This window comes from Ptiloglossa arizonensis, chromosome 1 (genome assembly GCF_051014685.1).
Source record: "Ptiloglossa arizonensis isolate GNS036 chromosome 1, iyPtiAriz1_principal, whole genome shotgun sequence".
Lineage (NCBI taxonomy): Eukaryota > Metazoa > Arthropoda > Insecta > Hymenoptera > Colletidae > Ptiloglossa > Ptiloglossa arizonensis.
The window spans coordinates 18,621,192-18,693,280 of NC_135048.1; the positions used below are offsets into that span (position 1 = coordinate 18,621,192).

At 38.8% G+C, this 72,089-nt stretch overlaps 1 protein-coding gene and 1 long non-coding RNA gene across 2 annotated transcripts; one reads left to right on the forward strand and one right to left on the reverse strand.

The window, feature by feature from the left end:
• The first annotated feature begins 35,039 nt into the window (after nt 1-35,039).
• Nucleotides 35,040-38,182, forward strand: LOC143147090 (uncharacterized). Its single transcript, XM_076311993.1, has 5 exons — nt 35,040-35,051; nt 35,138-35,238; nt 37,687-37,857; nt 37,974-38,017; nt 38,062-38,182. The coding sequence occupies exons 2-5, from the start codon at nt 35,182-35,184 to the stop codon at nt 38,180-38,182; spliced, it is 393 nt and encodes a 130-aa protein (XP_076168108.1). The 5' UTR covers nt 35,040-35,051; nt 35,138-35,181.
• Nucleotides 38,183-51,550: 13,368 nt separating this feature from the next.
• LOC143151044 (uncharacterized) lies at nt 51,551-53,552 on the reverse strand. Its single transcript, XR_012993224.1, has 3 exons — nt 53,117-53,552; nt 51,852-52,139; nt 51,551-51,783 (listed from the first exon to the last, which is right to left on the reverse strand). It is a non-coding gene; the product is annotated as an uncharacterized LOC143151044 (long non-coding RNA).
• Between the last annotated feature and the right edge of the window lie 18,537 nt (nt 53,553-72,089).

A 72,089-nucleotide genomic window follows, 5' to 3' on the forward strand; every position in this document is an offset into this window, starting at 1 on the left:
CGCCGCGTTAAAGTATACAATTCGTTTTTACAAGAGTTTCACGGGGATCGACGCGAAACGTTGCCAAGCGAAGATTTTCCCGTAATCGTAAACACTGCATAAAGCCGATCTACATCGTCATAATTGGCCGGCGTTAGGCTACAGACCGGTTAACATATCAGATAAGCGCGGCTGAATTAAAGCGTGTCGGCAATTACGCACCCCGGGGACCCGCTGCTTTTGGCTCGCGATAATTATTTTCGCGAGAGCGGTTTTCGAGGCGACCCCGAGGCGCGATCGATTCCAACGATAACGATTGTTATCGAGAAGGACCGCAAATCTTCGTGATCCGTATCGCCCGTCCACCGTAGAATGTGTTGAACGTTCGCCTGTAATTTTTTCGCCGTGGTTTTCGACCGCGCTGGTGTTCCTTTTTTTTTTTCTTTTTATTAACGTAAGTTACGTATCTCCTCCGGTGAGGGTTGACGCGACGCTCGAAACGCGTAACGAGGGTTGTCGACGAATCAACGTTTCGCGCGAGCACTTCGTCGCGAGTTTACGAATACGAGGAAACGACGAGACCGGCCACAATGCGAGCCGCTGGGAAGCGGCATTAATTGTGCGGTTAATGAGCGAAAGGGAAAAATGTAACGCTGAATCGCGAGGAGGAAGAGGAAATGAACATTAATTGTGCAACGCGGAGGTACCCGAGGGAACGAAAATGTTAACAATTTTTAAATAAAAATCTAATTAAAGAGAACGCCTCCAACGTTTCGGCCGATAAGCGTCGGCTGATGCGGCTGCTACGGTATTTTCGGTTGAAATTTGAGACTCGTTTTATTAAGTTTATTCTCCTACGATGCAGAATGAGAATTAACACGCGTGCACGTTGTGTAACGTAGTCTAACGAGAAATGGATACGTTCGCCTAATTTCTGTTGCATTGGGTCGCGCGTGAAATTGAAAGAAAAAGGAAATTAGTTACTCTTTCCGATTTTTTGGATCGGAAATCCGAGTTGTGAAAAAATAAAAAATGCGAGGAAATACCTGTTCACGGTATCGAAGCATAGGAATTCGGTTGGAAGTTTTGTAAGTATAACAAATTTGAAAATTTCATTAGAATCTTTTCAAAATATCATTTTCAGATTTTTGAAAGAAATCTTCTGTGGAAGAAGAAATCTTTGAGAAAATACAAGAGAAAAATCTTTTTCTATTCCAAAATTCCCTCTGATTTCCCCCCCTAAAGAAATACTTCTAGAACACCCAACAAAAGTTTATTTTTTTGCGAATAAAGGGAACTCACGATGTAAAAAATGTCGCGTGCCCACTTTACGAACATTCAAATTATAAATTTGTGTTTTTCTGTAAATTTAGCGTCTGACAAGGTCTAGAAACCGCAGACTTGGTTTCTAGATTTTGTTGGTAGTTTTCTTTCGAATAAATTCTATATTTTTAAATTATAATTTTTCCCGAACGCGAAGGACTCTAGATCACCTGTTCCGGTAGGAAACACGGTAGCTATTCCGCCACACTCCACACAATCACACCATACACACACACATACTGTCCTTTATCTTACACATACACGCGCGAGTCACTATCTCTCAAGAAAAACGAAAAATAAACGACCGAAAACGCAATTCGTGGGCCAGGACAGTCACTTTAATGAATCGAGATACATTATTCAAAGATTCGTCGTCAAACGTATAATATTTGCAAAATGGGTTTCCATAGAAATGTTCCGCAATTTTTAATTCGGTTAAAAAATTTCCAAGTTTTCCAATTCGTTACTATTTCTTAATTTTTCAATTCTCTGGCCTTCGTGCAATTTTTTAAGAACCTTACAATCTTATTCGTTGATACGATTTACACGTGAAACCTATCCTTGAAAAACAAGAGCGATACGATTGTAATTTTACTCGCGTGAATTAGTTCAATTTTCTAACCTTTGTGCAATTTTTCAGGAACATTACATTCTTATTCTTTAACACAATTTGCACGTGAAACCTATTCTCGAGAAGTAATTAATTTGAAGAAGTGTCATAGAGTATAGAAAATACGGTAGTATATCTTTTCTGTTTCAAATTTTTAAGAGTACATTTGTTTACTTCTGTTTCCCTTTCGGTACAAAATAAGCAAGGAATCGCTTGCGAAAGATTTCAAGCGATACGATTGTATTATAATTTTACGCGCACGAATTAGTTCAATCCTGTATCTTTCGTGCAATTTTTCAGGAACCTTACAATCTTATTCGTTGGTACGATTTACACGTGAAACCAATCCTCGAAAAATAATTCTGATGAATTACGATAAGTAATTAATTCGAAGAAGTGTCATAGAGCATAGAAAATACAATAGTATATCTTTTCTGTTTCAAATTTTTAAGAGTACATTTGTTTATTTGTTTCCCTTTCGGTACAAAATAAGCAAGGAATCGCTTACGGAAGATTTCAAGCGATACGATTGTATTATAATTTTACGCGCGCGAATTAGTTCAATTCTCTAACCTCCTTATTCTTTGATACAATTTACACGTGAAATCAATCTTCGAGAAGTAATTAATTCTCACGAGAAGTAAGTAATTAAGAAGTGTCACGCAGCATAGAAAATACGGTAGTATATCTTTTCTGTTTCAAATTGTTCAGAGTACATTTGCTTACTTCTGTTTCCCTTTCGGTACAAAATAAGGAAGGAATCGTAGGAGCATCGTAGGAATTTCGAAGTTTTCCGAAATTGTTAGACGGGACAGTAGCCACGTGGGCAGGTCTGCTGGTATCGGTTCGCACCAGCTGTACCGAGTCGCGTACGGCACCGGTGTTAAGAACGATTCAAGGTGGAAATTAACAGCTAGCGTCGAAAACGCGAAGTTGAAGAAAGAAAGGGGAGAAACGGGAAAAGGAGAATGGAAATAAGAGAAATGAGAAAGAAAAGAAAAGGAGCACGGTTAGGGGGCACGCGCCCCACCGAAAACCGCTCGCGCAGGTGATGCGCGCGCCAGCCCCGCGGGGGTGTTAAATGAGATACCATGGAAAGAATAAGGGGTCGGTCAGGTGCAGGAATATGAATTAGAGAATTCGATTCGCGCGCGGGCATGTGCACACACGAGTTTTATCGCGCCGCGGGGCACAGCTGCTTATCCGACCTCGCGCAACGCTCTTCGGGTTACTTTATCGCCGCGCTTTCGGCGGAGATAGCACGTACCTGGCCCACCGGAAGTGGAATTTTAATTCGTTCACCGTGTAAAGGAGCTGAGCCTGCTAGGCTGCCCGGTGGATACCCGGCTGGTGGTTCTCTTTTTTTCACCAACGTTTCTTTCGGAGTCCGTGGGTTCATTTCCTTCACGGCTGCGTTGATCGCAATCGGGGACTCCTTTGGATCGCACGTATGAAAATGGAACACGGGGTATACAATCACAACAACGACACGGTGTGCGTGACCAACGGACGCGAGTGTGTCCCGGATGATCACAAAGAGCGAGGTTTTGCAACAGGGGTTCTTTTCTTTTTTTTTTTTGTACTGGTGAAAGTCATGGCGAGACATTGTTGGGGATGTTATTCTAAAATTTGGATACTTTGGTAGAGATTTGTTTGTTTGTGGGTGTCAGGGTATTTTTAGGGTCAATTAGTGTTGTATGGAGAATTTGTCACGATTGTGCGAGAAACTAATTTTTGAGGACTTTGTTTAGCGTTGGAGAGTATTGGAAGGTCTTAGATGGAAAGAGGTAATTTATTTGAGAAAGTGTTATAGAGTATAGAAAATACGGTGGTATATCTTTTATTTCAGATTTTTAAAAATACATTTATTTACTTCTGTTTTCCTTTTAGGATAACGTAAGGGAGGAATCACTTGCAGAAGGTTTCGACTGAACAACGAAATATAATTTTTGAAAACTATGAAACAGTTCAAGTAAGAATACGAATAAGCTGATTAATAAATTATTGGTTTGTATTGTATGGAAAGCTATTTCGAAAATATCGTAGAAATTATTTATGTAGAACTCATTGCAAAAGATAAAGGTTTCGCGATTCTTAATTTAGTTAACAAGTTTTCAAATTTTCCAATTTTTTACCACGTGTGTTTCGTAATTTTTCAATTCTAGCAATTTTTCAGGAACCTTGTATTTTTATTCGTTGATACGATTCATACGTAAAACCTATCCTCGAAAAATAAGAGCATTGCGATTGTCGGTATATAAAATTTCTTGTACGTGTTATTTAGATTTGTAATCTTGAAAAGGTACGCGAGATTTACATAATAATACTGTTCTTCTCGACTTTGACTTGCCTCGTTCAGAAAAGAATGAAGAAATTATTTAAATGCGATGCCGCTTGAAAATATTTAAAGAGATATTAAAGGGCATTAATTAGACAGCTTTTATCATTTAATAGTTTTACACTTTGTTAATCACTCGCGCCGACTGTATAATGAATCGAAATAATACAATGTTCTTGGTAACTCTTAATACTTTTTATCGTTTAATCTGCCTGTCGTGCGCTCATTTAGATCGAACGATTACTGATTCATAATTACACAATTATGGTCAATTAACTGCCGCTTTAATCACTTCAGCCACCTCTGCAATTTCGTGATCTTACTCGCGCCCCTCTTGTGTCAGAAATTTTACATCATAGAGGAGCGGATAAATTTTACAGAATGAAAATAAACAAATAGAAAGACAAGTGAATGAAAAAATATAACGAATTCGTCGATAATAGAATCGTGAAGTGAGAGAATTAAAAAATAACTGCAAATCGAAAAAGTATCTCACGGTATCGAAATATAATTGTTTATAGAAAATTGTAAATAATTCTAAAATCGTAGGATAAAGTCACCGGGATTCGTAAAATAGTAAAATTATTGTGAAACAAATTTTGATCTCTTAGATTAGAGGTAAAAATTAAAATTCTTTCTAAAAATTGTTCACGATAAACATAAAAATTAGAAGACTCCAATATATTATTAATTACATAATTCGCGTTAATATTACTACGAACCGTAGTATATAAGATTGTCAAACAAAAGAAGAAGAATTTAAACACTACGAACGTCCAACTATTTGTAAATTAATTTCATTAGTTTTTCAAATTTTCATTGTTCAAACGTCTACCGAGCAATATTTCTTTTTACATAAATTTAGCTTGTATTCACCGAAGGGGTCCCAAAATAGGGTCGAGAACCAAGGTCGTCCAAAAAAACTTACCCATCCACGATCGAACAGGATTTGTAATATTATTAAGTGCTTTTCGTTTCCACGTCGATACCGGCAGTCGCTCGCTGCACGAAAGAAAAAAAAAAGAAACTATATTTTCCGTTCGATCGATTCGCGTCTCAACCCACGATGCAACGTTATCCCAAACTGCATCGCAATAAAAGCCAAACAATATTCGCACCCGGCCTTCTATCACTCGAACAACCCCTCAAAAGCAAATACACGTCCGAAAGCAGGAACGAAAATAAAAAAAAAAAGAATAAAATAAAATGAAAAAGAAAAAAAAAGAAAACAAAACAAAACGCAGGATAGGAGGGGGGAAAAGAGTTTCCAGCGTCCCGCCGGTAAATTTCCAACCCACACCTAGCGCGTCCGCAACTGGCTGCGCGTAATCGTAAAAAACCGTGGCGTATCGGGCGGCTATATACGTCGATATAAAAATCGAGCTGTCAGGTGCGTGCACGTCCAGTGGATTTGTTAAGGTGCAGCAGGTTCATAAATGGCTGCCCCGCCTCATCCGCTGACCTGTCGCCCGTGCAAAGACCGGCCGGAAGCGGTCGATTTGGCCTCTTTTAACGAAATGTTTGCTCTGACCTCGCTGCCGCATATAATATCGCGGGCCACGTGAGCGCATCGAGCACGAGCATTAAGCGCAATTATGCGAGGAATAGGCACTAACGTGACTACGGCCCTCGTTAAGCCGCGTCCAAAGCCTCTTAAGGGCCTTGGCGACGAGTACAGGTTCCTCTATGAGGGCACGCGCAAGCAGGTGTCATGAAGTGGAACGGTACGTAGCACACGAACTTGATTCAATCGATTGTACTCGGTAACGTTAACAGTTCTCCGATGGATTATACGGTAACGAAAGAGGGCGACAGATGCGACGTACGTAGTTTCGCACGTTTGATAAAAAAAAGAAAAAAAAAACGAACTCGTTCGAGTGACACGGTGCCCGATCGAATTATTACGAACACTTTGAAACTTTTACTTGGTTGGACGAAGTTTGATCGAGAATCGAAAATTAAATTAATTCGTAGCGGTGTTTCACGAATGAAAGTTTTTTCTATAATAAGAAACATATCAATATTCGATCGTGCCATATTTTTCATTCAGAATTCCCTGAACACGTTTGAAAAAAAAAGAAACAAACGCACTCGAGTAACACGGTGCCCGATCGAATTATTACGAACACTTTGAAACTTTTACTTGGTTGGACGAAGTTTGATCGAGAATCGAAAATTAAATTAATTCGTAGCGGTGTTTCACGAATGAAAGTTTTTACTATAATAAGAAACATATCAATATTCGATCGTGCCATATTTTTCATTCAGAATTCCCTGAACACCTTTTTAAAAAAAATACAAACGCACTCGAGTAACACGGTGCCCGATCGAATTATTACGAACACTTTGAAACTTTTACTTGGTTGGACGAAGTTTGGTCGAGAATCGAGAATTAAATTAATTTGTAGCGATGTTTCACGACTGAAAGTTTCTATGATAAAAAGAAACGTATAAGTGTCAATATTCGATCGTGTCATCTTTTCCATTCAGAATTTCCTGAACACGTTTCTACGTACTTTTGACATTTCTTCGACAGTTTTATTTTTACAATAAGAATAATACGTACTTGTTAATATTTAGTGGCGTCAGCTTTCTCGGATATAATTGCTCGAACAAATTTGCATTTCTTTGATATTTCCTCGACAGATTTTTTTTAAACTTCTGAGTCGTAATGACACATGTATATAACTTTCTCGATCGATCGATGTTTATTTCACATGGATGCAAAGGGTGTGACCAAATATACTAGATCATTGAACTTATTGAACAACCTATTATATATATTCTTTTATTGTACGAATTTCGTAATGGTTGTAGGACACTGTTACGAGAAATACATTTTTAAAAAATCAAAATATCGTTTTAAGGGAATTTTCAATTCCATTCTTGTTCGAATTTCGAATAAGTGGGAGTTTAGAAACGTTCTTAATAATTTGATGCACGGAAACGTAAGCTGGATCTAAATACGTGTGTCTCGATACGTGAGAAGAGACTCAGACCCGGTAGCCGGCGAGCAATTTAATTTTAACTATTTCAACCCACATGCAGGTCTACGGAATACTTTATTAATCGTTTGAAAGAGGTACAATGTAATCGTGAATAGAGCAGAGGCAGATAATATATGCGAACTTAAGTGGAATATAAATATTTGGCTACATCGGGTTTATCAACGTGCGAGAAGGGACTCGATACGGTAGCTAGCGAGCATTTAACTGTAATGTTTTCGACCCACATGCAGGTCTTTGGAATATTTTATTAATCGGTAGTAGTACGTACGATACGAACGCGAATAAATAGAGACATCGAAGTAATGTACACGAACATAAGTGGAATATAAATATTTGACTACATCGTGCGTTTCGATACACGAGAAGTGATACGTTACGGTAGCCGATGAGTAGATTAATTGTAACGTTTTCGATCAACACGCGGGTCTTTGGAATATTTTACTAATCGGTAGAAAAAGTTACAATGTAATCGCGATGAAGTAGACCCGGCGAGAATTTAATTTTAATTTTTTCGATCCACGCGTAGATCTTTTGGAATATTTTATAAATCGATACGAAGAAATGCAATATAACCGCGAGGAAGTTAAGGTACTGATAAAGGATAATTAAGAATTTAAACTTGCACTTGTAATATTGACCCAAGGTGTCGAAAGCGTTGTTTAAGTACAAATTAGTTTACGTACTGGGTAAATATAAAGTTATGCAGGAATTGAAACATGTAAATGGATTACTTTGATGTAAATAGGTGCCCAAGAAAATTACGAGTATTGCAACTGTTAAAATTCCTTATCCATGAATTCTGTGTTATTTAATGGTCTATTTCACGAGTAATATAAGTACTTATACGAGTTAAACCTGCAGATCCCTGTGCCTTTGGAATAATGACAATTTAATTATATTGGGGTACCCAGCGGCTGGGAAACATTCCCCTCGTTCGGCCAAGAAAGCCCTTTTAAAACACTTAAAGAGTACGTGACTTATAGGGTCGACAAACGGAACGATTTATTATACGATAAGTTGGACAATTATGGTCGATGCGACTCTTTCGACGATAATTTTTAAATGTGTGGAGTTGTGCATCCTGTCGTGCAGTAGCAAGTTGCAACGTGTATGCCTGTTCAACGATCACTTGGGAATATTCTCCGCACGTTCGTCAATTGTATCGAAAATAAGATATTGAGCGTACTCGAGGTGAAACGATAGTTTTTTTACTTCTTTTTTTATTTCTCTACCGAGATAAATATTGTCCGTGTTAGTTCCAAGAACGAAGATAAATGATTCCCAATAACGAAGAGAAAATTTGGGCATGTCGATTGGTCCACGTTCGAATCTTCATTTCTTACGAAACGGACCTATAGGGTGGACGACATTCTTTGTTTAACACAATTTCTCGAACACGTGAGCGGACTTTGTCCAATATCTTGGGAGACTTCTGTATATGTGATTAAATAAAGTGCGATCTGGACAGATGAACTACCAGTGGGTTGATAAAATATTGTTTGTGTATAATTTGCATTGTACTGATTATTTTGGAGCATATGAAAATACACGAGAAAGAATTTATTTATTTAAATTGAAATTTGAATAGTTTCTGATCAATTTTAAGAATTTCCCTCTGTAAAGTTTACACTCTTAGATCTCAAAGCTTGCCACCCTCTAAACAGATCAATATTTTACAAAATCCTTAGCAACAACCATAAAGACATTCACCTAGTTCCTAAAAAATACAATTTTATTTCATTCTGATCCTCAGAACCAGAAAAATCCACTTCGCAAAACGACCAGAAAATTTAAATAACCTGGTACGAGGACCCTTGTATATTTCCATATTTGTAAATATATTTGAACAAAAATTGTCCAGAAACATTGCACGAAGCATATACTCTCAATACACAGTAATTTCCATCAAACTTTCCAAATATTCAAAAATACAACAAAATATCCAAACCTCGACGTCATTTTCGGTCCAAGAGATGCTTCCACCTTAAGAAACGTCAACGTCGTTAGGGATTCGTTCGATATTTGTGCTCGAGGAGTTGCTTATTGGTATTACTTGCAAGTACACCGTTTGGTACTCACACAAAAATTAATTCGAAGGAATAGTTTATTTATTCGAATTTTATTTAATTCTGATCCTCAGAACCAGAAAAATCCACCTCCCAATACCACTAGGAAATTTAAATAACCTGGTACGAGGACCCTTGTATATTTCCATATTCGTAAATATATTTTAACAAAAATTGTCCAGAAACATTGCACGAAGCATATACTTTCAATATTCCATCAAACTTTCCAAATATTCAAAAATACAAAAAAGTATCCAAACCTCGACGTCATTTTCGGTCCAAGAGATGCTTCCACCTTAAGAAACGTCAAAGTCGTTAGGGATTCGTTCGATATTTGTGCTCGAGGAGTTGCTTATTGGTATTACTTGCAAGTACACCGTTTGGTACTCACAGAAATTAATTAAAAAAAATTGTTTATTAATTCGAATTTTATTTAATTCTGATCCTCAGAACCAGAAAAACCCACCTCCCAATACCACTAGGAAATTTAAATAACCTGGTACGAGGACCCTTGCATATTTCCATATTCGTAAATATATTTTAACAAAAATTGTCCAGAAACATTGCACGAAGCATATACTTTCAATATTCCATCAAACTTTCCAAATATTCAAAAATACAAAAAAGTATCCAAACCTCGACGTCATTTTCGGTCCAAGAGATGTTTCCACCTTAAGAAACGTCAAAGTCGTTAGGGATTCGTTCGATATTTGTGCTCGAGGAGTTGCTTATTGGTATTACTTGCAAGTACAGCGTTCGGTACGCACGGAAATTAATTCGAAGAAATGGTACCCCGGCGCGAGTGAAAAATGACGTAGACTGTGTCGATTATCGTTGCTTCGAGATGTACGGCCAGCTCTTTTCCACGGTTTCCGTCATACGTGGCTGCGTCGGAAGTGGCAGGTATAATAAAATCGTGACACGTATCGTGCGTGCCTGCAAAAACATATTTTTCATCGCGTTCCAGGAAGTTCGCTTATTAAGGGGCTCTCTGTTTCTCTCGCTCACGGAGAGACGCGATCGCCAGACACCTCTCGGCCTTAACCGTCGAGTAAAACGTGCGATGAATGGTCGGCCCGACAAATGAGGCAGTAAATTCCCTCGGATATAACCGAAAGTTTCGCGGATCCCGCGTCTACGTTTCTGCAACTCGAAACTTTCCGTGAAAGACGCTGGCTGGACGCGCCGCGCCGAATTGCAACGCGGAAAATTAACACTCGCCGCGTTTTTCGTTCGACGATCGTTTCGAACTCGATGGCCTCGAGGAACACGCATCGTTTGGAAATAATAGAAACACCGAATAGAGTCGAACTCGATTACAACGAGAATCGATGGAACGTTATTTCTTCGACGAGTGATTGCTCGTTGCGCGATAGTTAAATTCATCGTTTAAATTTGAATTATTTAATAGAAAGATGAAACTTAAAAGCGAAGAAAGGAAATAATTTACTTACGATTCTCTCCTGTTTCCTGAATACGTATATCGATGTTTTCGAAGCTGTTACAGGCTTTGTTTTTCGTTTAAAAAATTAATTGGAATTAAAAAGTGTAACCTGAGAAGAACCTTTGCACATTATCTTTTCTTTCGAATTGTTTGCTTCTAAATTTCAATAAAGGTGCGCGTTGTCTTTGCTCGCTCGTTATTTCCAAACTCGAGAAACCACGAACGAAACACACCTTGCGTTGGTTTCCATCGAGATCGTTGAAACCACGACGCCATTAATGCACCATACGCGACACTGATTACCGATTATGTAAGTGCATTTAACGTTCGTTGGTACTTTTAGACCGATCGAGTAGTTTCAGAAATGTGGCGTTAATTTCGAATCGTTTCGAATGCATTTTACGAAAAGAATCGCCAAGCGTTCCACGCCGATTTCAATAAAATTCATACAGAACGGTTGGTATGAATATACCTAAACCGTGTATGAAATATTGGCCGTGGATGATCGTAAACTTTAGAGAAAACGACGGTTAAAGTTTGAAAAATTTAATTCGGTCTTTACAAATCAATGGAAACGTTCGTAACACGATAGCAGCGCAACAAAAATCTAATCGATGGAACAAACGCGTACAAGCGCGAACATACCTAATCGAGCAACTCTTTTCAGCAGCTATGCCAAATAATCGGAACAATTTAATATCAGGCATCGCTTTTGTAAACCCACAGCACCACGATAAGCCGTGTAGGCTAAATGGCGGGCATTCCACCTAAAGCATTTCCACTCCTAGATGATGCAAACGGATACATACAAAACAATTCGAACATCCCAATTATTTACCGCGCATAGAGGAATTCCAGAATCCTTCTGTGCAACCCGGTAGATTTCGAAAACGCAATGGACAATCAACAACAACGTGTCTAACGTTGCACCGATAAATAATCGAATCTAATTTCCCGTAATTTCGATAATTCGAAATCGAGCAACATCCAATCAACCGTGAGATATCAATTTTCGAAAATTATGAACTTTATCGTCTGATCAAGAATTTGGAAATCGTATCGAATTAGAACAATTTGGAGCAACTTGAGAGTGCAGTATCTTCGCTTGTCGAACAATGTTCAACCGTGTGTCTTCGCGCTTGAGCAGGACAGTTGTACATGATTCTATAATTTATCGAGCGCGAGTAATAAACTATGCGTATTCGTTTAACGAATATTGCAGTTACCGACAAAATACGTGAGTGTGTTTCATTACGATGGTAATTGAGAATATTCTTTTGTACGAATTTAAACCGAGATATAGTATTATTGAGACACGTGGAAACATCTAATTTGACTTTCGGTGAAAGAATTATTCCTTGAAAACAGTTCGAAGAAGAAATTTATTCTGAGGAATTGATTTTGAAAGGCGAGACTCGAAGATGATCTTAATTCATTTGCAACGAAGATCGATTAAGAGGTTCTGCAGGAGACTTGAAAGTTGTCATTATGACAGTTTCTTGACACTTGACTCCAATACGAAAGTCACAGAATTGAACACGCGAATATAAAATCAATCGATGCACGAACAACCGAGTTGAAGGTGTAGATTTTATATTCAAGATTCGAAATAACAGAGACCCACTTTTAGAGTTGATTACGAGCCGTGACTAAAAATGGTTAATAAGTAGAAACAGTCAGTTGTAAATCGATAACATCTCGATGTAGAATATCGACGATGTATTTTTGTGTACCTGAGGACACACTCAGTGATAAAAATGTCCTGTACCATAAATCGGCAAAGTAAATCAGTGAATATATATAAAATCTTAACGTACAAAGTAAAACTTATTATCTTACGACAATTGAAGGCGATCTGGACAATGATCTCGAATACACTGGTAACGTTTTTGTAACAGAACGAGATTTAATTGTTCGAAAACATACAGGTTTAATTCTGATGGCTGAAAAGGACAATTTCACACGTTGAAACGTAGTGTCATTGCGATTTTACGATCCACAGGTAACCAGAGTCGAGCGATCGGTCTAGGAACACCATAGATGACGCATCGCAAACACGAGATTCATATTCCGGGTGTCTCGATATTATGATAGCTGCGATGGACCCTTTTCTTGTCCGACCTTCCCATTAGAACGTCGGTTTTACGAGGACGAGAACGAGAGTGTCGCGTGTTCGACCATCCGCAACCATCTGAGCTGTTTTTGTTATTTTTATGGCAACGTTTCGACTTTATAGAGTGATCAAAGTGCGCGTCAACCATTGTTCCAGCTTCGAATATTTTATGACGCAAAATGTTTATGCAGAAACAGCGAACAAACACGAATTCGGACGAACATTTGTTCAGACGTGTTTTGACGAGCGAAAAACGAAGAATCGAGTCTCCTACTGTAGAAGTTCGAAAAAATTGACTCTTTGTGCATGTTCCTGAAAAATAGGATTTGCAAAATATACGTGCAACAGCGTGTCTGAATTTCTTAAAATTAACAAACTTGTAATGGTTCGAAAAAGATCGTCGTATTTGGTATCTGGATACTTTTAAAACTTTAAAAGTATTTTTCTCAAAATTAGGAATTATGAAATTTCGTTCTCGAAGGTAGTAGATTTAAATCAAAATTTCTATTTTTTTAATTTTCTTCGTTCGCGAAAGATACGGAGGAAAGATGAAAAATTAAGTTTTGATCTCTGTACTGTAAACAAAATTAAAAATGTACCGAAACGCGAATATATATGCACGAGACGCACCAAAGTTGCAGAGTTTGTGGTATTTTTCCACTAAAAATTATAAAAATAATTTAAAGAACACGTTCCACGTTCGAAGATTCCCATAAGTTTGACGGTGTGGCAAGAAATGCAATAGTATCCGCGAATCGGAACGATGAATTATTTTTCTATTTCGAACGCACGATTTTCGGATTTCTAAATTTGGCGATCGTGAAATTTATTTCATTTCGAACGTCGATACGTTCGCCAATTTTCTGATATTATCATTTGGCGCTAAAAGCAGTCCTTCCGTTCATTATACACCATTCTAGCGCGATTCCCGGGCACAATGCGTGTTCACAGTGAAAAAGGTAGTGAACTATGCCGGATAAATCGTTTCCCGTGTACAACGTAATATCTATAACCAACCAGTTTTCCGAGACGTGGGCGCGGGACCCGTTGTAAATCGACTTTCGCGGAATTCTTCGTAACACAAAACCGAATTGATTTTATATCGCATAGCAAAAGGAAGATCTGTGGCCAATTTTATTGGGTTCATATTTCTAGCAAAGCACTTTGCGCTACGAGGTCTCATTTTATGAGCAAAATGAAACATTGGAAGAGAGACATTTATGCCCGCAACGCGGCTTGTTGCTCGAATAGGCAAGTCAACGGAACTCCGTCTGTATACTTTCTCTTATCTTCTCGTGAATCTCTTCAAATTCTTCGTATCTCTACAGTTGTTTAATTCTCGGACCACGTGATTGCTTTACCATTTACCTTACCTTGAACCATCTTGCTAAAAATCCCGAGTGACAATTTTTTGGAAAATTGTACGCGAAGAGAATCCAACGTACGCTTACAAGTGCAGTTAATACAACGAAAAAGAGAGTACTCGATCTTTTTTCGTCATTAATTATAGATTAAGTTTATCGAGTTAGAAGACTTTATTGGGTTAAAATGATCAAAAATTTCAAGTTGGTTGGAAGAGTGAAAACTACGAAGCAAAGGAGAAAACAAGGCGACAAAGAGGAAGCTATAATTATAATACTTGAGTTACTAGTAACATATAATTCAATTAATATATATATCGTAGAAATATTTAATAATCGTCGTCCAACGATTTTCACGAAGATAACAATTTCTGAAATACTTTCGTTAAATTGGAAAATTCACAAACAATAGCTCGAGATTTTGAAGGTGGTAGAAATTGTTCCATAGAGAAAATACATCGTAGACTGATAAACGATCAGAGAAACGTATACCTCTTTTATCGATGAATAAAAAAAAAATCCTCTTTTATCGATGATAAAAAAAAAAAATAAAAAAAAAAATTCTAAAATAGAGTTACGATCGATCCTTGAAGTGTCGGTAATTAGGTCTTCTACCCTAGCAACGCGAAACGGGAGAGGAAGAACGAGTTACGAGGACGGAGGGGATCATCATCGACGTAAATAATGAAGAGTGACCGATTTTTCTCCAGTTGGAAGATTCCAGACGGGCCACAGTAGCGACAACTGTACGCAAAAGACCAAGGAACCACGACGATCTCGCGAGGGGCGTCGAAACGTAGCTGGCCGACGCTTCCGCGTGGCTTTCACCTTTTGCAACAGGCAACGCAGGTTGCGGTAATGGCACCTGGAACAATAACGAGCCGGTTTAACGCCATAGAGTTGTTCCGTCGACCGGGGATCCGCATGCATTAGCTACAGTGAGAACTACCTAACTCGAGAGCTAGATGAGAGGATCGGTTTCGATGCTATCGGCCTTTGCCACCCGTGGCTTCGCTTCCGCTCCGGCACCGAGTCGACGCCCCCTTGCCCCTCCGCCGGCGTTAAATTAGCCCCAATGTTGGAGTGTTGAGCAACCCGAATCTGATGACGACGCTCGAAAGTAGCCGGAATTTTCGCGAGTTTCGACCGTACCTTCTTGCGAGGCCTTTTTAACGGGAGATTCGTCTTTTTTTAGCCGGTTCAAAATAGCTAATGAAACTCATTTAAAAAGAAAAGAAACTTTCAAGTGTTTTAATCGATAATTTTTGTCAATTTTTATTAATTTTGCACATGTATTTCCCGTGACGACTTCTTAAGAGGAGATTCGTCTTTTTTTATCCGGTCGAAAATAGCTAATGAAACGTACTTAAAAAGAAAAGAAATTGTCAAGTCTTTCGATCGATAATTTTTGTCAATTTTGATTAATTTTGCACATGTATTTCTCGCGAGGTTTTCTTAAAGGGGGATGCGTCTTTTTTTATCCGGTTGAAAATAGTTAATGAAACTCACTTAAAAAGAAAAGAAACTGTGAAGTCTTTTGATCGATAATTTTTGTCAATTTTGATTAATTTTGCACGTGTATTTCTCGGGACGACTTCTTAAGGGGGGATACATATTTTTTTATCCGGTCAAAAATAATTACTTAAACTTATTTAGAAAGAAAAGAAACTTTGAAGTATTTTAATCGATAATTTTACAAATTTCACATTTTTCCGTTATTTACATACAACCTTTTTTCCGTTTCGAAAAGCTTCTTACGCTCGAAAAAATAGAAGAACACATTGTAAAAATGATCCATTAGATTTAAAATCGGTACAAAAAATAGAGAAACGAAAAATAAGTAAAAATATATCGACGCTTACTCTCTTCTTTTTATTTCTAACGTTCATCCAATCGAACAACACCGATTTCTCGATCTGTATACATTAACAAAGTCGAATTTAGCGAGCGCTTGTTACACGTCTTCGAAGTCTAGAAATATTTTTTCAACACCCTGTACAGTGTCTATTACCCGAGAAAAATGTGGCGCGTAATCTGTGTTCGTGTTCTCTGGTTTCTTTTTCAAAAATTCCGCGATTCGATCTTCGTCGTGTATATTTTCATTTTTACGCGGTCGCGTAACAAGAATCAACGAGCGGTGTCCAGGGGCAGGCGTGGTATCAGTGACTCTTGTGCGAGATTATCCAAGATGCTGCGCATAATACTGGCATTTATAACAGCGCCGTATCTACCCCTTTCGCAGCGGCGTAACCATCACGGCCCCTCTTATCGTGGTACGAATGTATAATAAGTAGCGTCACAACCCCCGTGCGTTCACGTGTTTGATCTATGATCTTCCGGCGATCGTATCGGGCCACGATGGACGTGGAAGGATCGAGCACGGGGAGGAGAGCAAACTTCGCTTTAGAAATGCCTCATAGTTACCTGTTTCATTAAGTAGGCCGCGTATCTGGGGGCAATCATAAGCAGCTCGCGGTCGGAGGCGTGTTTCTCCGTATGGTAAGAAGCAAGTGGCTGCTGTTTCTTTGAATCTATGCCGGCTACCGATTGCTCTATTTCTTTTTTATGTTACATTATTTTATTCGAGGTTCGTCGAAGGTATAGTCGGTGCAAGTTTTACATCTTAGACGTTTTTCATGTTCGTGAATAAAATTACGTAAGTAAGTTTGGAATAGAATACGTGGCAGAGGAATATGGAATTGTAGAAGAATTAGTGGATTTGTGTGGAAAATTGTGTGCAATGTATGTTGTGCTTGGAAAAGAGTACACAGTAGAAGGAATATGAAATTGAATAAGAATTAGTGGATTTGTGTGGAAAATTATGTGCAATGTATTTTGGGGTTGGAATATAATATGTGACAGAAGGAGTGTAGTAATTGAATAAAAATTAGTGGATTGGTGTGGAAAATTATGTGCAATGTATGTTGTGCTTGGAAAAGAGTACACAGTAAAAGGAATATGAAATTGAATAAGAATTAGTGGATTGGTGTAGAAAATTATGTGCAATGTATTTTGGAGTTGGAATATAATACGTGACAGAAGGAATGTAGTAATTGAATAAAAATTAGTGGATCGGTGAAGAAAATTATGTACAATGTATATTATGCTTAGAATAGTATACGCGGCGGAAGGAATATGGAATTGAATAAAAATTAGTGGATTAGTGTGGAAAATTATGTGCAATGTATGTTGTGCTTGGAATATAATACGTGACGGATGGAATATAGATGTAATTGAATGAAAATTAATGTACAGATGTAGAAAATGACGCGCGAAGTACGAGTAAGAGTTAGAGAGGGCTATTGCAACATTTAATAATGTTAGTCTATTGCGAGTTAAAAATATAACGAAAGCACTGTATTGTATACACGGTGTTTCGCAACAGGTGTTAAAAATGTTAAGGGCCAATTCTACGCCCAAAAATAAAACGGAAATAAAGAACGACGAAATTGCGTTCGAGGCTCTGTGTTCGAGTTATTTATTGCTAAACAGTGTAAGCAGCGAGGGACTTGGAATTTATACTGTTCTGGATGCACGGACATCAGCTGTTTTATGGCAAAGATACGGACTACAGAATATTCCGAGACAGGTGAGAAACTTACACAAATTTCTTTTTGTTGATATTTACTTTCAAGGAGCGAACATTCAAAATTATAGACTGAAATATCTACTTGGTTAAATGTCTCAAACACTATCAAAGATAGAAAAAAACATCAAACGTGAAAAAAATTTAATTTTTAACAATTACAAAGTCTGAATAAAAATTTCTCCAACTTAGATGGCGCGACTGTAACCAACCATTTATAATTTCACAGTATTTTTATCTAGACTGTTACTCGTCAAACGTTAATTCTTTTTCATATTGAACATATTTCTCTATATTCATCACCTTCTGAAAAATCAAACGAAATAAATAAATAAATAGATACTTCCGCACCTTCGAGGGTAGTTTTCATCCCTTGGAAACGAATATCCATCGTTGAAAAAAAAAAACACACGTATAATAGTTTTCGATGGTCTGTCTGGGCGTCGAATTACACAAAAATCGAAGTTCGTCGATGTTCCTTGCGTCAGCTGTTCCCCTTCAAACTTTCAAACGCGTTCAAATTCTCCATGCAGCATTCCGCGATCGCAGGTAAATTTAGTCTCGATTCCGGAGTAAATTGGCGGCGAGAATTAAGTCCCGGTAACATTTGTTGCCGCTGGCGAGTCTGTTAAGTTAATAACGAGCGTTTATTTAAGGCCTGCGTGGCCGCGATTCATCAGAGCTCACCATTGTTTACAGAATGTCATAACACAGCGTTCCTGGCGAATTAATGGTCGTTCCCTTCATTTTACGCGCGTCTGGTGAGCATCATAGTCGACCTTTTCACGGTGTACGCCGTGTATCGTGCTCGGAATATAAAAAACGGGACACGAATACGGTTGCAGTTTGTCGTATGCAAATAATGCTTCGATCGTACCGAACGAATCGATAAGGTGGTTTCAAAATAGATCGCGTTTGGGAACGTTTGGCGCGTCTTTGGCTCAGCTCGCGACGAGAAGAGATTTTTTACCGATGGTGCGTAAATTGTTTACCTTTCTGTATTGTAAGCGCCGTTTGTTCTCGATGAAATTGCAGTAGTTGAAGTTGTATAGATAATGATAAAAATAATAATGATAATAAATTTGTATCGTATCAAGAGTGTATACTGTATTAAAAAGAGAAGAAAAATACAAAGGTAACGTGGTACAAGAGTTAAGAAATAAGAAATATACCAAATTGAACGTCATTGTTGTTAGAACGATCCAAAAATTTAGATTACTTTCTAAAAGCAATGAAGAAATTTTATTTAATCTTCTAGGTAGATTCATTGATCAGAAAGGAGCAAACGAAAATGTTCTCTCGGTTATATTTTACGAATACACGGATTAAAGTTTCCTTCTCTGTGGTAGGGAGATATCTTTTTTCTTTCGGTAGAGACCTGCTTGCGAGCAAGAGCAGACGACGAAGGGTCGAATTCGGTTTAACCATCGGTTATGATTCGTCAGATCCTTCGAAAGCGATCGGTCCACTCCCTATACTTTTCTGCTTTCGAATATAATAATGATCGGGTGCCTCGACGTTTCCCGATTCGTATAATGTACGCGTTAAAGGAAGCGTTAATATCACGCTGTCACACGATTCGAAAAGGTACCACCAGCCTTTCTATTAATCGCACCAATTATATTCCTACCCCGCGTAGACTTCAGGTTTTCATTTTCGGTCCATTTCGCATTCCCCGCACGTCGTTTAAATTGTAACAGAACGAGTCAAAATTTCAGTTTCAACTCCACTGTCTTGAAAATGCAATCTTCGAAGAAAATGACCGGGAACTCGAAGCTTTATTTAAAAAAAAATTATATTCAGACGTAAGAAAACTTTGCATCAAATTTTTGGGTAATATTCGTTGAGACGTAATAGTATAAAAATTCAAGACTATAACACTTTTGCTAAATTTATATAAATGTTTCGGCAACAAGAGCAATAATACGATTATCCAATTATTCTTATCCTAATTACACCCACTTAACTCGATAATACAAAGATCGAATATATTTCCCTATTTGTAATTACACCGTTGCTCGATTAAAATAAAAACAGTGGTATATCTCGATCACGTTGTCCAAGCTACCTGGAAACAAATTACTAAACGAGAGACGTTACCTTTCCTCGTAATTCTACAAAAAGGAAAAAAGAATAACCTTCGTAGAAGTCTCTAATTTATTATCGACATTCGTCTATTCTACACCCTCGATTACCCTGGTGATTCCACGAGCAATGTCGTCCGGAGACGCGGTGAAATATTGAATAAACAAACCCAATTAACGATTCCGTCGAACTGGTCGGAATTTCTCAATTTCACGAAATACCGTGAAACCTGGGGGACCAATTGGCGTTAAAAGGGGCGCGGAGTAACGCGATGCCATCATCGGGGGGGTTGAAGCGAGCTCGGTATCTAACGATGAACACGACATACGCGTGGATCCATTGCAGAAGAAACCATACGTGAAGGCCGGTCACGGGGGTGGATTGGGCCGCGGAGGGGGTGTCGGACAGTGGACAGAATAGGAGGAAGAGGGCATCTGGCTCCTTACAATTAAACGAAGCCTTGGAAGCCCTCGAAAGCGAGCCGTCGAACAGTCAACAGCTGCGCATCTGAATACTAATTTGAAATGTTTACACACCCGCGTGCTGCAGCCGGCACCCACGCTCGTCACCGAGGCGGCGGCAAGTCGGCAGCGGAAGAAACTTGCCCTCTGGGATGAGGTTACCGAGTGACGGTATTCTCCTACGAAAAGTCCAGTCAATTGCGGCACGCGGAAATTTCCACGGTGTTCAATTCGCGATAATTGCCGGACAAAACGAACAAATGGGGATTCTCCCGTTCGTTCGAAATATTGAGGTTTTTTTAATCTTGAAAGGACCAAGGGGTGTTCTCGAAGAATCCATCGGTGGGAAATTATTAAAAATGTGCTGATTTCTCTGTGTAATGTCTGTTCAAGATGTTATTTGGACTGGGTTACTTATTTCTTTGAAGTATCTAGATTTTTAACCCTGAAAAGACCAAGGGATGTTCTCGAAGAATCCATCGGTAGGAAATTATTAAAAATATGCTGTTTTTTCTGTGTAATGTCTGTCCAAGATGTTATTTACACTTATTTCTTCGAAGTATCTACATTTTTGAACCCTGAAAGGACCAAGGGATGTTCTCGAAGAACCCATCAGTGAGAAATTATCAAAAATGCTGTTTTTTCTGTGTAATGTCGATTTAAGAGATTATTTGCACTTATTTCTTCGAAATATCGGCGATTTTTAACCTTGAAAAGACTAAGGGGTGTTTTCGAAGAGTCCACCAGTAGGAAATTATTAAAAATATACTATTTTTTCGGTGTAATGCCTGTCCAAAATGTTATTTACACTTATTTCTTCGAAATATCTACATTTTTTAACCCTGAAAAAACCAAGGGACGTTCTCGAAGAATCCACCAGCAGGAAATTATTAAAAATATACTGCTTTCTCTGTATAATGTCTGTTCAAGATATTAATTACACTTGTCAGTTGTATTTTGAAGAATTTTATTTAGAAAGAGCCTCACACTCGAAAGACTTCGTCCTCTATGATACATCTCAAGATCAACACCATCGATGAACTCTAAATTTTTGTAAATAATCACCCTCTTACTATTCACGGAACACAGTTCCACGGTTTCACGGTTTTGGGGTACACTCCGTGCACCCGAAAGATATTTTTAAATTCCTGAAAGCTCGTAAACGAACAACAGGGAACGGGTAATATTTCTCCTGGTTGCTTTTTCTCTCCGGTATTGAATAAAGCAACAAATACGATGAACTCTGTCAACGAAACGTCACTCCTTCCTCCATTAAAGAATATCCCGCGTCTCGTCCACCACGTCCCACGTTTCCCACCATCGCGTTCAATCCCCGAAGATTTCGCTTTAATCATTCATCGAGGCGCTTCGAAAGTGTCCGACATGGAATCCTGGCACCCCATGGGCCCTCCCAAACTAACACCCTTATCTCCATACCGATTTCACGGCTGTCACGGGGTCCCCGTTAAAACGACCGGCCAAATATTTATGAAGATGTAACCGTTATTTTGATAAGCGGCCTCGAATTGATATCGGTACCCTTTCCTCGATCGAAGGGGCTCGAAAGTGCGAATATAAACGCGTCCACGTGACTCCGCCCCCTCGGGGGCCGCGGAGGCGAAGATTCGACTGCTGTTTCAATATTGGGGTGGCCGTACACGTGAAATATGTTGGGGACGTATTCGTCACGAGCTCCGAAATGTATTCCAAATAAACTCACCGTGTAATGACCATTTTTCTTTCTTCTTTGCGTATCTACGATCCACCATGAGATTTGCATTTGTCGTACATCAACCGGTTTTAACACGCGTCGTTGCTTTCTGGATTTAGTAATCTTTGGCTTACGGGGTGCGATGTAACACTTGTGGCGTTTCAGAACGGATTTCTTTGTCGATTTTGATCCTTCGACTACGAACGATCTCAACGTGCGGAATACTTTCCGACGTATCCAAAATGCACATATCTGGAACGCCTATAGGCGTTTAACGCACAGAACTGGTCGTCTATAGCGAAAGGGTTACAGCATAGAGTATCGTGAATCTATAAAAAAATATTTGAGCAATTCTAGTGCTTTCTTTGATTTTTTCCATGTGTCTACAATGTATCTATTTTTTATAGTGAAATCTATTACAATAGATATACACAGTTCTCTCATTGTATTGTAAAGTTAAAAATAAGAGTTCCGTACACGCAGGACATTTCTCACCCAAGTACCTAAATATCAATGTTAAACAACACAGATAAATTTTCCTTCAAATTACACGTTGCATAAATAGAACACTGACAGAAGTATTTAACATCGAGATACTTGTACAATATACATTTTTCTCACCGAAGAATCGTAACAACGCAACACGCCAGTAGTGCTGTTAGGCTAACAATTTTTAATTATTTACAAAATTGAACGAATCATTCGAATTTAACCGTTACGACCCTACCGTTGCCGCCATGAAATCTTCCGTTACGCGTCGTTCCTACTAGTCACCTAATCGAAAATCTAAAGTCTCGATCGTCGGCGAATCCATTCCATCCGATTCGAAAGTTATATTTCAGGATTAGTTTAGGAATCGGCGACGGATCCAACGAGTTCTCCACGTGCCCGCTACCGCTAAGGCCAGGGGCGGTGAAAATGACATGCATTTTCATAAATTTCGTACGGCTTAATACTTTATGCATGCAGGATCGCGGATTTGTCTCGGTAAGCTGAGAATGTCCACGTGCGAAGGTCCTGCAGAGGATTGCGAGCCACCCTTTTTCGACCCCGGGACCAGAAGCAGCACGCGTGGTTGACAGGCACGTGTGTACGAAGGGTGCACCGCCCTTTGAGTTGAGCGCAAGGTGCCTCCACGGTCATTGTGCGCCGACATTCGCCACACCGTTTTATTAGAAGCGTGGCAATCTTCTTCTCGGGTTGCCGACGAGTTTCCACGGCCCACTGACGGATCGAATATCGATCAGGGTGTTAAAATTGTGAGGATTTTGCAGGTGGGGATCCTTTTTAGCGTACAATGTTCTTGAAACTGTCTTTGTTCGCTAGATTTCCTTCGATCAGTATCTGGGTGTCATTTATGATCTTTGGGACTTTTTTTGAATTGTTCAAAGATTAGAAAATTTCTTATCCAGATATGAGTATCTAATAAAAATGTCGATCAATGTGTACTGTGCTCTCCGTTATTTCTTTAATCCTTGCCTTGCTACTTCTGGGTCTTTTTCGGCCCAGAGAAACCTTTATATTATTAAATTTAAGTTAATACAGCTTTTCTTAGAAATTAAGAAATACACGATTAAGCGATAGAATCTTTTATTCTTGAAATAAATTTAAAAATCGTTCTGAATAAAAATATTTCTTCGAAATATTTGTGCAAGTTTCATTAGAAGCGTAGCAATCTTCTTCTGGGGTTGACAACGAGTTTCGACGGCCCACTGACGGATCGAATATCGATCAGGGTGTTAAAATTGTGAGGATTTTGCAGGTGGGGATCATTTTTAGCGTACAATGTTCTTGAAACTGTCTTTGTTCGCTAGATTTCCTTCGATCAGTATCTGGGTGTCATTTATGATCTTTGAGACGTTTTTTGAATTGTTCAAAGATTAGAAAAATTCTTATCCAGATAAGAATATCTAATAAAAATATTTCTTTAATCCTCTCCTTGCTACGTCTGGGTCTTTTTCGACCCAGAGAGATCTTCATATTGTTAAATTTAAGTTAATACAGCTTTCCTTAGAAATTAAGAAATGCAAAATTAAGTGATAGAATCTTTTAGTGATCAGTGTGTTAAAATTGTGAGGATTTTGCAGGTGAAGATCGTTTTTAGCGTACAATGTTCTTGAAACTGTCTTTGTTCGCTAGATTTCCTTCGATCAGTATCTGGGTGTCATTTATGATCTTTGAGACGTTTTTTGAATTGTTCAAAGATTAGAAAAATTCTTATCCAGATAAGAATATCTAATAAAAATATTTCTTTAATCCTTGCTTTGCTACGTCTGGGTCTTTTTCGACCCAGAGAGATCTTCATATTGTTAAATTTAAGTTAATACAGCTTTCCTTAGAAATTAAGAAATACACGATTAAGCGATAGAATCTTTTTAGTCGAAATATTTGTGCAAGCAAGGTGAAATTACGGGTCCGTTTGGACCCAGGCGTGGTCTCTCCCATGGTAGTTTAAACCGCTACTATCGCAAGGGTTGAGACTCCGTGTAATCGTTTTGTATACACGCGTAAAATGTTTCTCACTTAACGATTACATAAGCCAAAAAAATATTGTTTTTCCATTGATAAATGGACTGTTATATTGTCTAGAAATTGACTTTGATTCAATTCCCTGTAATCTTTTTGCGTATCTTATATTCGCAAGAAGAACGTGTCACAGTGACCCACACTGACGTTCAACGTTTGTTAAATTCGCAGAGGAGATACGGTGAAAATGTCGTGTTGATTGTAGCAGATCCAGTGGGTCCACGTTAGGTGGTAAATTACAACGTGGGAAGGGTCAACAATGTAAGAGACGTTCCGTGGTAACTCTAGGCCAGATCATAAAAATCGTTTTTAAATTGCTCCGTTCGTTTGCACGCGAGGGCCCGAGAAATGTTTACTTCTTCGAATCTACATTTCAGGTCTGTTCCTTCCAGGCGCAAGAAGGAACCAAGGCTAAATCTCCACGAATTGATTCGTTATCGTGACCTGTTTTTTCTTTAATTTACATGACGCCCCCTAGACGCTAGGTCTCGGTTAGGTTGGAACAGGCCTGTTATGGAACGATAAAGCTATGTTTCAGGGACGAAAGAATACATTCCCCTAACGGTTTACCATAGCAGTGATCGGGAAAGACGAGTCTCCGTACGATTTCTCAATGAAACCGCTCACAATCTTCGAATCTGCCCTAGAAAAATTTGAAATTCGAAAGCATTGTATAACACGTGCCATACGTGTTGGAAATGTAACCGAATTTGCAGTCATAATACTACAAAGGACAAAAATAACTTTGGAATCCCGAAAACAGTCCGAGTGTTAAATATGGATTGGGATTATTTGTATGCGCAAGTTTGGAAACAACGTTACGCGCGTCCATTGCGTATCATTGGAATAAATACTGGTAATTTGTACTTGAAAAATACATTTTCCTCGACTTCGATTATTATTTGTCGGTACGCGTTCGAAAAATGTAGGAAAGACATTTTCCAAAGAAAATAGTTAAAAAACGTAACAACGCACGTGAAATATAAAAATTTCACCCAAAGGGATGAAATTGATAAAATCTTTAAAAATCCTGTTTACTAATTTTCATCCACTGACTCTCTTATAGAAAATGTCCATTTTCAAATACAATCTTTTCAAAGCACCATGTACGTGGCACTTTGTATTTCGTAGAATATTGAAAACAATCGCTCGAAATTTTGTTTAGAGTCGAAACACGTATAATTACATGTACAAACCCCCAATGGTTAACACAAATTTCAAAATCACTGAACCAGTAATTTTTTTCTCGGTTATGTATCGCGAATAAATTCACATGGGTGAAAGGGGGGGAATTCGAGTTTTCAGAGCACGCATTAATTACACAATTAGCAGGAAAAGGTAATAACTGTCCTCGATGGTTCGCGTTCGTTAGTTTCTTTCGTTGAATCGGGGAAGATCGCCTGGAAAATGACAGTCCAACCAAGAACACACCCTTAATAGGTTCTATTCGGGATTCGGGCACAGCTTCGATTCGACCCCCAGTCGTTCTGCCCCCTCCCCCCTCCGCAGGAACATATGTACTCCGTGAATATGAACTCCTCCCCCTCCATCGTGAGTAACCGGTGCATTGCAAGCGCATGTAACGCGTGAATGCGAACGTTTCAATGCAACCGATGCACCGGGTGTCTGTTTCCAAAGAGAATGCCGCGAATTAAGGACGCGGAATCGTTCAACCTGATAGAGATTCCCGGCGCAGGTGCGATTAAGAGAAGTGAAAAACGCTAAAGGTTGCCCCCGATAGCTCTGCCCGACTGAATGAAACAGAGGGACCAGAAACCGGTGATATTTTTTCCGGATAAAAAGTCCCCCGACTGAGCCTTTGAAAGCTTGCGTTGATAACGCTGGGCGCCAAGTTGAATTGATCGCTCCCCGCGATGTTTGCGCTTTGAACTATCTGAGCGTGGAGAACAACTCGCGTGAAATTGCGACGCTTCCTTCGTTCTTTAACCAGCTGTTGACCTTTTCCAGAGGAAATGGATTCGGTATAGTTTCGCGATCGAAACAGGGGGATTCGAACTGCCGGGAAAATTCTAAATGAAAATATATAAGTGAGAAGAAAAACGATATCGGAGTACGCTTCGAATTTCGTTTGAATAATATCGAGGGTGGGTGAAATTTAAATATAATTGACAGAAATTTAAGTTTTACGGAGTTTTCGTTATTTGTGGCGTAACTCGGTGGAATCAATTGACAATTTGTATTAAATAATTGAATATTTTAGATTGAAAATATATAATTGAGAAAGGAAAACGATATCGGAGTACGCTTCGAATTTTGTTTGAATAATTCGAAGAGTGGGTGAAATTTAAATATAATTGACAGAAATTTAAGTTTTACGGAGTTTTCGTTATTTTTGGCGTAACTCGGTGGAATCAATTGACAATTTGTATTAAATAATTGAATATTGTAGATTGAAAATATATAATTGAGAAAGGAAAACGATATCGGAGTACGCTTCGAATTTCATTTGAATAATACCGAGAGTGGGTGAAATTTAAATGTAATTGACAGAAATTTAAGTTTTACGGAGTTTTCGTTATTTTTGGCGTAACTCGGTGGAATAAATTGACAATTTGTATTAAACAAATGAATATTGTAAATTGAAAATATATAATTGAGAAGAGAAACGATATCGAGAGTACGCTTCGAATTTCATTTGAATAATATCGAGGGTGGGTGAAATTTAAATATAATTGACAGAAATTTATTAAATAAACGATGTGAAGAAAACATTGTTGCGTTCTTTAAAGAGTATGTATCATTACACTCAATAAGTGAATACAGAACTTTTCTTATTATTAATTATCAAATTGTGAGGAACTTTGCGCGTTTTATTACATTGATTTTATATGCAACAACCGAATGCTTCGTTTGGAGATAATCTAGGATTTTATGATATTTCACTTATGTTAAATTTCAACGATGAATGATAAATTATTCTTTGCGTTGATAATCTGGTTGCAGGAAGGGTAACGTCAACACAGGAATCGCAATGCAGAGAGAAAGTCAATGTGTATGTATATTTACTACGTATGCCCGATAATTCATGAACAATTCTTGAAAATAATGGCGATATTTGTTTCTTCGTCAAATAACAATTGACTAAGCAAATAATCGTACGACCCCAGTACAACGTTTTCCTTATATTACCGAAGAAAGCTCTAAAAAGAAGATTAGTACATTTAATAAATAAATACTATAATAAAATCAAAGAAAGTGACAAAAGCTCGTTGTCAGAGATTCTCTAACTTCGTATCGTTTAAGAACACTTGAATGACATTTTGTGCTTCCTATCGTTCCAATATACATTTTCGAACGAATTAAAAAAATAAATTGCGAAAGAATTGCTTAATCGATGGTCGATTAGAAAGTTGCTCCGTACTCTCGAACAAACAATCTTTCATTACTTCATCGATGGATACTGAAAAGCATCGATTCAATATTCCTGGAAAGTAAATAAATTCGGTCTTCCGTCGAAAAGTTCTTCGGGATCGCATCTGAAGCTTCGTCCGGTTCCCACTCGAGCGTAAAACGTTCCCTTAATTGCCAGATCTCGTCGCGAAAACGCAACCCAGTACATAGAGATGATTAGTTTCACCAGAATCGAGAGCGAGCGAAACATTACATGCTCTATATCGGCCCGTATATGCTCTATCCGCTGCAACGGCAATCGGCCGACTCCTCCGTTCGCCGCTGTTCATGTAAACAGTTAATCTAAATCCCGAGCAAGCAGCGATGTAATGTTATGCGGCGCGCAAGACTCATTATACTTGTAAACCAGTCCGAGCTTCGACCACAGCCCAACACACTCGCGCGGCCACGTATTCTCACGTACAGGCGTTTTCACGCTCAAGCGCAGCCATCTGCGCGGGCGTGCGCGCGTATTCGAACGAGAACGCGCCTCATAGCTTCGCACGGTCTCAAGCGTGCTTTGAGCGCCCGGCTAATGGATATTTCTCAGCGCGGTTCAGACAATTTTTATACAACTCGAGATGCTCGTCGGTTATACGCTCGGTATAAATCGAACGGTATTCCGTTATTTTGGTGTGTAATTTTTCAGATATTTTCGTGGAACAGAGGGCTCAACATTGGATTAACTTTAATGTTGGTAGTTTGAGACTAGGGAAATCTAGTATTTGAGATACTCGTTTGTTGTGTGTTTCGTGTAGATAAAATGGTATTGCGTTATTTTGGTGTGTAACTTTTGAGATATTTTCGTGGAACATAGGGGGCCCAACATTGAATTAACTTTAATGTTGGTAGTTTGAGACTAGGGAAATCTAGTATTTGAGATACTCGTTTATTGTGTGTTTGATGTAGATAAAATGGTATTCCGTTATTTTGGTGTGTAATTTTTCAGATATTTTCGTGAAACAGAGGGCTCAACATTGGATTAACTTTAATGTTGGTAGTTTGAGACTAAGGACATGAAGGATAAGACGATTTTTGTACAACTCGAGATGCTCGTCGTTTATACGCTCGGTATAAATCGAACCGTTATTTTGGTGCGTAATTTTTCAGTTATTTTCGTGGAACATAGGGGGCTCAACATTGGATTAACTTTAATGTTGGTAGTTTGAGACTAGGGAAATCTAGTATTTGAGATACTCGTTTATTGTGTGTTTAGTGTAGATAAAATGGTATTCCGTTATTTTGGTGTGTAATTTTTTAGATATTTTCGTAGAAGATAAAAGGTTCAACATTGGATTAATTTTAATGTTGGTAGTTTGAGACTAAGGAAGTGAAGGATAAGACGATTTTTCTAGTATTTGAGATACTCGTTTGTTGTGCGTTTAGTGTAGATAAAATAGTATTCCATTATTTTGATGTGTAACTTTTGAAATATTGTCGTGGAACATAGGGGCTCAACATTGGATTAACTTTAATGTTGGTAGTTTGAGACTAGGGAAATGAAGGATAAGACGAGTTTTATAGTATTTGAGATACTCGTTTGTTGTGCGTTTAGTGTAGATGAAATGGTATTCTATTATTTTTGTGTGTAACTTTTGAAATATTTTCGTGGAACATAGGGGCTCAACATTGGATTAACTTTAATGTTGGTAGTTTGAGACTAGGGAAATCTAGTACTTGAGATACTCGTTTATTGTGTGTTTAGTGTAGATAAAATGGTATTCCGTTATTTTGGTGTATAATTTTTTAGATATTTTCGTGAAACATAAGAGCTTCAACATTGGATTAACTTTAATGTTGGTAGTTTGAGACTAGGGAAATGAAGGATAAGACGATTTTTCTAGTGTTTGAAATACTCGTTTGTTGTGCGTTTAGTGTAGATAAAATGGTATTGCGTTATATTGGTGTGTAATTTTTGAGATATTTTTGTGGAACATAGGGGGCTCAACATTGGATTAACTTTAATGTTGGTAGTTTGAGACTAGGGAAATCTAGTATTTGAGATACTCGTTTGTTGTGCGTTCAGTGTAGATAAAATGGTATTCCGTTATATTGGTGTGTAATTTTTTAGATATTTTCGTGGAACGTAGGGGGCTCAACATTAGATTAATTTTAATGTTGGTAGTTTGAGATTAGGAAAATGAACAATAAGACGATTCTTGTAGTGTCTGAGATACTCGTTTGTTGTGCATTTAGCATAAATAAAACGGTATTCCGTTAGGGGGGAGTTACTATTTGTAGTACTTTACATTTTTACGAAACAATACGCTATTGTCTATCTGTATCAAGTAGAAAAGAAACGAATTCTTCAATTTTTTCGCTCGAATAGTCTAAGACCGCTCGGAATTATTCGTCGAATGAACGGACAATACGGTACCACTTGTTTGTCGAACAGTAAAATTTAAAGTAAACCTGAAAAGGCTCTAATGGTGGTCGAACGTCTTTCTGTCCGTGTCAAGTCGCAACTTTCCACCGGAAAGGTAATGGTAACTCTTTTTCTAGACACGTACGGGGCAGTTATAGTCCACTTTACACCTAATGGTGAAACAGTGAATAGTAACAGTTATGGTAACGTATTACGTAACCGAGTGAAGCCGCAAATTAAGTCAAAGAGGCGTGGCGAACTCTCGAAAGGGGTGATTTTGATTCAAGATAACGCCCGTCCTCATACCGCTGCCAGAACTATCGAATGCATTCAACAACTTGGATTTCAGCCATTCGACCATCCCCCTTATAGCCCTGACCTCGCACCTAGCGATTTTCACCTTCTTGGTGCGTTAAGAGAAACACTCGTTGAAACTTTACGAGGACAGAAATTTTCTCCGAACTACGAAACAGACACGACGATACGCACTAATTATAATTCAAACAAATTTTCATTTTATTAGGTTGTTCAGAAAATCATTTCGTTTTCCAAAATGGAGAATACACAATTTAATCAAATGTTTATATAAAAAAATTGTGTTTCATTTTCTCCAAAAAAAAAAACGAAATTACTTTCCAAACAACCTAATATTATCTCGACTCATTTTCACGTATAGAATCGCTACAATCTTTATTCTACCATTCGTTATGGGACACTCTATACAATTAATTTATGTATTAATTAATTACCATTCTATGCAATCAATTAGTTTATCTTGTCGCAAGTATGGTTATCGTTTATTAAAATAAACGAAACGATAATTGTACTCGAAATCTTTAACTCTGCTGAATATGTTTGCAAAATTCTACCACAGAGAAAGAAAGATACTTAAAATTTGAGAAATTTCAATATATATTGCAAATGTTTGAGAATTCGTTCCAGAACGTTATCGTTTGCATTCGTTGTCCTTAATTTCTATTTCGAGGAACGTTTTCAGAATCTACTTAACTCGTCGAGTATCTTGCCCCTGAGACTGCAATATTACACACGGAATGCGAGTTCGAAGTATATACCATTTTATAGGAGATGCGTGATGTACGAAACCCCTACGTCTGGGAGAATTTTATTACATAAATTTACTCCGTGCAATCGTTGCTTTCAGGGATATTTTTAGCGCGTTCGTAAGTTATACATTATTCAGCTTGAAATATTGTTTTATAGCACGTATTCAATGTGGATAATCGGTAATTAGAGACGCTCAGGTGGTAATGTTATATATGTGCATATATTGCGGGATTACATTTAACACGATCATCATGAACGTTTTCATTATTCCCGACAACGACGCATCGTCGGGGAAAAATGATTTAACTCGAGGAGGCAAATATTTTTATGGTCTGAAATCGCTGTACAACGTCACACTTTCCGAGACTTTGGGCACGAGATGTATTTATAGCTCTGCATTCTGAGTTTGAAATACTGTTACAGAGTTCACATTTAATGCTTACAGTTTTGGACCACTTTGCACGATAATTGCAAACTTGATACATCTAATAAACCACTCGAGAGGTCGTGCTGGTAAACTTTTATAGCACGACTCGTATCTACACTGTACACGTTGAAAAATCTTTACGACGAGATACGTGATTTCTAGATATATTATACAACTTCTCGCTCGAGACGTTTTTATAGTGACTCATATTTCTTATAATACGAGGCAGTGTGCTGGTACTTCGGTTTAGTACTTGGACAATTTCTTATTAGTCACAGCACGTTGTATTAACTTCCACACATTTATTTTCAAGAGTAATTACTTACTCCAGAGTACATATTCTGCTTTGGATTCAACAGACTTTTTATATGTATTTTCTAAGCTTCGCTCACTAATTGGTAGCATTTTTATTCAGAACATTGTCCAGCCTTCTAAGTAGATGCTATTCTTAGAAACATTCAACGACTGAGTTAGGTTACGTTTGAACTCGTATAAAAAGCTGACACGAATTCTCAAAGATATCGTTTTCTTTCAAAGACACTTTACAATATCAATTTCACAAAAGTAAAGCGTTACACCGAATTGGTTCGTGCAATTCAATCGTTAAAGCTTTCAATGGGCAGGAATGGTTTACCCAACTGTGAAGTAGCCAGGTTACAGCTGGCTATGCAGTAAAGTAAAAAATATTGTTCACTATGAAAAACCTACAACACCAAGGGGATACGAAGCAAAGAATTACAGTGGCATGTGCACCAATTACCTCGCAAGAAGTAGAAAACCGGTCAGGTCATTGATTATGGAGATATCCTGTCAACCAGCCTGCCTTGTTTATTATGGTGGCCTGTCTTTAGCGACACCTAGCTCCGACTAAAATAAAATTTCTTAGCGTTTCTCTTCTGCAAGGTATACACTGTAAATATCTTGATTAATAATCTAATTACGGTGTACATTTTCTTCGCAGAAAAATCATAAAAATTTCCATCTTCATCCTTTACAGCGAAATAATTCTTCGAGAGAACTGCAATTCTGCATCGATAACAACAGCCATCGTTTTGTCGATAAAAAATAAATAATGTTGATCGTACTGATAAATGTTAATTCGTCGTGTCACAGTTTCTTCTTTTGTTCGTAAACAAGGCAATTATTTAGTTAAGTTCTCACTTAAGCAATCCATGCTGTACAAAGTCAAAATATCTATGAAGGTATATTATATATCAGAAAGCATACTGCTCTTCTTTCGTTATGCAGTTCATAGATGTAGGTTCCATTTTATATTTCTTCCCCCCTTCTTTCTTTCTTCAAATTATCGTTCTTCCTCGTCTACTATTTCCTTCACACTTACAAACTTCGTACTCCAAATTTTTGACTCGAACAGTCACCATACGTTGTGCAAACAAAGTTTCCCGCATCGCTGCTTACCAACCATCAAATATTTCTTATTGAAAGTAAGTTATACATTATTCGATTCCCGCTTTCGTTATCAATATCGAACCGAGTGGAGTAAAAAACAAATATAAAAATTCTACAATAAAAAATATTATAAAAAATCGTTACCATTACGAGCAAAGCCTAACCCGTTTACCGATTAAAAGCTTCGGTTCGGATCGTTCTTTGTAACCTCGTTGCTCCTTGACGTACGCAATTGTACAAAAAACTAAATCCACCGAAACGAAGACCGGACATACCGTGTAAACGGTAACAAACGTCTTAAAAATCCTATACCCGCGACATCAACGTACGCGTCACTCGGTCGAGAGCATAGTTCGATTGAATTTTATTCGCGAGTATTCGAAAGCAATCGACGGATATACGTTTTCTTTCCGTTCCGTCTAGCGGGTTATCGCCGGGCGATTTCGTACGAATTAGTTCATCGGTGTACAAATTAGCGCAGCAACGTTGCTCAAAGCGATCCGCATGCGTGCACGTTCGGCAAAGCGCCAATCAAGGCGCGGAACCGGGCTCCTCGTGGTCCCCGTGTCTCTGTCTGGGTGCAGGGAGCCGGCCTAATACACACGTTCGAAATTTTTCACCGGCCGATTCCATTTCTGCGTCGTTTCCTTTCTCCTCTTTTCCCCTCTTTTTTGCCCAGCCCGGCCTGTTCCGCGCCCGGAGAACAATGCCCGAGATCCGACACGGATAAATTGATTTTTACGCGACATAACTTTCATACCGTCCGCCCTCGCAGCTCCCCGCTTCCCCTACCTACTCCTCACCGCTGCTCCCCCCCTCGTCCTCCCACCGTCGGACCGCCAACGGCCACCGCTCGCAGCCGGCTCGTGGCGTGAACCCGTGGATGAAGTTATGTTACGTTTCCATCGGGATTAGCAACGCTAATTCGGCCGTTCTTTTAACGGTGAGCGAAGCGTACGAGGTGCGACGCGACGCGACGCGACGCGAGGCGAGACGAAGCGAGCCGAGCCGAGGCGAGGCGACGCGAACGAAAGATGGTGAGCATTTGCCGCCCTGGAATTCTCCAACGACGAAGATTACGCTACCCCCACCCCCTACACCCCCTCCCCAACCCCGGCTACCGCGATCCGATACGGAATGCGGCGATTCCCGCTTTCGTGCGACAATTTTTACACCGAAGCGACGAAACCGGTATTTATGTGTGTTCTGCTGTGTTCGATGAAGGGGAATTTTGTCCTTTACCAATGGGAATTGAAAGTTTTACGAGTGACCAGAATGTGTAATTGCAGACAGTTCGAACGAGAACGCGGGCGATGTGATTTTCAATAGAACCGTGGGATTGGATGGTAATCATTTTTATGTTTGTTCGTTGTATCTTCCGGAGAGTGTTATCGATGGATTGGTGAAGTTTTGCCGGTGAAAATGAGCCCAAACACGACCTTGTTCGGAGCATATGTATCGTCGAATCGTATCTTTTTCGAAAGATTTTTGACAAATTTTGATCCGCGTTTAGGAAAAGATCGTCCGAACCGGGTTGTGTTTGGACTCGTTTTCATCGGGAAAACTTTTTCAATTTATTGATAATACTTTTGTGGAGATGCGGTGGAAGATATAAAAATTAGCGGGCTTACTTTTGAAATGATTAGTTACGTCGTGGAACTTTTTTGTGTTTCCTGGAAGGAAATCGGCTACCTTTCCGTGTAATTGAATCTAATTCGGGATCAGTTGTCCGGGAGATAGTGAAATAGAATTTCATCGCACGGTACTGTATTATTTGCGACGTAAACTGTTTTAGAAATCAAAATTTTAATATTTATTTGCACTATTTTGAACAGAGATACGTTCTAGGACTTGGACGCCGATATTTGTCTCTGAATATAAATTGAGAAACGATGAGAGCGAGTGAGATGCAGTTAAGTGACGGGGATAGCTACGTGACAGCTAACGAGGTATGAATCGTGACAGTTAACGAGGAATTACTGTAATTATACCTCCTTGTGTTGGGCATTGAAAAATCTTATTCTTACAAAGCCCATACTTTAACAATAGAGAACAATTATGTAATATATTTGTTTTATCAGCATGGAGAAGTATGTATATAGAAGATTTAACGTTTCTCTCGCCTAAAATGATACAGTAACTTGTGTTCTTCTACAACTATGTTCAGATTGCTTCTCACAATACTGTACAAGATAAAGGTTATTTTGAATAATTTTTTTTTCCATTACATCTAGTACATTACAATAACAATACTATATTATTTCTATTCGATATCCTTAAAAATATTTAGTAAACTCAAACAATATTTAGTACATCGATAATATTAAAATTTTTAATTATATCTTAGAAATAAACCCAATCCATTACTTGACTATAGATTGTAATATACTCAAATTTCTGCCATCGTTTGAGCAATATTCTCCATGACATATTTTCTATATCGTACACCTATGAAAGTGTATTATAATACTAAAAATAATTTTAGAAAATGTTTCTCCGGATTTTCAAACGATATCGACCACGGTGCAATAATTTTGAGAATACTGCGAGAATGTAGCGTAGAATCTGCATTTGCAAGTTGTATATTTAGTTTCCACCGAAAGTTCCCAGCTTTCGTGCAGCGAGGTCACGACTCGGAGTTCGAGGACAACACTTTATGGCAGCTCGAAACCTACGCGAACGAAAATCTGGCGACCATATTGGACCATCTATATTTATAAGATCTATATCGCGCAACACATCAAGATCCAACGATTTGGTGTGCGCGCGTGCTCTTTGACCCAGGAAATTATAATACATCTGCTCAAAAATTATACGTCCTTTTGCGATCCAGGGTTCTAAAATCTAACTGCGTTCATCCGGCGCGTCGATACTTTTAATTTGACGATTTGCATAATTACCAGGGAGGGTTGCTGTTCTCCTCCAAAGGAATGAAAATGAGACACGTATGCGCGTGATTTTGTAATTTTTACGATCGTTTCTGCATACGGAAAAAGAAATCGAAGAATTATGCAAAATGTTTAATTGTGTTTCTTTATCTCATTTGATCGGTAACGTGAAATTTTCGCGTTGTTAAAGAATATTGAAAACATGAAATTAGTATCTTATATCGTACCTGAGCGATATCCTTTCGACGTGAAATCGATCATTTTCAATGAAACAAGTACGTGTTTCAGAAATCTTTATTTCTATAAACATCGAAGGGTACTCGAAACTTTCGAGCAATGGTACACATCTGCGTTTCTTTATTTTTTTTTTTAAACGTAAAAATTTCGATTCTTTTCGCTTAAAAAATTATCCATCCTCCGTAGACGTTCAACAATGACTGTTCAGTTCTAATGAAGTGACTACCGTCGCTGACGAAATGGTTTTTGAAAACAAAAACTCTCTGTTAACACGATCTTCTCGAGTGTTCCTGGTTCCACGGTCGGGAAATAAGTCCGCCTTGTCGACATTCACATATTACGATATTATCAATTCAACACGATGCATATGGTTGTCACTCGCCCGCATCTTCTCATGGGGATGTATAATATCCGCTGGTGAATACATACATACATGAATAGACAGATACACGTGCATTTGAATACGTTAATACGACTGGCGATCGTGGACTTACGCGCGCATACAGCTATTCACAAAAGTATTCGATCGTCCGATGTTTCCAACAAATTGAACGTACAGGATACTTCAAAACCATAAATACAAGCATTTATTGCTCGTGAACTGGAATATTCTGCTACCATGCTCTCGATAAGAGTACCGTTACGTAAACCCTCCATATTTTGTAATATTTTTATCTTGCGAGGTGTAGACAACCTGAGGTTGAAACGTTACCTGTGATATAAGATTGGTGGACGCGAAACATTATAATACACGATACGACATTTTAAAAAGAACATTTCGTTGCGAATGCATAACGTATAGGTACCCTACACACGATAAATATTATATATTGAAGAAATAATATTGTGTCAATGGTAGTGAAGAAATAATATTTTGTCAATAGTAGTGAAGAAGTAATATTGTGTCAATAATGGTGAGGAAATGGCAATGATAGTAAAGAAATATTGTGTCGATAGTAGTAAAAAAATGTCAATAGTAGTGAAGAAATAATATTATGTCAATAGTAGCGAAGAAATAATATTGTGTCAATAATGGTGAGAAAATGGCAATAATAGTAAAGAAATATTGTGTCGATAGTAACGAAGAAATGTCAATAGTAGTAAAGAAATAATATTGTGTCAATAGTAGTGAAGAAATGTCAATAGTAGTAAAGAAATATTGTGTCGATAATAGTGAAGAAATGTCAATAGTAGTAAAGAAATAATATTGCATCAATAGTAGCGAAGAAATAATATTGTGTCAATAATTTTTCTCTTGTCACGTATGTATAGATATTATACGATGAAACATGGATTATATTCGACAATCAAAAAGGATCAAGACAATGGGTGTGTAAGGCAGAATGGGTAGAACACATGCTGAGACCTTCACTTTATGCGGAAAGGATAATGGTTACTGTTGGGTGGCCATGCACAAGATTTATCCATTATAGCTTCATCGAAGTTAGAATGAAATCACGATATTACAATATTTTGCAAATCAAATGAAGAAATTCCTTTAAAATTGACAGAGAGTTTCTCTGTATCAAAGAATATGTAGATACAAATCAATCTTGTAGGATACTGTAAAATTATCAAAGATGACGATAGAAAAACTTAGGGAGTTAGAATACAAAATTATATCACATTATAATTTTCTTCGAATAGAAATTCAATTTTTTCAACCACTTTTACGATAGCGAAACATTTACTTCATATGCACACAGAAGTTCGAGTCAACGGTTCGGTAATTTCCGAGACATTACCGTCGCCATTTTGCAGAACATAGTTACGAGGAAAAGGAAACGCGTTTAAAATTTTCAATAGATGTAACAGAATTTCTGCAACATTTATTTGTATTCAATGAGATCAGACCGTATAATGCAACCTCATCTTTTTCATGATTGTCGTATTGCTGAATAATTTTGTTTCTGAGAAAACTTCAACGATAACGCGATATCGGACATTTATTTATACAGGATGTGCGATTCTCGTTTATTTTGATAAATACTCCTTGCTCCTTAAGTTTGGCAGAAACTCTTCTTTTACACACCTTATGCACTTTCGTTATTTTGGGTTTACATACAATCCTTTGCAGCATCTTCTGAAATATTACTTGTGAAATATTCTTCGAACAGTGTAGATTAACGCATAACTAAAAATAGTCAACCCGTTAATTAAAAATATAAAAGTACAATGAAAAATATAATAATTGTGTACCACTTTCCTTGTTAAATGGAACAAGCGAGGTTGAACCTCGGTTCAAGATAAAAATCGCCACGTATCTCGCTTTCAAGTTAAATGATCTTAATTTTCGTCACTGTTAACAATATTAAACTGAAATTCTTCAAAATCGAGTTTTGTCACGGTTACAAGTGTATAGATAATTAATTCAAAATCCAATACCACCTAAAATAATCTTAATCAATTTTCTTTTTTTTTTGATTCTGAATATTCTAATATTTTACAATGTGGATTGTAAGAGTTGAAAATAGTTAAACGAGACAGATATCGCTACGTTAAAATCCGAATGAAATTATCTGCTACTTGCTTCGAAAGAATTTTACACGAATTCGAATTATTTGTTTAATATTGAACCGAAATAACAGTTACTCTTTACTTATTGGGGTTATTGATTTTTCTCTTCGCATTTTGTCGAATTTGTAGACGCACGCGGCATTTAAACTCGACAGAAAAAGCAATCGTATTGATTACAATGTGACACACGAATGGGGGTGGCTGGTTGGTGAACTGGTACCGGAGATATTTTAATGATCCGCGTAATGATTATAGTGTGCCCGATAGAAACTGACTGCATTGTTATAATGCAAATGCCTCTGTTTGTTGGTCGAATGGGAAAAGTTGTAACCGATGCTTTTAGGATTTGTTTGTATGTAACTAACACCGTTGATAATCTCACAATGATTGTTGTAAATAACATTAGTTTTGACAAAGTCTCGTTTTTTTCAACGAATACGAATTTTCCGATAAATCCAATCGTACTTATTTAGAATAACACGACAAACAGAACTGTCATCGATAGTAATTTCCACATTCAATTATTTGCAATTGTTACCTTCTAAATAAGAACGAATGCTATGTTACATATATTATTAATTTAAGCGATTGATATTCTCTGCTAGTACCAAATTATCAAAAATAAAAAAAAAACATATTTTTACTTCTTACATTAATTTCCTCCTTCTTTTCTCATCACTCTTATTGTACACAACTTCGATACAATAACGACCTATTTTTAATTATTAGCCAGCATAACTGAATTCAAAACCCTCGTTTCTTAATAGTAGTTCGGTTATTACTAATAATTACGAAAAAATAACTCGAAATATACAGTGCCATCTACCCTTACATACCGTTTCCCTACTCTAATTTCATCCCTTCGAGGTCACCACGAGTCCTCTTCCCCCGTCATCGGTATCATTCTCGCGTCCGCGTTTTCGAATAACGATAACCACACTGTGCATCGCGAGCGTGAAAGAATGCAACACAGTAGTTTCTAATACCTTGACGCTCGTCGCGTGTTCCTCAGACTCGTCTTCAACGCGGCCAGATGTCTATTGTAACTCAAATGTTCACCCTCAACGGCGACAGCTGTTCGAGTGGCGCCATTTCCATCGGACACTCGGTATATTTCACGGACGACACGAATTAGGAAACGGCGCAACTAACGCGGCCATCAATTACTATTAGCATTACTTATTTTTGGAAAGACACATATGGTCGGCAGAAGGTGACATCATCTCCTTTTTTCCTCGTCTCGTTCGTTCGCTCGGCCTTCGTATTATTCGTGTTTTAATACACTCGCGTCGCGTGCTCTCGGTGTGTTCTCGATGGGAAATCGTAACCCATTCAATACGTTTGTAACTTATTCTCTCGCATGCTAGACACTAGTATGCGATACAGGGTGATACCAATTTATTTCAGATGCACGGGAATCTTCTCTCTGTACGAACCAAATCTCGTCTAACAGACTTATCGACGAACCGCGATTGAACGCCAGAAATACGTTCGAGGAACAAGAAAGTATTATTTTTCTTTTTTTTTTTTTAATTTGTACGTTTAACTACTTTATACAACGTAATTGGAAAGCTTTGTATATTAATATTTCGTTGCAATATGTAGTCTGTTTTTGTAGACGTTTGAAATTAACCCTTATAGTAGATAAAGTATTATATGGATCACGTGATCGATCTGTACTTTTGTTCGTTCATTAATTACAAGTCGGTACGAATAATTTTCACCTCTGAAAAGTAACTGTTGCATACGTGAAGTACTGAGTTCTTACCAAATATTTTTGTACAATTTCTTTTCGTTGTTACCGATCTGTTTAAATTACTTTTGTATTCCATCTTTGGATTATTGTACTTTTCATCGTTCCGATATTAAAGAAGGATTGTAATTAAGTTCGTGGCAAACGAAGGGAAGTAAAGAATTTTGGATTGATAATTGTAAGACGTTTACACCTCTTTCTGACAATGAAACGTCACCCTTGTTGTTCGCATAACTACCACTTTGCTTCTCTCTTGTTCTGAAACAATGCACGGGTGATTCGTTGCATTGCGGTGACACGATTCGTTGCATCGCGGTAACTTGACGAGCAGCATGGTTGAATCGTCTAAATTGCATTGGATCTGTGATTCTTGCTCGTATAAAGTGTAATAGAGAAACAGAGAGAGGAAGAGAGAGAAAGAAAAAAAAGAGAGAGAGAGAGAACAATCACATTTTGAGCGAAAATAAATCATAACATTCGTTTTTATACCATTCGACCTATTTTTTTACCAAGTTCTTTCACGTATTTTCGACTAAACAGGAATTCGTATGACTCAGTGAGTACAGTGATATTATTCAACGGAAGCATTACGTATTTAAGACGTGATAATTGTTTATCGTAGGACATATATTGATATACTGCTTCCGTTTCTAGTTCGTGATAGTATAATAGTATCGTGTTTACGAAAGGTACCAAATACAGGAACAGTGGAACATGGAAAGTGTAACGTGAAGAAAATAAACAATAGAATATTATTTAGAAATAAGAACAGAGTATGTTCGGCTTAATGTAAGTTCTACACAAGTTGTTTGAAAATCTAGCTAACCTAATTCAGACAGGTGGATAAACAAAACATGATGTCTTAAACAAGGATACTACCTAATTATTATTATTAATATCAAATTGGAATTTATACCACGATACAAGAAATGTATTAAAATACTTCAACTCAATATGCAATATTTTAAACAATTCAGCGTACTCGATCGAAATGGGGAGTTTCGTTGAAGAGGGCACACGTTTTGAAAATGGTTTCGTGTAACGTATACTTTGAATTTTACACCACGTGACCTTGCTCTTAATCCCTAGTTTCACAGGAAATGACTATTCGTTCGCTGTTCGATCGATAAAAGCCTCCCTCTCGCTCGGTTTTCTACATTCGAGTCGATTCTGCCACCGATCGTGATATTCTATATCAGATTACATCTTAATTGAATTAAGTAGATTCGAGGAAGTTAGCTAATTGTATTATCTTACGCCGACAAACGTATTTATAAGCCTATTAATAACCTGGAAGACTAAAATCCTATTACTTTAACGTTTCTTGCGCGAGGAGTTCCGGTTCCCGGGTTTTGAATACAATATCCGTTGATTAATATCTTTGTCAAGGACTCGGGATTTCGAATCGATCAACATTGTTACCGACATAACTTCTTTAACCGTATACAAAGTATGAAATTATAAAAATACAATTCTGAAGTAGAATTTGTATCATTTAAAAATTACAATTTCTTCCACTTTTTAAATACCTGCTGATATTTACATATAAGACAGAAAATACAAAACACAGAAAATTTTCTAGAACTATTTTCTGAAACAAAAAATATCTCCGCAGATATAAAAACACCATAAAATAATCGCAACAAAGTCTCGTGTCACAGTGCTTACCAAGCTTCAAACCCTGAAATCTTAAATTTAAAAACCAGTGTTATTTACTATAACTGAATATTACCATGTACGAGGACTCAAGAGTCGAACGCATTTTTTCATCCCCTGCTTACCCCTCACGAGCTCTTCAACCCCTTCCATCGAACAGTCACCCTTCCCGGTTCTTCTTTGCTACAAGCCAAGCCCTGCTAACCCAAGGTCGCAACCCTGATGTGTTCAGCGCGGGGTGATGAACTCCAGACCCGGGGTTATCTTATTTACACTCACCCGTATCGTTGGCTCGGTTCACCCCTGTCGCACGCGGCCATGTCACTTGGCTTTTTCATGAGACGTCAACACGAGCCACTCGCGTGCCCCATGGAATACCGCGTTTCAGATTCCGCGATGTTTAACCCTTTGAGGATCGCTGTATTTACTGTATTTTCGAGACATTCGAGACTCGAGACTTTCATCTTGCGTAATCCTCTCGCCTCGAGATTGTACGAATTGACTTTCTGTGTTTTCTGTACGTAAATTAATCGTTCGTTTGCTCAAGGAGACCACGAATCGAGATTGAAACTTTTAAAGAATACATACGAGTAGAGTTGTTCCAACTATTGAGGGTTAATTATTGGTTGTACCTTCCAGGCATTGGCGTAAATCTTTCATCACTTTTAAGTATACAAAACTTTTACCTTTATATTTCCATTTTTCTGTTCTTAACCTTCTTATTTAATAATTCCCCAATAACCTAATCCCCCCATTTTTCACTTTCCACGTTTCTTATGAAGTTCGATTAATCTTCCAATTTTTAAAAATTCGATTCATCAGTTTTAAACATACAAAACTTTACCTCCTCCTTTCCATTTATCAATTCCTAATCCCTTTATTTAATAATTCTCCAATATCCTAATCCACCCATTTTTCACTTTCCACGTTTCCTATAAAGTTCAATTAGTCTCTCAATTCTCAAACATTCAACTCACTTTTAAATACACAAAACTTTACCTCCTCCATTCCATTGATCAATTCCCAACCTTCTCGTTTAATAACTCCCCAATATCCTAATCCATCCATATTTCGCTCTCCACGTTTCCTATGAAGTTCGATCAGTCCCCCAATATTCAAACTTTCGATTCATCGTTCCACTCGTAATCGTAAGATGGATAGTGGAAACGTTCAGGGGAAGTTGGAAATTCCAAACAATCGAGCACACGGCTCTTAGAATTCAAATTACAACCCCGATGGTTGCAAAACATCGCTCTCAACAAACTACGCTCTAAAACCGAGCCGTTCGAGCGACTGATTAGAATCTTCAGGAATTCACCGGTTATAATGGGAGTCTCCGGTTCTCGATGATCACCTCATTCGTCATTGTTTCGTCGGGGTGTGGAGTTAATAGCTCTGGTTTCTTAATTGAAACTGCATCCCGTCTCGTACGTCGGCTCTCGAGGATCTCGCAAACTTCCGTAGGGGTGGCAGGGATGGCTGGAATGACGGGTCGAAGCATAAGCGAGAATCAAGAGGTCTGCAAGACGGAAGCGAGGCTGCCTTTAATCCAGCGAGATTTAATACCGGCGACAAAATTTGCTGGATAATTAATTGAACGCCACCGACGGGATTGGCGTCGCGGAAATTATTGTATACCAGTTTAACGGGCAAGGATTTAACGTAATGTCTTCTGGAGCAACCCTTGCTCGGGGTTGCTTAGTTATCGTCGCTTCGATTCGGGGTCGTTTCGTTTGATAGTGCCGTGGATCTGATTTTAATCGGTGGATCGAGATTAAAATCGCGAAAATGAACGTGACCGTGATCGGAAATTTCAAGTTTTGAATATTTTCCGCGGGACGAAAGACGCGAGATAATTTATCGCATCGCGACGAACGATGACGTTCATCTTTCAAGAAATTTCAAGTGTTTTTTAATTTTTTTTTAAGACTTTCTTCTAGAGAGAATTAGTATCCGTAATGTACTCCTAAAGAGTTTACTATTTTCTAGTATTTTGTACAATGTACTTAGAGTCTACCAAATTTTCTCTTTTATTCTTTATTTTTCAACGTTTCAACTTTGACTTTCCATCGATTCGAATCACAATTGTAAGTAACATTCGAGCAAAAACGATTAATTCTCACGGGCGAAATATTAACGCCTAAACCGACGAGCTGATCGACGAACTATTGACGAGAAAACAATTCGAAGTTCAATGCACGATCGATGATTCCAACGAGCTTGAAAGCGGGGACGGTGGTAACCTTCGACCGAATCGTTCGAACCGTTTGAACAATAGCGTCGATATTACTCAGAATTCGTCCTTAAATGAAAAGACCTTAAATTTCAAGTGTTTTTTAATTTTTTCGTAAGACTTTCTTCCAGAGAAAATAAGTATCCGTAATATACTCCGAAAGAGTTTTTTCTAGTATTCTGTATAACGTACTTAGAGTCTACCAAATTTTCTCTTTTATTCTTTATTTCTCAATATTTCAACTTTGACTTTCCATCGTTTCGAACGTACTGCAATTGTAAGTAATATCCGAGAAAAAACGTTTAATTCTCACCTAAACCGGCGAGCTGATCGACGAAATATTGACGAGAAAACAATTCGAGGTTCAATGCACGATCGATGATTCCAACGAGCTTGAAAGCGGGGACGGTGGTAACCTTCGACCGAATCGTTCGAATCGTTTGAACAATAGCGTCGATATTACTCCGAATACGCCCTTAAATGAAAAGACAACACCGAGCAAAGGGAACCGTGTCGGGAATAAGATCGACGACGGTTCTATCCCCACCCCGGATACAAGAAAATCCCTCGGCGAAGTTACGAAGAGACGGTCACGGCGAGAGGTTCGTCTGACAGTAATAATTGAATCCAATCTTCCGTAAAGTGGGGTAACGGCGATATTTTTGAATCGAACGAAGGGAGAATCATTAGGAAACGCTTCGGGGCTGCGAGGGCGGTGAAAGAGAACGGCGGCTGCGTATAATGGTCGACGATAATCCTGTCGCGCGGATTAATTCGCAAATATTTCAATCTCGCGACATAAAGGGATGTAAATTACATTTTTGGTCGAACGCCCCCTGAGGGTGCTCTGTACAACAGTTTCAACCTGGAAACCCGGGGAGAGGGCGGTCGGAGGGGGTGTGGGAGGGGGGGAGGGAGCGAGAGGCTCTCGTCGAGTGCGAGAACCGGGATAATCGTTTTATTAACCAAATAAAATCGATGATTGAATGAGGATAATCGCGTTCGCGGACCCTCTCTTCCGCTTCAACCCCCGAGAGAATTCGCCTTATTGACACAGATGTCACCGTCGGATCGTTTTATCGTAGTTAGCGAGCATGTAGGTTTTTTAGGATCCAATTTTTACTACAACCCCCACCCCCTCGTTTTTGCGAATTTTTTTTCGAAACTGTCCCTTTCGAACGAGTGGAAGGCTCGAGAAACTTACGCGCCGGTTATAGGTCCCTTAACCCTTTGAAATATCCATTTTATTGAAGTTTCTTTAATTCTTTCGCTAGTTGAGTTTCGCATGTTTCGAAACCAAGCAGATGGATAGAAATTTCACCGATCGTTTCGCGTATACTATTTGCACGTATATTAATTACGTTGAATAAGTACGTGCGGTTATTTAGATTCTAACAGAAAGATTGAAATTGAACTAGAGTTGATGCAATGGAGAAAAGGATGCAACTCGCCACATAGTTAACGTAAAAGTCAACTTTGATAGTAGTATTCAGTTTTTTTTTTTTAATATTGCACGAGTTTTCTTACCTCGAAATAAATTCATAAACTCAGTGCATCGTGTATCAACGATTGTAATAAAGGGAACGGTAAGGTTAACCTCGCTCAAAAAGAAAAAATTGTTTCTCTTCTCGTGGAAGTGTCAATACTGATAAATAAATTACAAAAACGTCTTATCACCGTAGGTGGAATTGTTTGGAAGAAAAATTAAAGAAAAGAAAGAAAGATACAAGAGGCCACATATCGAAAGTAAGCTCGATCGCAATTGCCATTTTTTCTCTATGGTTCAGGAGAACCAGTCCCATGGATGCAAATCTATGGATAAATATATACAAACAAAAGTCGGTTCCTTTGTAACAAATATAAAATACACTTACATCTGTCCCGAAGAAATGTATCTTCCTCTGCGCCATTACCCGCAGTAGTTTCATGTTTCTTATTTCCATAAAGGAGGGCAATGTATCGAAAAAAATGACCACGCAGTCGATAAACCCTCTCGCTCGCGAATTCTCGTCCCGTGTGTTGAAAACTTCCATTTCTCGACCAGATGAACACGTTAAATAATCACGAAACACGTCGTATTCGAGTTTCTCCGTTTCGTTAACGTTTCGTAGCTACGTGTCGCGCGAAATTCAGCACGCGAGCAAAATGGCCACTGCCTGGAAACTCCTGAAACGCGACATTCATCTTAGTTTTGCTAATCGTAATCCGTGCCTCTGAATAAACAGTCGCCGCGTCAGCTGTTTTGTTCACCGTTCGGAGTAACCGTTGGTATTTTAGGTAACATTTATTTCGGTGAAGCGACTATTTCTCTATTCCATATGGAATAAATGCACATCCCTCTGTACCGCGTACTCGGTTCTCTGCACGTGGAAACATACGTTCCCGTCGGTTTTCGTGATTTACGATATCTTCGAACGTAACGATCGATACGTCTTTCACGGATGTCGTTAACGTTTCCTGAGAGAGGAGGCCGTAAAGCCAGCCCACGACGAGTCGACAATGAGAACGAGACTTATTGATCTATGACGTGCACGCGTCGCAGTCGGGCCAGCTGAAACGACGGAAACTCGGGGGCTAACTTTCACAAATTTTCGGAAAAGCTTTACACGGATCAAGAGTTCACAGTCTCTCCTTTCTACGTGCGCTGGATAAATGGCTCCGGTTTTGGAACAGAGTCAACGTTACGTATGGAGCACTCTTGCCATTAACGTCTTAATATTTCAGGGGATAATTGAACACGTCGGTTCCGAGCGGTCGTTCTCGGTGATTATTAGAATTTAAAATACAAAAAAAAAGAAGAAAAAAAAGGCAGGAGAGGACTGAGATATTTTATCGTTCGTGCTTCGAGAAAACGTACACAAATTTTTACGACATTTTTTCACTGATTTCTTGCGTTATTAACGGTTGTCTGTAGTGTACGCAAATGGATGATAGTTTGTTACCAACGAGTCGAAAGATTGTATTAGAAATGGAATTTGTCATCGGACAAAAGTTAGGATTGCGTTATTGAGAACTATTACAATTATTCGTATCACGTTCTAAATTGTACACGTTAAGGTTATCTAAGCGAGTTATTATTTCGATTCTCAACAATTGGCTACCTTACACCATGTACGACTTACACAAAAGTAATCGCAACGATTAACATTTATTTCTTACGAAATTTGATTCTTATATTATAATACAATTTCTAATATCCCAGTTTTTCTAACTACCTATTATTAAACGATATTTGAATATCTATATTTTTAAACGGTTGAAAAGTAAAACGCAAACGATATCAAACGCCATGACTTTAAATTACGAGTACTTACATTTTGTACAAAGTCCCTTTGTGTAAATTTTCGTATTAAAAAAAAAAATTCTTAACTTTACAAGCCTAGAAATATCTGAACGCAATCGAGCTCAAACGATGTCTTCTTTCGAAACGTTGTTTCCATTTAGAACGAGCCCGTTACTTTTCCTCGTTTCGATTAAATATCGATATCGTAGCTATGTAATAACGATAACAATGCTGCCCCCGGATAATTGAAAAGATTCAAGGCGCTAACGTCAACGGTGCAATAATAGCGGCGCTATTTGCGAGTCGCGTGGGCTTGTGTATACAAAAGTAGAATGGGGTGCAGTTATGAGTATAGAAAAAGGGCGCGAATGTCGAGGGTTGCACGTGACCGAGCAGCCCTCGTGTTTTGACAGCGCGTCGACACGGAACTTCCGGTCTCCGCAAGGAAACAGCGACTTCCGAAAAGATTTATCGCGACGGCACGTGGACGGGGGAATGATAGGGGTCGATAATTGTCCTTGAACTTGTTCCTCCATGTCGAAGCTGTTCCGGTTTGGGGAAGCTTTGGGGCATGCTTCGACGTTCTGGGAAATGCTTAAACACGTCGAACTTGCTAGGAAAAATTCGATAAGTGGGAGAACATCGATTCATTCGAACGTTTGGAAATTATATTCGGTTGTTCGGAAAGTCATTTCATTTTTTTTGTTGGTGAAACATGATTTTTTTTAGAATGTACAAACATTTTATTAAATTATATATTCTCCATTTTGGAAAACGAAATGACTTACTACGAAAAATTCGATAAGTGGGAGAACATTGATTCTTTTAAACGTTTGGAAATTATATTCGGTTATTCGGAAAGTTATTTAGTTTTTTTTTTGGTAAAAACGAAATACGACTTTTTTAGAGTGTACAAACATTTTATTAAATTATATATTCTCCATTTTGGAAAACGAAATGACTTACTACGAAAAATTCGATAAGTGGGGGAACATTGATTCTTTCGAACGTTTGGAAATTATATTCGGTTGTTCGGAAAGTTATTTCGTTTTTTTTTGTTAGTGAAAACGAAACACGACTTTTTTAGAGTGTACAAACATTTTATTAAATTATATATTCTCCATTTTGGAAAACGAAATGATTTGCTACGAAAAATTCGATAAGTGCGAGAAGATCGATTCTTTCGAACGTTTGGAAATTATATTGGGTTGTTCGAAAAGTGATTTTGTTTTCCAAAATGGAGAATATATAATTTGAGAAAATGTTTGTACACTCTAAAAAAATTGTGTTTCATTTTCACTAAAAGAAACGAAATGACTTTCCGAACAACCTAACACATTACTTGGAAAGTAGAAAATTAAGAAATTCGATTTAGCGAAAATAGAGGTGAAAGTTATATTGACAGAAATACGATATCACAAATTACGTTTATAACTAGTGGTACACTACTGGCAATTCTTAAAAATTTATGGTCAAATTTTGTATATTTTACTTTTAAACATTACTTTGTATCTTTACAAGAGTATTGCCAATGAATTGCCAAGGTTTTCCCAGTGAAAACGAGTCCAAACACGACCATGTTCGGACTACTATATTTTCAATAACGCGTTATCCTCATAATTTTTGAAAATTTTTTTTAGACACGTGAAATTGAAATTAATCCGAATAAGGTCGTGTTTGGGCTCATTTTCACCAGAAAAATCTCACCGATCCATTGGTAATGCTCTCGTGAAGACGTAACGACACAATTGTTCCAATTTTTATTTATACTAGAAAATAAAATTCCATTCGGTGTGCGTATCGTATCGTTTTCGTTCGTGCTTATCAGTTGCACAGATAGGTCGTTCTGGATGAATCCAGTGTAAGAAATTGTTGCTCGAAAGCGTGAAACATTGTATTTTTAGCACTTTTCGAGTTTCACAATTTGGAGAAGCGGTTTAAATCCGTGTTCAAGATCGTGTGTACGATTTTTCCACGATCCTCGAATTCCCGGTTTTAGTTGTTCGGTAAGAAGCAGCGTTTCCCTCCATTAGTTATCGTCACGTAATGCGTTCCGATGTATGAGTGCCGCGACACGTCTAGACGCGACAGACTAACCTATTAATAGATCGTTCTCCTTCCCATAAGAACTATTACAATGTCGTTCTCTTTGGTCTTCCGGCGTCTGAAGGTAAAAATAAAAGGGAAGGTAACAAGAGCCGAAAACGTTGCGTTGTCGTTAAAGGCCATAATGGCTGTTCCCGTGGACCAAAGGAATGACGCAAACTAAGTTATTTCCTTGTCGCGATGACTTGATCTATTTGAATACCGGAGACTGGAGAAATAAAGGATTTCGGAGCTTCGTGAATTGCAAAATTAGAAAATACCGTGTGTCACGGGATATGACTTCGGTCGATTTAAAAAAAAGAAAAACGAAGTAAGAAAGTAATTGAATTCAGAAGCTGCACAAAAAAAAAGATTGATACGCTTAAGGAATCAGGAACCAATTTTCATATAATATTCACACAAGTAATTGTAAAATTAAAAAGTTAACGAACTGATAAATCGTGTAACCGGTAATTCGAAGAGAAAATGATAAATTTTCACGTTATAAAATATAAAAATTATAAAATTAAGGAACACAGGAACTGTATTAAGGAGCTGTTAGTTATTGTAGAATCATGTTCCACGAAATATTTCCCTCGAACGCTTTCCCGAATTGCTTCAGGGGCTCTAAAAGGACAAACCTGTTTTTATAATATACATATACACACACGTGTAGAATATCCATTGTTACGTATTTAGCAGGGAAATAATTTTTGCCCCGTGGAAACTTGCTCTCGATTTTGAGAGTGTTCGTTGAACGAGGTTGCTCGTTAAAACAAATATCGGTTTCGAGAGAATATTATCAAACTTAACCTAAAATTAAATCTTTTCCAAAAATTGTTCAACAAGCATACATCTTTTCCTTTTTCCATTATAATTGAAATAAACGAAGACACGAGTCTCGTCGGTACGTGAACAATTATTTCCATAAATATCGTTGATAGAATAAATAAATAGCAACGTTGCGTATTTCGCGAATCGTTACGTCTCTCGACGAAAGAACTATCAGCACCGCCATCTTTCATTTCTTATCTACCGCACAAGTTTTGCCAGGACTACGTATTTTATTGATCCACGGCCACAACCATCGTTGCCCACCCTGTTATTAAGTTTTTGAAGGTGTACAATTACATCCAACGATTGTTACGGCGTCGTGTTACGGCGTCTAATTACGTGCTCTCATCGACGAAGACCTTAGTCGCCGTTATATAAGCTTGGCAAGTTCTTATCTGTTCTTCAGAAAAGTCATCGTAACATTTATATTCAGCACTAGTTGCAAAAAAAAAAAGGAAAAAGAGTCACGATCAGATTAAGAACTTCGTTGATGATACATGTTGCGATGGGAGATAAAATCGAGTTAACTACCGAACAGTCGAAGGTCTGATCATTGATTCTTTGTCATACGCTTTGTGAAAAAGTTGCAACCTCGCACAGTAGCGAACAGTGAGCTGAATAATGATATCGAGACGTTTGTCGATGATCAACGATGAACTTCCTATTCAGACTGTCGGCGATTTTCCTTATTGCGTTGATAACATCGTTCGTTGTCCTCGAGTCGTTGTAGGGTTCAATTGGTAACTTCTCTCCAACAGTTATTTTCCAAAAGCATTCTTATTTTTTATTTACTTTTTACTTTTACTCCAGATTACACGTATATTTAACAATTAAGAGTAAAGGTTATCCTCGATCCGTTAAATATTGTAACAGTTTTACAACCTGGGCAACTTAACTTTCTTCAGGCATCTACTTCAAAATAATCAAAGGATCGTCTTCTGGAATGACTTCATCGTTCTTTAAAGTATCCTACACTTCGAAAGAATCAAGGTGTTGTATAAACCAGACCTTTACCAAAGATATAACTGCATTAAGTACACGGTATTCCTTTCGTCCTTGATACTTGGTCGATTTACCTGGATTGTGAAGAAACATGGTTTCCTGTTTTAAGCGATACAATAACCATCGTCCAAGTACGTAGGTTGCCCCGTAATATGTAAGACCCAGTTCAGGGATGGCTTCGGCAGTGGAGAGCGATACAATAACTTACTACAAACATTCGTCCCGTTTGACCTTGTTTCCAAGTTATACGCAGTTTTGTGCTGCAGCGACTCTTTCGACAAACCGAGCACAACTTCCATTCGTTTGTTCACAAACCGTTGCAGGATACACTACGTACCACCTTGTTGATTGTTCTGTAAACACTAAGAGCATTACGCGATGGAAGTTTCTAGTACTCTGTGTCGAGATGATGAACCAATACCTCTTTGTATTTAATGTGTCGTTTAAAGACTCACGATATCGAATATTCCTAAACGACGAAAGTTAATTCGATACCAAAAGGATAATCCTAGAATCTACGTCGATTACACGTTTTTAAATAAATGTATTAGACGTAGATTTACGATATGGAATGTTTCTAAAAGTTAATTTTACACCCAAAAAAGTAATACTAAAACATAGGATTATTTTTGTTATAAATGTATTAAATGTAGATTTACGATATTGAATATTTCTAAAAGTTAATTTTACACCAAAAGAAACCTAACCTTAAAACATATATCAATTACACATTTTGGTAATAAATGTATTACACGTAGATTTACAATATAGAATGCTTCTAAAAGTTAATTTTGCACCCAAAAAAATAATCCTAAAACATACATCAATTACACATTTTGATAATAAATGTATTACACGTAGATTTACGATATCAAATATTTCTAAAAGTTAATTTTACACCCAAAGAAATGATCCTAAAACATATATCATTTATACATTTTGGTAATAAATGTATTACACGTAGATCTACCATATCAAATATTTCTAAAAGTTAATTTTACATCCCAAATGAACAATCCTAAAACCTACATCGCTTACACATTTCTTAAATAAACGTATTACACATAGACTCACGTTATCGAACATTTCTAAAAGTTAATTTTACCCCAAAAGAAACCTAATCCTAAAACCTACATCGCTCACACATTTTTCAAATAAACGTATTACACACAGACACACGTTATCGAATATTTCTAAAAGTTAATTTTACACCCAAAGAAATAATCCTAAAACATAGATCAATTACACATTGTTCAAATAAACGTATTACACACAGACTCACGATATCGAATATTTCTAAAAGTTAATTTTACACCAAATGAACAATCGTAGAACTTACATCTGAATATGTTTCTTTCCTCCAGGTGAGTGCAATAAGCCCTCGAAGTCTCGGTCCCTTTGTTCTTCACCACCGTGTACAACACGGTGAAAAACCCGTCCGGATGAAAAGACAAGGTGACAAGTCACCGTGCTCGTCCACGGAGACGAAATTTCCCCGAATTGTAGTTTTTTCGAACTCGAGCGCGCCGCCGCGTTGGATCTTCCCGGTGCGCTCACTTTCCCATAAGTTAACCGGCCGGTTTGTAGGTGGAGAATATCAATTCCCGTGGCGGTAGAACCCGCCGATATTGCCGACGACCATAAAACGATTATTGTCGCGGAATGTATACGGTTATAGCGGCGTTATAACCTCCCGAGACTTGCAGCGTGGCTGGCCGATGGACACTGGACCGGGGCTCAACTTTACACTCGGCACTTTACACATTGTGCGCCCGGTTCGCGACGTTTATTACGACAACTTGTACGCGCGGGCCCGATTTATCGTTATTTATAACGAGCCCGGCTCGTGAAATTAATATTTACACGGTCTGGGGACGCCGCGACACCACGGCCAAGGTGAATTTTATTTACGCCGCTGTAAGTGGAGTGCAATTAAACGGCCGTCGACAATGTTGATTTCGAGAAACAGTGAATGGGGAGAAGGTGAGCGCCGCAACGGGCTGTAAAAGCGTCGCGTTGGGTGTTGTTCGATCGACACCGTGAGAGGGGGGACGGAGGAGGGGGGCACGCGGATAAACGCGAGACAAAGAATTTATGGAAGTTTCTTGTTATCGTTTTCGAACATCTTTCTGCCGCGAAGATTTATCCTTTGTAGCTATTTCCTCGCGTATCTCGACCGATCGTGCAACAAAGTTGAACATCTTTTTTCATAATTTTAATCGAACCGGATTGTACAATTTATCGATCGATGTTTCGGGTCTTCGTGGGTACGTTGAATAAAAATTGTATCGATTAACGTTACACGTGCAACGAGAACGACACTTACGAGAATGTAAAATTAATACGGGAATCGTGCTTGTTCTCTGTGCAAAATAAAAGTGGTTTTTTCTTTGTAATAATTATTCAAGAACAGGTTGCACAGAGCTTGCGCTGTTGTAGGTGGTTTCTTTTTTTTTTTTTGTTGCTCGGAAGATCAAATGTGCCGTGCGTGGAAACTTTTCCCGTTAATTGAAAGAGCCTGATTCTTGGAAACGAGCGCCCCGGTTGTCGGGCGTGACTCGCCGGAACGACGGTTTACGATCGTATATTTCCGCGAGTCGAGACTCACAACGAGCGGTGCAACAAAATTGTCGTTCGCGGGCTAGTTATACCTCACGAACATCTTCGTTGCGGATACGACGTGGTAATTTCTATTTCGAAGCGACGAAATCGCTGTCGCTCGAAACCGGGGTAGGTAGCGATTTTATCTTCTGGTACCGATAAGGATCGCTCGTAACCGTGGAGAAACGTGTACTTACAATGTACACGATTGCCTTACTTTGACCCAACGCAATTATATCATTTGCCTTTGCTTAAATTATAATATTCCTTCTCTCGTCGAAACTTTCTTTCAGAAGATAGAACACAATTTCTACACAAGGTTGAAATTCTCAAGCGAAATTAAAATTTGCAACAATGTATTACATTTGTGACGATACGAATCTTCGAATCGTCGATGGCACTAGAAACCGGGCTCGAATTCGACAAAGAACGTAAAAAACTATTGTCATTATTCCCGAACGTATTTCTCGAACGTGAAGTATCTTAAAAACGTGTCAATTTTGAAAAACAAGGAACTAAGAAACAAATGGTATCCTCGATACGATCTTCTCCACTCCTGTTATCGATACTTACATTATTTTGTCCGAAACATACAACGATCAAGGTCAGATTTTCTTTCTGTCTCCCTATTAGTTCGGTTACAAGGGAGAGGTTGCTACAGCGCTTGAATCCGGTGTAAAAATCGTCGCTTGAAAGCGGGAATTACTCGACACGAGTTTTCCCATGTTCGAAAGAACTGGCCCGCCGCTACGTTGTTTTACGAAATGAAACACACTCGCAACTTGTCGCAGCGCTGTCGAAAAAAACACGAGAAAACCTACAAACCCTCTGTCTCTTCCCAAAAACCGTACCCCTCATTCTGGTAACTGTCGAAACATCCGAACGCTCGAATTCCTCCGATCTTTGACTTGCCTCACCCCACCACTTTTTTCAATTCTCTCTCAAAACCACGATTCTGACACCGATCAGACTCGTACATCTTAGCTGGAGTCGAACAAAGGCCAACGCAACTCTTGCAATCATTTGCAAGTGTGCATCAAAGATGGCGAGGTGGGAATAACAAGATGCAACTCTTTTCGTTAAATTCTCTCTTCAGAAATTCCACCGTCGTGAGTAGATCTTCACCGTAAATATTAAGAGTCGTGATCCTGACAGTGAGTAGACTTGTGCTTTTAGGTTAGCCTTTAGGTTAGCGTTAGGTTAGAAACTCTTTTCGTTAAATTCTCTCTCTAAAAAATCCACCCTCTATTCGTGAGTAGATCTTAACCATAAATATTAAGAATCGTGACCCTGACAGTGATTAGACTCGTGCGTTTAGGTTAGCCTTTAGGTTAGCGTTTGGTTAGCAACTCTTTTCGTTAAATTCTCCAAAACATCCACCGTCTATTCGTGAGTAGATCTTCACCGTAAATATCAAGAATCGTGATCCTAACAGTGAGTAGACTTGTGCGTTTAGGTTAGCCTTTAGGTTAGCAACTCTTTTCGTTAAATTCTCTCTCCAAAAAATCCACCGTCTATTCGTGAGTAGATCTTTACCATAAATATCAAGAATCGCGATCTTAACAGTGATTAGACTCGTGCGTTTAGGTTAGCCTTTAGGTTAGCATTAGGTTAGCAACTCTTTTCGTTAAATTCTCTCTCCAAAAAATCCACCGTCTACTCAAGAGTAGATCTTCACCGTAAATATCAAGAATCGTGATCCTGACAGTGATCAGATCATGCGTTTAGGTTAGCCTTTAGGTTAGGATTAGGTTAGTAACTCTTTTCGTTAAATTCTCCAAAAAATCCACCGTCTACTCAAGAGTAGACCTTCACCATAAATATCAAGAGTCGTGATCCTGACGGTGATCAGATTCGTGCGTTTAGGTTAGCTCGAGTCGCGCAAAGGGTAACGCAATTCCATTCGTCCGATACACTTGCAATCATCTCCATCTCCACGCATGTGCATCGGAGATGACGGAGGGGTGGGGGTAATAAGACGAGGGCCAATGCAATCTTGAAACTAGTTCGGAGCAACTGCGGAAACGGAGGCATACGTACACGCAATGTGTTTCGATCGCTCCCTCCCCTCCCCCCCCCAGCCCCCAAACCACTCCATCCCACCCTGACTCTCCACTACGTGGATCGAGACGCGCACCGGAAGCAAAAGATTCGGGATTTACGATCCGAGACATTTACGGGCGCGTAAAATTTGAACATTTCGTGGCACGGGTCCCTCTCCCTGAATGGAGTTATTCTATAAAATGAATGTAAATTTTTGTTGATGTTTTTGAGAGATTGTAGCCGGAGGTGGGGATGGTCAGGTCAGTTCCGTGCACGGGAAATTTCGAGCTTGAAAAGTTTTGGGTTGTACAGTCGAATTGAAGAGTGCATTGAAACGTTCCCGTGAATGGAATCGAGTAATTGAAAGAAAAAAAGGGAAGAGATTCGACGCGGTAACGCGTGCGAGAAGAGTCGACGAGAGCCGAGGGTTTGCTGCGCGCTATACTTTCGGAGCAAGTTTGTAATTAATTTCTCGTTCGGTGATTATTAACGCAGAGGAAGTTTCTATGGAAAGTTAAGTTCTCGAGCAGTTATTCTAATTATTATTATTATTGTATCACTGTTTCTCGATTGAAATTTAATACTCGTAGTTATTTAGAATGACTTCGAAATTATTAAATTGGAAAGCAAATTTCTTCGGTATCGGTGTTAATGGATAATAATTTGTAACTTTGCTGTTAGTTTAAGTACAGGGCATTTTATGCACGGAGACTCTTTTTTTTTCTTCTGAAAATAAACGTTCTTCGGAGTTCAGAGTTCACGTTTACAGATTCTTTCCGTACGATGTTTCTTTATTTTCTACGAATAAGTTGGCGCGCGATAGCGTTATCGATCGGCAGAACGAAATGTTTCAGAATCTCTAAGCGCGACAAATTTATTGGATTTAATAAAATCGAATGAGTTGCATGGACATATGTGTATTCCCCCGGGCTGGGTGGGCGGAAGATCCAACGAGCGGAAAATATAGCGACCATTAAGGAGATTGCTTATGCCGCGTCTTCGTGGATGAGTCTCGAATCGTTCGCTTTACGAACAATAAGAGTAGAAATTGAAATAATTGTATCCTAGTGAGGCACGATTACGAGGAACGCTGTATTTAAATCTGTAAAATTGAAGAGTCAACGATTTAAGAAAATTAAAGCTTTAGAATTTTTAAGAACCAGGAAAATTGTTAACTTGGAAAGTAAAAATATTGAAAACAAAATTCTTGAAATTTGGGAGATGGAATTCGTTGAAAAAAAATTTTTGTACGACTTTCTCGCTGAAAGGTAAATTGTAAACAAACAAGATACACGATATTTTAAACTAAACGAAAGGCAGACTCGAAGGCTCCAAATGAATTTAGATAACAAATTTAAGAGATTCTTAAACGCGAGGATTGTAAAATTAGGAAATGAGACGGTTGGAAGAAGTGGAAGTTAAGGAGTAGCCTAAACGTATCTTCTGCTTAGCAAACCTAACCTTATGCTGTGTGTTCACTCGAGAGTAGGTTACGCGTCTAGATCCGTTCGAGAATCTCGATTTGCGAGTTATGAACCTGGAAAATTGTTAAGACAAGTACGAAGAAACAAGGAAGAGACTCGACCGATCTAGAACCATCCTAGAACTATCTATCGGCAATTTAACGACGTAGAATCTAACAGAAACAGGAACAATAAATCTTGTACAATTGATCGAGTCGATGACTCATTATCGATTTCAAGGAACTATTACAGGTCGATTCACTGTCTACTACGTATGACGTGTTACAAAATGAACCACGCAAATATAGTCACTGGAAAACACACTAAAAGAAAAATCATTGCATATCTCGTCGGATAGCAATTATAGAAACAAAGTTCAAGGGACATCTGTGCGAAAAATGAACAAATCAACTTATTCGGTAGTAATCGAACGACAAGAACACCTAACAACTGCAGAAATAGAAAATAGTGATATTGTTAGAAACCGTAGGGAAGTTTTTAAAATTCGTGGAACAGGAATCGGTATATTTTTCGTTCGCGAGTTTCGAGAGAACATGGAGAACAGAAATTGAAATATTTCTCGTTCGTGAAACGAAAATTGGAATAATTTTCGCGAAACGGAAATTGGAATATTCTCGAGCTTCGAGATCGACGAATCCTCGTACTCGCGGACCAGAAAACGGAGTATTTTTCGTTCGCGAGTTTCGAGAACGCAGAACGTGGAGAACAGAAATTGAAATATTTCTCGTTCGTGAAACGAAAATTGGAATAATTTTCGCGAAATGGAAATTGGAATATTCTCGAGCTTCGAGATTAACGAACTCTCTATATCCGTGAACCAGAAAACGGAGTACTTCCCGTTCGTGAAACAGAAATCGGAATATATTCTCGAGCTTCGAGATCGACGAATCCCCGTACTCGCGAACCAGAAAACGGAGTATTTTTCGTTCGCGAGTTTGGAGAACGCGGAACGTGGAGAACAGAAATTGAAATATTCCTCGTTCGTGAAACAGAAATCGGAATATATTCTCCAGCTTGGAGCTCAACGAATCCTCGTACTCGCGGACCAGAAAACGGAGTATTTTTCGTTCGCGAGAAACGAAGATTGGAATATTCTCGAGTTTCGCGAACCCCGTATCCGTGACACGGAATTCGGATTGTTTCTCCGTTCGGAGCGCGTATCTCCTCTCGCTGTGTAATAATTACACGCTCGGGACAGCTTCTCGGCTAGAAACGGTCATAATCCCGGGTTTCGATCGATCGTTTAAAACTCGATTTACTTCCGGCCATTTGATCGTAACGCCGCCGGCTCCGCCTTCGGAGTCATTGGAGGCAGCATGCGGCTCGTCATCGGCGCGGTAAGCGCGACGCGACCGATTCCAGCCCTCTCCGCGATCCCCGTCAATCGCAATCATTGAAACTGGACTGTGCGAGCCATTCCTGCACACACTCACCTACACACACGTACACACACTCTCTCTTACTCTCTCTCTCTCTGTTTCATGCGCGCGCGCGCTCACGCTCGCTCCCGTAATTATTATTCCGTCCCTATATTGCGCGAGGAGATGCACGGCCGAGCAAACGTAACGTAACGTACCGAAACGGGGACGAGGCGAAACGAAACGAAACGGAACGAAACGAGCGACAGCGCCGCTCGTACCTATCCGCCCCCCATATACCGAAACGTCCTGCATCCCCCTCGGAAACTCATCCCCCAGCCTGTGTGCCCCCGCTGGATGGCAATCAATAACTTTGAAACGGCAGCGACGTTTCGGGGAAAAAACAAATTCAGCAGGTTGCTTGATTGGAAAAAACCGTCCCCACCCCCCACCCACCCGCCCGCCCTCTCCTCTATCCTACTCCCCTTTGCCTCCCTACCTCTACGGTCTCCTCGCGCATCACCCTCTCGCGTCGACACGCCAACCGACCCCCGGCCAGTTTTCAATCCCCCGTCGCGGCGCCTCTATCACCTTCGACTCCCGAAAAAAATCGACGATGTTCTCCCATGGATCAAGCATCGCTTCCACGGTTGCTTCTGCCTTTTATTTTTTTCCCTCACAATTCCGGCTCCACCCCCTCCCTACGGTCCAACCTTCTCTACCTTCCCCCACCCGAATCGGCGAACAGAGCTGCTAACGGAGACCTGTTGAGACGACCGCGAGAACGAATACGAGAAACCTCTGTCCAGGTTTGTTAACTCTTCTCGAACGTGTATCGAATTAGTTCGCATTTTACCTCGTTGATAGTTTCGTTGAGGGTTAGAGGGAAGAAGTACCGTCACGGGTCAACGAGAACAGTCCTCTCGCGGGTTAGCGGTGGGTTCTTCGATGATGCACGATGGGGAACGAAAACGGGAAGCGATTGTTTCGAGCGTATCGAACGTCGGAGGAGTCCGTGAGCGTTTATCGGATGATTAGTCGCGGCGCTCGAACGTGGGTGATTTTAGCGATCGAGAGGGGGAAAAATTGTAGGGAGAACGATTCGACGAGGTTCCCCTTCGCAATTCGCTTTTGCTCGTGCTGTTGCCTCGAATGGAAGGATTTTGCGTTTCTCTTTTTTTCTTGTATATTTTTTTTTTTTTTTTTTGTCACGAAATCGACGAGAAGATCGGCGAGTTCGTTTTTATGTTTGTAAGTTTTTAACGAAGCTTCGTTCCGTCGAGGATGGTAGATTCTCTTCTTTTTTGGAAGATTGTGCGATTTGAAATGTCGAAAGACATTTTCGATCGATTGCGAAGAGTGGACTCTGTACGGTGATTGGAGGAGATAGAGGAAGAGAAACGAACAGAATTCGTTGAATATATTTAATCTACCTAGGTGTATTTAGGTTCATTAGGTGTTGGTAGGTTTTCACGGTTTAGGTGAAATTAACACCGATCGTGTCGAAGAGGTCCACGAATTAGTGATTCAAATGTTTACGAGAAAGTAGGCTGTGCTCGTTGGAATTTCTTATTTAGTTCTTGTATTTCAAAAAATGATTAACAATACAATCTACTTGCTTCACAACAGTGTTGTTAATATCCTTCTCCGTTTTTACAGCTGTATTTCATCTGTATCCTTTTTCTTTTCCATAATAATATTATTAATGCTTTTTCCTCTTCTACAACAACATTACCAACATTATTTTCTAACTCCACAATATTATTCGTAATGTTTTTTTCCTCCTCCCCAATATTACCAATATCCTTATCCTCTTCTACAAGAATATTACCAATACTTTTTCTCTATTCCCCAACAATACTATTAATGTTATTTTTCTATTCCACAATACTACAATACTATTTTCCTATTCCAAATATTCTTAATATTTTTTCATCTTTTACAAAGTTTCTACTGTCCTTTTCCTCGTCTCCAACATTACCAATATCCTTATCATTTTCCACAACAATATCACCAATACTCTTTCTCTGTTTCACAACAATACTATTAATGTTATTTTTCTATTCCACAACAATACTACAATACTATTTTCCTACTCCACATATCCCTAATATTTTTTCATCTTTCACTAAGTTTCTATAGTCCTTTTCCTCTTCCCCAATATTACCAATTACCCTCTTCGTCAACAATATCACCAATATTCTTCCTTTGGTCCCCAAAAATATTATTAATACTATTTCTCTATTCCACAACAATACTACAATACTATCTTCCTACTCCGCATATTCTTAATATTTTTTCATCTTTCACAAAGTTTCTATAGTCCTTTTCCTCTTCCCCAATATTACCAATTACTCTCCTCCACAACAATATCACCAATATTCTTTCTCCATTCCCCAACAATACTATTAATGTCATTTCTCAATCCCACAACAATACTAAAATACTATTTTCCAATTCCACACATCCCCAATATTTTTTCATCTCTCACAAAGTTTCTATTGTCCTTTTCCTCTTCCCCAATATTACCAATTACCCTCTTCGTCGACAATATCACCAATATTCGTCCTTTGTTCCCCAAAAACTATTATTAATGCTATTTCTCTATTTCACAACAATACTAAAATACTATTTTCCAATTCCACACACCCCAATATTTTTTCATCTCTCACAAAATTTCTACTCTCTATTTTCCTCGTCCCCAAAATTACCTAATCCCCTATACATATCCTCATCCTCTTCCACAACATCACCAATATTCTTTCTCCGTTCCCCAACAATAATCCAATATAATTTCTCAATTCCACAACAATACTAAAACACTATTTTCCAATTCCACATATCCCAAATATTTTATCATCTCTCCCAAAATTTCTACTCTCCATTTCCTCGTCCCCAAAATTACCTTATCCCCTTACATATCCTTATGTACTATTTTCCAATTCCACATATCCCAAATATTTGTTCATCCTCCGCAACGATATCACCGTTACTTATAATTCCACGACGATCCTCCTAACGTCCTATCCCTCGAAACGTCTAAGTTTCCTGCATTATAATCCGCTGTCCCGAACCACGCGTAGTCAGCCACGAGTCAACGTGGCAACGATTCCTGGCCACGTAACGTTGCGTTCACGTTGATCTGCATCGGAGAGACGGTAACAGTACGTACGGTTCCAGCTCTCGGGGACGGTTCCCGATCCCGTTTCGCTTTCCTTGTTTCGAAGGTGAGACGGTTTTTGCGAGGTCTGTGCAAGGAAACAATTGAAAATTACCGGCAGTCCGTTTGCATCCGTAATGAGGAACGGGCTCCCCCATAAGGAGGCGGTCGTTAACGACCGCGGCCGTATGAGGTAGACGAAGCGGCTCGGTCTATAAATTTATCGCGACTCCGCCATTTTTGTCAGCGTCGTTTATACGAGTCGTAACGAGACTCGCCTTTTTAACTCGTTAAAGCCCCGGGACCGTGCGGCAACGATTCTATTGCAAAACGAGGCTGTTGCATAGATTGTAATAATCTACGGGTCACGCGTCAACTTAATTTTGCGCGACTGGCGGTGTTTTATTCGCAAGGTGCCTCCGTGACGCCGAGAACGAACGTAAATCGCGTTAGATAGCGTAATCGCTATCTAGGTGACTTTTACGAGGAGATGTTACGGACTAGTCGTTCTTAATTCTTTTTCGGACGACGGAAACTCGGCTCGGGGTTTCCGACATTTTTACACGAACGACCATGAAAATTAATCGCGAGTTATTTTTCAATTTTGGGGAAGATTTGTATCGATTTAAGAGATTGCTTGATAATTAGTTCGATGAGAAATTGAAAGCTATTGGGTTCGTTGTTTTATTTTTCTAGAGATGGTACTATTATTTGACGAACATCTGTGAAGTTTCGTGTAAATTTGTCGACTTGTTCGTATATATTTACAGTTGTTCAAACGTTGAAGCGTTGTAGGATTCTTTTAGAATGGAAAAAACGACAAAACTCATCGAACAACCTAGTATTGTTCGAAGAATGTGGATGGAACGATTAATATTTTATTCGTTGTTTAAACGATACAATTTTTAAGTACACGGATTTGTGTGTACATATGTAATATTTGGGCGATGTATGTTTGTGATATTTGTGCAGTAATGTGTATATAATTGTAGCACTGTGTATATAATATATTGTATTGTACATATACAGTGTGTAGAATATATTATTTAATGTACGAGTGCGATTTTGTGGTATTTTGTGTTGCATTTGTAAAGTATGTGTAGTATATGTTATTTTTGTAGTTTGTCATATTTCGCGGGTGTATTGTACGATAACGCAAAAAGTATCATACAAATATCACGGAAACATAGTAAAAATTCTACACAAACTACACTGTAACCACATATGTGCCACGTGCTCCTCGTTTCAATGCTTTGCAACCATATGGTAACAAAGTATCATACGTGTAACACATACTCTGCAAGACAAACAACATACAACACACGATACACGGTGCAATGTAAACACTGCACTCGTATGCACACTAGTGCACTTTCCAAAAAGTTCTCAATTTCGAAGCAAACGTTGCACGATATTTTGTTAACATTCTCGACGGATCCGGGGGCACTTTATTTTCTAACGAACTCAATTTTAAGAAGATTCTACTCCAGAGGTTCGAAAAACAAAAAACCGATCGTTCCTTCTTTGCATTCTCTTGAACCTTCGGGAATTGAGAACGCGTTTGTAAATTATTAGATCGAGATTCGAAAAAATTTACGAAGCTTATGGGAATTGAAAGGTAATCGTGCAGGTAAAAATAGAAGACCTCGACTCACGCGGAGCGCTTGCTTAAAGGTTCCATACACAGGTGACGTAATTTATTTTCTGGTATTCTCATTCTCATTTAGCGAAGGGCGCGATGTGATTCAACCGATCACGGAATTTTCTCGTGACGTCGAGCTTTAATGTCGATTTTCTGGTAACTTTGACAATGACGAACCAATATTTGCGCTTATACGAAATAAACCTATTCCACGTCTCAACGTGATATCTTCAATCACTTTTACTTCTATTTAAAAAAATTGTTCATCCGTTTCCGTGAAATTTTTTCACTCGTAACGGATACGAAACTGTTATTTCTTTATTTGAGATGGAAAGAATTTGAAACATTATGTTGCTTTTATAATCGAAACTTTTGTACGGTGATCTCAATTTTTATTCTTAACGCGGGAACATTCGAGGCTACAATAACGACGTTGGCTCTGAGACGTTCGGAGGGGAAAAAATGAAGCCAAACGAACCAGAAAGAGCACGGCGAAACATTATCGATTTAATCATCGCGTGGTACGCGCAAGAAACAGTTCGTGCGTCGACGAAATAATTAGCTCCATACCCATTTTTCCGTCGATTACGGTTTAAGGCTGTTAACGCGATAAGAATCCTTTTATAAGCGATAAATCAATCGTTTGCCTCGACCGACGAATGCCGCGCCAACATCTTAGACCCGTAGATGGCTTGGGTGATTAGCGCATCGTAAATTAATTCGTGTCAATTAAAAAGCTATTAATGATCGAAATTCCATTTGGCGGGACACTGACCGAAACTCGGAGAATTTTCTAAACTACGATTCTTAATATCGTTAATTTCGTATCATTTGAATTGTTTCTCGTATTGTAAATTTATTCTCGATGATCACGTTCGATTCGTAAGCTTCGCTGACCATTCCTCGCGACACGGTTTAAACTTCGAAAGCATGCCTCGATGCTGTCTAAACATTTTACATAATTGTATACTTATATTTAGGTAATTATCAAGTCATATTAACAGATCGATTTGTTGTTTTTACAATTTTAGATTTTTCTAATTTCTTGACTCGAACATCTTAAACATCTGTATTACTTTTGACGACAGAAAAAAATTTCCAAAAGAGATAAATATTTGTTACAGTCCAAAGAAGCAAATGTTAAAACTCATAATACATTCGTCTCAAGGTCACCGACGTTTTCACCCCTGTAGTGTGAAATAACCTCTGTAAAGGCAAAGACAAATAACGTAACACGACCTTCGAATAACCTCGAGTGCGTAAAACAGTCAAGGTCCTTCGAAGGTCAAGTTGTCCTTCGTCATTGTATTCCTCCTTGGATCGATTACAAGTACCCCCTTAAAACAAAAATTCCTACTTCTCACGTGCACGACATCGTACGTATCACGTATAAGTACCTCCATTGTGTTATAGTTAACTATACCGTTATACCAATACAATAGATACTATACATCTGTTAGTTCTTCCACTTCCTCACTTCTTGTACTTAGCTATACCTTGCATCAGGTACACCAATACAATAGATACACCCGTTACTTCTCCCACTTGCTCACTTCTAGTACTCAGGTATACCAATACAATAGATACGCCTGTTACTTCTTCCACTTGCTCAATTCTAGTACTCAGGTATACCAATAAAATAAATATGCCTTTTACTTCTTCTACTTGCTCACTTCTAGTACTCAGGTATGTCAATACAATAGATACACCTTTTACATCTCCTACTTGCTCACTTTTAGTTCTCAGGTACACTAATACAATAGATACACTCGTTACTTCTCCCACTTGCTCAATTCTAGTACTTAGGTATACCAATACAATAGATACATCTTTTACATCTCCCACTTGCTCACTTCTAGTACTCAGGTATACCAATACAATAGATCCACCCTTTACATCTCCCACTTGCTCACTTCTAGTACTCAAGTACACCTTGCACCAGATACACAAATACAATAGATACACCCATTACTTCTCCCACTTGCTCACTTCTAGTACTCAGGTATACCAATAAAATAAATACGCCTTTTACTTCTTCCACTTGCTCACTTCTAGTACTCAGGTACACATTGCACCAGGTACACCAATACAATAGATACACCCTTTACTTCTCCCACTTGCTCACTTCTAGTACTCAGGTACACCTTGCACCAGATACACAAATACAATAGATACACCCGTAACTTCTCCCACTTGCTCGCTCCTAGTACTCAGGTACACCTCGCACCAAGTACACCAATACAATAGATACACCCGTTACTTCTCCCACTCCTCCGTGCGGTGCTCTCCCACTCCTTGCACGTGGGACTCGGTTTATTTTTCTGGCTACGCTGATCGTACCCGATCAAGGCCAGTGTCTAATTAGAGAAGGTAGGGGGAGGGTGGAGAGTGGAGGGGTGGAGGGGTGGGTGTGGAACGGAACAAAGCGAAGCAAGGCCAACCGCAGCAGATTCGAATTTTCCGCCTCGACGCGCGCAGAGATAGTCAGGTACTCGCCGCGCGGCGAAGAAACAGAAGCCGCGGGAAGGAAGGCGGTCGCGCGGGCCCTTTGTCGAGCCCCCGCAGTTATGTCGTCGCAGGAGCATAACGATATGACGGCCGCATATTTTATGCGCGAAGGATCGGCGGTTGCGGGCAGGGATTCCTGCTGGCCGCGGCGATGTAAATCAGCGCCGGGGACCGGTGATGACATCTGGTGACGCAAGGACTGAAGGGGCCCCGAGACTTTGCTCGGGCCCCGCGGCTCGCATTATTATATACGAGGGGGTGGAGGCGGAGGGGCGCCGCATACCGTCCTAATATACCGGCCTACTGTGCGCCTTTGTCAGTCCGGTGAGCCTTTGTCGTTGAGGAAAGCCGACGGACTGTATGCGATGTAATACGGCAGGAATGTCCGCTTGTCTTTGCTGCCGCGTTCGGATTCGCCGCGATGACCTTGGCCGCGACTCGGGCTACCGCGAGTCGCCACGAGGAGCAAAATTTTGCGAGAGATCGCTGTAACGAACGGTGTAACTACTCCCTCCATTTTACAAACCATGGCGAAGATTTTTCATTCGTAACTCATTTTCGATGTTTGGATTCGGTGGACAGGGAGCAGTTCGATCTTGGTGCGTTTTCGGGTCTTTTTTGACCCGTGGCGTTCTATCGTTTCTTCTTGCGATTAAAGTAGTTGCTTGACAATGATTTGGAAGGTTAGTTTGATAACTATTTTTGCGAGAGATTGCTGTAACGAACGGTGTAACTACTCCCTCCATTTTACAAATCATGGCGAAGATTTTTCATTCGTAACTCATTTTCGATGTTTGGATTCGGTGGACAGGGAGCAGTTCGATCTTGGTGCGTTTTGGGGTCTTTTTTGACCCGTGGCGTTCTATCGTTTCTTCTTGCGATTAAAGTAGTTGCTTGACAATGATTTGGAAGGTTAGTTTGATAACTATTTTTGCGAGAGATTGCTGTAACGAACGGTGTAACTACTCCCTCCATTTTACAAATCATGGCGAAGATTTTTCATTCGTAACTCATTTTCGATGTTTGGATTCGGTGTTCGATCTTGGTGCGTTTTCGGGTCTTTTTTGACCCGTGGCGTTCTATCGTTTCTTCTTGCGATTAAAGTTGTTACTTGACAATGATTTGGGAAGGCTAGTCTGATAACCAAGGCGAAGATTATTTATTCGTAGTCCTTTTTGGAGGTTTGGAAGTAGTTCGATTTTGGTACGTTTCAGGGTTTTTTTTGACCCATGATGTTCTATCGTTTCTTTTTTCACGATTAAAGTTGTTACTTGACAATGATTTGGGAAGGCTAGTCTGATAACCAAGGCGAAGATTATTTATTCGTAGTCCTTTTTGGAGGTTTGGAAGTAGTTCGATTTTGGTACGTTTCAGGGTCTTTTCTGACCCATGACGTTCTATCGTTTTTTCTTGCGATTAAAATTGTTACAATAGACGAGACTGACTTATAGTATTTAATAATGATTTGGAAAGGCTAGTGTGGTGACTATTTTTGCGAGAGATTGTCACAAACGGTGTAAATATTCGCTCCACTTTCCAACCAAGGCGAAGATTTTTTATTCGTACCTCATTTTAGAAGTTTGGATTCGGTGGACAGAGAATAGTTCGATCTTGGTGCGTTCTAGGGTCTTTTGTTGAGCCATGGTGTTCTATCGTTTTTTCTTATGATTAAAATTGGTAATTGGTTGACAATGATTTGAGAAGTCTAAGAAAGAACTATTTTAGCAAAGGAAGTAAAAACCGTTGTGGTACAGCGATGAGAATAACTATGAGTTCGTGAGAAAAACACTTACCAAGACGAAGAAATTTGACTTTTCACATACCTACGGAATTGTAATGGAATTATTTTTTTTGTACCAAATATTTCGTAATATTTGATTAAACATTAATAATTTTTTGAAGTACACGATTTGTTTAAGTAACAGACATAAATGTCGACCACGACCCTAATTAATTAGATTGTCTATAATATTTTGGAGAATGCTTACGATGTTTGAATTTTTAATTTTCGTTTATAATTTACTACCGGTAAAATTTCTTTATTGCAGTAAGATTCGGACTTTGCGAGACCACTCCAGAAGTTTTATTCGGTAGTCACCAAACCAGCTCTTGGTAACAGTAGTTCCATGAACTGGAACTTTATCTTCTTGGAAAATCGTGTTTTCATCGTCCATTAACGTTCCAGCACGTCTTGATAATTCTTTGCGTTTGTTCTTCCATTTAGAAGTGCCATTTATGACCTTCCGTTCTTTCTGATTGTCAGAAAGAGTGTCAGAAATGCATCACTCAGAAAACAGTTAAGAAGGACGAACAACACCGTGGGAAAAAAGAGGATAGCATAGAGGAAACAAAAGGAAGAAGAAGGAGGTAAAAAGAAGGAAACGAATTGAAAAGGATACTGGAAGAACGAGAAAAAGGGGCAAGAAGAAGACCGAAAGAGGAGATGCGAGAATTAAAGTCAGAGGTTCGAGTGTCGAAATTTCTGAATAGAATAGGCAAGAACGAAGAAAAAATAGGTTAAAATAAACGAACCAAAATCTGAAAGAACAGGTTTATGGAATTTTTGGAAACAAACGAAAGTGGAAAAGAAAAAATTTAAAACAACAGACAACGTACGCGGATGATGCGAAGTTATTTAGCAAATAGAAGAATGAGTCTACAAATTTTTATAAAAACGATTCAGTACAAAGAAACAATTTCGAACAAAGAAAATGTCACGATTGCTCCGATGTAAACTGGTAAAATTGTCACGCGTGTGAACGCGTATGCGCAGCCGCGCGATCAGCTGATCATTTAGAATATAAATGGCGCGCATCGGCACTCGGTGAACTTTAATCGCTCGTATCTCGATAACGAAGCTTCAGATTACAAAATAGTAGAGAACTTTCCGATTTCTCTTCGCACGAGGAATTTTTTTACCACGTTTGCACGAAAACTATATATTCCCCTACATCCACGATATTTCAATAATATCCTCTGTCCAATCGCAATGAAACTCGACACGAAATCATCGATTCGCCGTTCAGAATTCATCGAGTGCACTACCGTGCCCAAACAGTATCCAATTCCACGATAATTCCACTGTTTCGTTCTCCGACCATAAATTCTACGGTCGGTACACACTTGTTCTCGCACATTTTCTCACACCGTAAGCTCCGTTACGCCACATCCGTAATACTTGGACAATACACACGAATCTCTCTTCGATTCCAATTAAACTCGAAACGATTCAAAATCATCGATTCGTTTCTCGGGTACACTGTAATTCACCAAGTGGACGCCATTGTCGGCGAACAGTACCACGTTTCTACCGTTTCGCGCTCCACGGTATTCTTTCACCGTTTCTGCGCGTTTCTCGCGCGTCTATGATCACCGTTCGCTCTGTTTCGCGTTACAGACCATATAATACCGCGACAGCTCGACGTTACGGGCGACTCTCCTCTTTCCAATTCCGATTAAAACCCGGGCCGCGGCGCGACGGGCACTAAACGTCCCGAAAACTGACTCGAAATTGGGAAAATAATCCACGATATTGGACAGGAACGAGCAATTCGTAAAACGCGTCGCGATGCTCGGATGGTCAGAGACGCAGAAACGTTGAATGCTGCGGGCCGCCTTCGTACCGCGTCCTGGGTGTCCCGATGGAGAGGTGTCCTGGTCGGATTGAAAGTGCACGTGGACAGAGATAAATCGTTTCATCGATTGATATCAAAGGACCGGGATACCGGATCCGGCCGGCTCTCGCAGGCATACCGTGGCTCTATAGAGAACCATTTGTGCGTTAAATCGAAACGCTCTGCGAAATAACGCGGCTCCGGATCGCGACAAAGGATATTACTGGTGTTGCCAGAGTATTCCAGTCCCGCGCTCTACAGTCCCAGAGTGCTTAGAATCTTTGTCTAGCAGGGTCGATCGGTTTTCAACGTGTTCACCGGATGAATTATCAAGCGCCATTATTTTTTCAAATTATGACAGAGCTCGAAAGAAAAGGCGATCGTTTTTGCATCGAATCGCAGAGTCGGAGGATTGAGTATTTTTTTTTTGTTTTTTTTTTTTTTTTTGCGTGTAAATATTATATTGCAGAGCTTTCGAACGAGAGGATGAGAAAATTACAGCGTTTCGAGTCCATATTTTTTTCGACCATTTTAGGAATTTAATTCAAGGAGCGTGAAATACGTTGTACGGTGGTTTTTTGTAGAGTTGGTATGATTTTTTAAATTGCAGGAGATTGAACATTAATGTGTAATGTGAGAGAATTGCAGCGTGTGTGTTATTAAAAAGTTTTTTTTCGATCTTTTATACTTCTCCTTTGGTTTGATTTGGAAAGATTAGTTATGGATTTCGAAAGTCGAAGTGAATTGATGCTTTGTGTTACTTTTGCAGTTATTTTTCCCATTTATGTAAAATAGTGCGTAATTATTGACGAATAAACGATATTTCGTATACTTAATTACTAACTTCGGAAAAATGACGATTTCTTGTATAGTTATCTAATAATTTAGGTCTTTTCTACTTGGAAAATTAAGAGACAAAATAAAAGCAATCTTCTTTTATCGGTAAACTGATTGCAACGTAAAATACAGATCTATTGAAAAATACTGTGTAATGCTACACATTGTTTGAAAATTTGTGCAAACGAATTAGTTTAACCTGACAAGTTATATATATTTCACTGTACCAGTTTTCTTTCACATTCCCTCGAGGAATGGATGCAATCTATTTGGATCGTGACCTCGTATAATACCTGGATCTAAATTATTTGAAATGTGCAATAGGAAGTAACCTTTCGCATAATAAGAATATCATGATTATTAGATTATTTCTGCTGTGGTAATAATACCGAAAAAGTAATCGTACCAAAAATGAAAAAGTTAATTGCGTATAATTATTCGTTCGAACCATTTGGAAATATTAAGGATTATTACAAAATTCTCTGGGAAATATTACTAAAGGAAATAAAGAAATCGTTTACAAGGAACAAGCAGCGTAATAATTCCGAAATTAACGATAAAGAATACAAATCTTCGACTAAAAAAATCTAATCCACATAAAATAAAACTAAGTTCACAGGTCTCTATTTAGATTAAACATTCGCTAAAGCAGACACAATAAAATCTAATCCTAAATATTTGTAATTTTCACATTATTCGCAACTGTATTTCAATTATATTCGAATAACTTCCAATCGTCTAAAATAATATATTATCCAAACAAGGTTCAACTCTCGAAACATAGATCAAACATTCGCCACAGCGAGCATACTAAAATTTAATTCTAAACATTGGTAACCTTTTCATTATTCAAAATCACATTCGAATAATTTATTACCTTCGTAGCCCGATTCTTAGAACTTACACTCGTACATAAAACATTCCCCAAAGCAAACGCAATAATAATTTCAAATATTCGCACCAAACATGGCACAACTGTATTCGAAAAACTTCCATTCGTCTAAAACAACGAAACAAGGATCAATTCTCGTCCCATAGATCAAACATTCGCCACAGCGAGCATAC

What these genes read in the sequence shown, in the direction of transcription:
- LOC143147090 (XM_076311993.1), top strand. Translation starts at nt 35,182, where the DNA reads ATGAGAGCGAGTGAGATGCAGTTAAGTGACGGGGATAGCTACGTGACA. An exon ending in GCTACGTGACAGCTAACGAG is followed by an intron (nt 35,239 to 37,686) that starts GTATGAATCGTG and finishes ACGTATGTATAG; the next exon opens with ATATTATACGATGAAACATG. An exon ending in ACGATAGAAAAACTTAGGGA is followed by an intron (nt 38,018 to 38,061) that starts GTTAGAATACAA and finishes TTCTTCGAATAG; the next exon opens with AAATTCAATTTTTTCAACCA.